This window comes from Hemitrygon akajei, chromosome 24, assembly GCF_048418815.1.
Source record: "Hemitrygon akajei chromosome 24, sHemAka1.3, whole genome shotgun sequence".
NCBI lineage: Eukaryota > Metazoa > Chordata > Chondrichthyes > Myliobatiformes > Dasyatidae > Hemitrygon > Hemitrygon akajei.
In genome coordinates, this window is record NC_133147.1 from 40,579,134 (window position 1) to 40,651,222 (window position 72,089).

The 72,089-nt window shown below is 45.9% G+C and overlaps 1 protein-coding gene and 1 long non-coding RNA gene across 2 annotated transcripts in view; one reads left to right on the forward strand and one right to left on the reverse strand.

Annotated features, from left to right (window-relative positions):
- Positions 1-26,259: 26,259 nt before the first annotated feature.
- LOC140715607 (uncharacterized) lies at positions 26,260-49,682 on the reverse strand. The gene is made up of 4 exons (XR_012096173.1): positions 49,572-49,682; positions 39,975-40,052; positions 31,029-31,845; positions 26,260-26,417 (listed from the first exon to the last, which is right to left on the reverse strand). It is a non-coding gene; the product is annotated as an uncharacterized lncRNA (long non-coding RNA).
- Positions 49,683-62,378: 12,696 nt separating this feature from the next.
- The window catches only part of LOC140715701 (adiponectin receptor protein 1-like), a 19,127-nt gene continuing 9,416 nt past the window's right edge, over positions 62,379-72,089 (forward strand). The window contains exons 1-6 of the mRNA XM_073028070.1: positions 62,379-62,448; positions 65,718-65,848; positions 66,343-66,514; positions 66,613-66,799; positions 67,458-67,645; positions 67,882-68,075. Of these exons, the coding sequence (XP_072884171.1) occupies positions 62,379-62,448; positions 65,718-65,848; positions 66,343-66,514; positions 66,613-66,799; positions 67,458-67,645; positions 67,882-68,075 (942 nt within the window). The remainder of the gene's footprint in view (positions 62,449-65,717; positions 65,849-66,342; positions 66,515-66,612; positions 66,800-67,457; positions 67,646-67,881; positions 68,076-72,089) is intronic.

Genomic DNA, 72,089 nt, shown 5'->3' on the forward strand with positions numbered 1-72,089 from the left:
TCCTTGTCCTGTCAATGGGCGGTGCTGCCACCATCATCGGCTGGTGGGCCTGGAGGAAGTTTGTCAAGAAGCGGCCCCAAGCTGTGACAGTCAAGCCTGTAATTGGCACAGCCCAGCCACTAGATTGCGAAGTGAAGCTGAACACTGAGGAAGTGAAGCCAGGGGGCTTGGCTGTATGCTCTAGACTACCAGTCAAGAGAATCAACACTGTTGATCTGGAGGTTAGAAGCCAGAATATGGAGGAGGGGTGTATTGAATCAGGGGATGAAGGAAACGAGCAGGGGATCTCGTCACAGGGACTGGCAGATCGAAGGCGAAGTCCTGAACCGGATTCTGGGCATATCCAAACAGAGGCACCTGAACTAGAGCTAAGCCCAATGAACGAACACTGGAATCGAGAGGATGAGAGGAGGGAAAATGGAGGAAAGGACAAAGGAACCATCAGCGATCAAGAGGAGCAAAACGACAAAGAGAGGCTGGGGGTTGGGTCGGGTAACTCCACCAACATCCAAGTGGGAAGGAGAACGGGGTTGCTGAGCAAGGGAATAAAACTGGCGGGCAAGAGAAAGAGATCGATGGGGAAGAAGTTGGCTCAAGAGGAAGCAAAAGAGGAACTTCTCGTTCGCTCTCTCTCTCTCTCTCCCCAACGATTACAACACAACAACCAATATCTACCTCAGCACACATGAACTGAACTGAACTTAATATTCTATGACAATTCATTTACCCCTAGACATCGATAGAGCTTGTTTATTATTGCTTATTATTATTCCTACACTTTTAGGTTTATTATTGCTGACGTGTGTTATCTATAGATTTGCATTATTGGTATTGATTTGCTTATTTCGAGAGGATGAGAGGGAGGAAAATGGAAGCCAGGACAAAGGAACCATCATAGATCAGCAGGAACAAAATGACAAAGAGAGGCTGGGGGTTGGGTCGGGTGACTCCACCAACGTCCAAGAGGGCAAGAGAATGAGATCCCTGGGGAGAGGAAGACAAACAGGAAGTGGCTGACAAAACTCCATTGTGGACAGCCAAGAGGAGGCCGACGAAGTGGAAGGGGGCAACGCAGAGCCCGCAGAAGAGTTCTCAGATTTAGGGATCTGGTGCCTGAAGATGGGCCACTGAATGTAGGAAAATGGAAAGAGCAATCCTTTGGTCCTGGAAGAAACACAGAAGACTGGAATCCCCATTCTCGTGAAAAGGATGAAGGTAAAAGTGATAGTTTAAACAGATTGTTGTTTCCCTTCTGGCGTCATCAAAGATGCTGTCACCTGCATCTCCTCCACTTCCCGCACTTCAGCCCTTAACCCATCCCCCCGTCACCAGGGACCCAGTTGAGACAACACTTCACCTGCGAGTCTGCTGGAGTAGTCTATTGCATCCGGTGCGGCGTCCTCTACATCGGCGAGACCCAATGCAGATTGGGGGACCGCTTCGTCGAGCACCTACGCTCCGTCCGTCACAATGGACAGGACCTCCCGGTTGCCACCCACTTAAACTCTGCCTCTCATTCCCATCTAGATATGTCCATACATGTCCTCTACTGCCATGATGAGACCAAACTCAGGTTGGAGGAGCAACACCTCATCTACCATCTGGGTGGCCTCCAGCCTGGTGGTACGAACATCGAATTCTCCAATTTCTGGTAATTCCCTCCCCCTCCTCCTTCCCCTATCCCAGGTCCCTCTCTGCCTCTCTCCCCTTTCAACTTTCTGCTTAACTCTAGTTCTATCATGCTTATCCCCTCCCCCTCCTCTTTATATTTCCTCTGATTGGTTTTCCACCTGGTGCCTCTAGGCCCTACCACCTCCCCTATCTCTATTATGGGGCTTTGGCCCTCTCTTCCCCCCCATTCCTGATGAAGGGTCTCGGCCCGAAACATTAGCTACTCTTTTCTCACGGACGCCGCCTGACCTGCTGTGTTCTTCTGGCGTTGTGTACATATTCTTTGATCCACAGCATCTGCAGTTGTATTTATGTGTTATAGTTTAAACAGATCTGTCTGTGTGTACGTGTAAGAGTTTGAGAATAAATGTATAGGCACAATTGCTGTATGAAGTTGTTTATATAAAGGGGGCTGTGTTCCAAAGACTTTGGCGCTCTGGAATATCCAAGTTGTAGAAGGCTACTGATGAGATCTGAATGAGATCTTTATTGATATAATATTCTTCCAATCACAACAAAAATATACTTAATATTTTCCTTTTACAACCACTGCTGATGGTGGATGAATAAAGGCTTGACTGTGGTACTAGGCCTCAGAACCAACATGGAAGCAGAGTAAAATAATGACCCTAAAATAACCTTATTCTGTACGTGGCCAAGAGGTGCACACGGTAATTGTTTAACTTATTTATATATTCTGTACAATGTTGTTGATGTGCCTGTATATGGACAGTGTGATAACATTTTAGTGATTTATTTGATTTCTGCACACCTCTGTTGTGCTAACGCGTTCAAGCCTGTTTATCGGCAGACACTAGCTTGAGAGACTTTATGAGAGGTCATTATGATCCAGTACTTGACCAGACGAAACTGCAGGCAGAGTCCATTTCGTCCGAGTGCACAAGGAGAGGATAACTTCCTTGATGTGTTCCGCTGTTTTTTCACAGTTTTTGGAATCACGTACAAAGTCAATGGAATTCTGCAAACTATACGGGCTGTTGGTCCTTGTCCTGTCAATGGGTGGTGCTGCCACCATCATCGACTGGTGGGCCTGGAGGAAGTTCGCCAAGAAGCGGCCCCAAGCTGTGACAGCCAAGCCCGTAATTGGCACAGCCCAGCTACTAGATTGCGAAGTGAAGCCCAAAACTGAGAATGTGAAGCCAGGGGGTTTGGCTGCACGCTCTGGACAACCAGTTGTTATGAAGGATGAACAGTTCTGATGGGCAGAAGGGTGCAGAGTTGCCCATATTCACCCGCCCCCCCCCCCCCGGGAGAATCACAAACCAGTACTGTTGCTATGCTGCTCATGAGAGAGAGATGGAAAAGAAAACATGCCAGAACATCTGCTACAGATAAGAGAGGGGAGAGAGTCTTGTTGATTTACCGTATTTTGATTTCTGCAAGGGTTATTTGTCTTATACCATCCTGTTCATTAACATTCCTCAGTGGACAGCCGGAGTGGGCTGGTTTGATGGGCACAGCCATTCAAAATTGATTGATAGCTGAGACCCCGTGAGTAGGGATAAAAGTCAGGTCTGGAGAGACACCCTTCAGACACACCAGGAGACACACTAGTGGACACTGATTGAGTGTTGGAACCCACAGGAAGGTGTGGGGCATTGGAGACCGGACCAGGAGACCGGTCAGTTAAACTCACAGTGTTATAGCAGGGACAGTGGGGACTTGTGTGTGTGTCCACTCATGCCAGAGTAACGAGTCCACCACAGAAGAATGGTCTAGCCAGAGGGGTCATAACTGAATCGCCACAATGACACGACGGATCAAGAACGCAAAGGAAGGTTTGACTGCTGTAGCTGTTACTTCTCGTTCGCTCTCTCTCTCTCTCTCTCCCTAACGATTACAACACAACAACCAATATCTACCTCAGCACACATGAACTGAACTGAACTTAATATTCTATGACAATTCATTTACCCCTAGACATCGATAGAGCTTGTTTATTATTGCTTATTATTATTCCTACACTTTTAGGTTTATTATTGCTGACGTGTGTTATCTATAGATTTGCATTATTGGTATTGATTTGCTTATTTCGAGAGGATGAGAGGGAGGAAAATGGAAGCCAGGACAAAGGAACCATCATAGATCAGCAGGAACAAAACGACAAAGAGAGGCTGGGGGTTGGGTCGGGTGACTCCACCAACGTCCAAGAGGGCAAGAGAAAGAGATCCCTGGGGAGAGGAAGAAAAACAGGAAGTGGCTGACAAAACTCCATTGTGGACAGCCAAGAGGAGGCCGACGAAGTGGAAGGGGGCAACGCAGAGCCCGCAGAAGAGTTCTCAGATTTAGGGATCTGGTGCCTGAAGATGGGCCACTGAATGTAGGAAAATGGAAAGAGCAATCCTTTGGTCCTGGAAGAAACACAGAAGACTGGAATCCCCATTCTCGTGAAAAGGATGAAGGTAAAAGTGATAGTTTAAACAGATTGTTGTTTCCCATCTGGCGTCATCAAAGATGCTGTCACCTGCATCTCCTCCACTTCCCGCACTTCAGCCCTTAACCCATCCCCCCGTCACCAGGGACCCAGTTGAGACAACACTTCACCTGCGAGTCTGCTGGAGTAGTCTATTGCATCCGGTGCGGCGTCCTCTACATCGGCGAGACCCAATGCAGATTGGGGGACCGCTTCGTCGAGCACCTACGCTCCGTCCGTCACAATGGACAGGACCTCCCAGTTGCCACCCACTTAAACTCTGCCTCTCATTCCCATCTAGATATGTCCATACATGTCCTCCTCTACTGCCATGATGAGGCCAAACTCAGGTTGGAGGAGCAACACCTCATCTACCATCTGGGTGGCCTCCAGCCTGGTGGTACGAACATCGAATTCTCCAATTTCCGGTAATTCCCTCCCCCTCCTCCTTCCCCTATCCCAGGTCCCTCTCTGCCTCTCTCCCCTTTCAACTTTCTGCTTAACTCTAGTTCTATCATGCTTATCCCCTCCCCCTCCCCTTTATCTTTCCACCTGGTGCCTCTAGGCCCTACCACCTCCCCTATCTCTATTATGGGGCTTTGGCCCTCTCTTGTCCCCCATTCCTGATGAAGGGTCTCGGCCCGAAACATTAGCTACTCTTTTCTCATGGACGCCGCCTGACCTGCTGTGTTCTTCTGGCGTTGTGTACATATTCTTTGATCCACAGCATCTGCAGTTGTATTTATGTGTTATAGTTTAAACAGATCTGTCTGTGTGTACGTGTAAGAGTTTGAGAATAAATGTATAGGCACAATTGCTGTATGAAGTTGTTTATATAAAGGGGGCTGTGTTCCAAAGACTTTGGCGCCCTGGAATATCCAAGTTGTAGAAGGCTACTGATGAGATCTGAATGAGATCTTTATTGATATAATATTCTTCCAATCACAACGAAAATATACTTAATTTTTTCTTTTTACAACCAATGCTGATGGTGGATGAATAAAGGCTTGACTGTGGTATTATGCATCAGAACCAACATGGAAGCAGAGTAAAATAATGACCCTAAAATAATCTTATTCTGTACGTGGTCCAAGAGGTGCACACAGTAATTGTTTTACTTATTTATATATTCTCTACAATGTTGTTGATGTGCCTGTATATGGACAGTGTGATATGTTTTTAGTTATTTATTTGATTTCTGCACACCTCTGTTGTGCTAACGTGTTCAAGCCTGTTTATCGGTGGACACTAGCTTGAGAGACTTTAGAAGACAGAGATGTATGTTTCAAACCTTTTATGACCTTTCCTTGTAGTTTTCACAGTGTCTACTGAAGAAAGAGAGAGGGAAATAAAATAAATCTTCAAGGACATCTGTATGTTGCGTGGCCGTTATTTCATTGGACCGGTGCAGTTACAGTGAAAACATGCAGCCAGCGTGGACCAGAGTTTAAAGTAAGGAGCGCCGCGTGTCTGGGAAGAAGAGAGGTAGGAAGCACGATCGCTGGAGCAGCGTGTGGCTTGAGAAGTCGTTAAAGAAAAGGCTTGTTGATTCATGGGAGAAAACGGGAGAGTTTTGCTCCGGACACCGTCGGGTTGAGAACACCACGATTTCACCAAGAGAGAGAAATGTTTACCAGCGTAGGCTACAACTTTGCAAGAGAGTACAGCTCAGCAGCCGACGTCAGGTTTGACTGTGCTACCTTTACAACCTTATGGGCATAAGCAAAATTTGAAAAATGCTTGTTAAGATACTGGTTTATTGATGAGAAAAGTAATTGATTCATCATTACAGTGTACAGCCTAATTGTTGTTCCTGCTTTACTAGTGGCATTGTTATGAATGTTCTAATAGTGTTTTTGATCTGAGAGTTCAAACGCATAATTCAAAGGAGTAATAGGAGGTTTATTGTGTAAACAGTTACCAAATATTAGTAATTGGATTGCACTGACCATTACATAGTTGCAAAGGGTTATATGCATACTCAGCAATAGCTTGGTGATAGATACAGTGTTTCCTTTTCTAAAACATGTTCAATGCTACTTCAAGGGGAGTCGAACCTAAGAAATCTTCACGGGAAAGAAAGTTGACCCAAAAAATGCTGGAGCTTAAGCAACAAGAGGCTTCTCAGAGGGAGAGTAAATTCATCAAGCTATATGAAAGCTGGAAAGAACAAGTTAGAGCTACACGTACCAAACTTAAGGGTGAGTGCTCCGACCAAGACTTAGGTGACGTGATGGATGCTGTTGAATGGCTGGAGACACAAGTGAGAAATGTGTATGAAAATATACGATCCCAATCGGCACCTTCTACTGAGATTAAGAAGAAAGGTGGATTCTTGCACAGCAGTAACAGCAGATTTGATGGGGCTAATGAAGTATGTATGAGTGAAGCGGGGCAAGAGAGAGAGAAATAAAATAAATCTTCAAGGACATCTGTATGTTGCGTGGCTGTTATTTCATTGGACAGGTGTAGTTACACTTTTCCCTGGTCCAAGCTGACCAGCCAGGCATCCACCCCCCTGTCCTGTACGTAGGCGATGGTGTCCCTCAGCAGCGCGAGGCTGTCCGAGATCTTCCTGCTCGGTACAGCACAGGTTTGGTCCGGGTGGATCACCTGTCCCAGAGCAGACATGACCCTGTTGGCCATAGTCTCGGACAAGATCTTGTAATCCACATTCAGGAGAGAGATGGGCCTCCAGTTCCTAATGTCCTCCTTCTCCCCCTTCTGCTTGTAGATGAGGGTGATGATGCCCTTCCTCATGGACTCTGACATGCAGCCGGCCAGATTAATAGCGTTCTACACTTCCAGCAGCTCAGGGCCCATCCGGTTCCACAGAGCCGAATACAACTCGACCGGTAAATCGTCGCCACCGGGAGTCCGATTTGACCCAAAGGAACGGACGGAATCTGTCAGCTCATCCAGGGTCAGTGGCTGATCCAGACTCTCCCGCTTCCCTTCATCTAAGACCTGTGTGATAGACGACAGGAAGTTGTGGGAGGCTGTGTAGTCTGTGGCTTTTTCACCGTACAGACCGGCATAGAAGGACCTGCAGATTCTTTGTCTGTCTGTCTGTATGGACGCGACTGAGCCGTCCTCTTCTATAAGGTTGTAGATCACAGATCCCCCTGTGCAGCTTCTGGAAGAAGGAGCGTGAGCACATCTCATCTTGCTCCACGGTTTGGACCCCTGATCGGAAGATGATCTGGGAGGATTCGGCGCTGAAGTGCTGGGCTTGCCGGCCCTTCAGTTCCCGTAATTACTCCCTGACATCCACCCCCTTCCACTGCAGAAGGAGGAGTTGCTGTAACACAGTCTGGAATTTTCACAGTTCCCTCTGCCCCTGCCTTGCATTCTGGACACCCCTGAGGATGAAGAACCTCTTGATGCTCTCCTTGGACTGCGATGTGGCCCGTCTTACCGCAGTTGCGGCACACCTTGGGTTGCCCGGCGTAAACCAGGAGGCCCCGGTTCCCTCTGATTGCAAAGACTGAGAGTGCATGACACAGCGGCCAGCGTCCACCCTCAGCTTCACCCTGACCTGCTTTTTACTTGTCCATATTCCCAGACTGTCGTTGACGTTCTCACACTTGCCCACATTCTCCACATATCACGCAAGGAAATGTGAGAACGTCAACGACTAGTACATAGGGGTTGAACATTTGTACCATAACCATTCTGACTTGCTGCGTTGTGTCGGCAAAGAGGGGCTACGCTTTTAGTAGCCACAGTGGCGCCTCGCTCCCCTTCTCCCAAAAGCAGTCGCGCAATTTCTGCCACCCTGCCGCATGCCGGAAGGTGACGTTGTAGTGACCGGCGAAATCCTGGACGCAGTGAAGATCATCCGCTTTGAAGCCACAGCAATCCAGTAGCGCCTTCCGAATATAGGTCTCTCTACTGAAACCACTGCCTTCCTTCAGATCCCAAACACTCAATCTTGAACCCAGCCCCATGAGCCGAAGGGCTGGTCTCTGCAGGCTTCTTCCCTGATGCGCTGCTCTCTCCAGTATGTAGTCACATGCTTGATCGGCTGGTGGGCCTGGAGGAAGTTCGCCAAGAAGCGGCCCCAAGCTGTGACAGTCAAGCCTGTAATCGGCACAGCCCAGCCACTAGATTGCGAAGTGAAGCTGAACACTGAGGAAGTGAAGCCAGGGGGCTTGGCTGTATGCTCTAGACTACCAGTCAAGAGAATCAACACTGTTGATCTGGAGGTTAGAAGCCAGAATATGGAGGAGGGGTGTATTGAATCAGGGGATGGAGGAAACGAGCAGGGGATCTCGTCACAGGGACTGGCAGATCGAAGGCGAATTCCTCAACCGGATTCTGGGCACATCCAAACAGAGGCGCCTGAACTAGAGCTAAGCCCAGTGAACAAACACTGCAATCGAGAGGATGAGAGGGAGGAAAATGGAAGTGAGGACAAAGGAACCATCAGGGATCAGCAGGAGCAAAACGACGAAGAGAGGCTGGGGGTTGGGTCGGGTGACTCCACCAACATCCAAGTGGGCAAGAGAATGGTGTGTCTGAGCAGGGGAATAAAACTAGTGGGCAAGAGACAGAGATCCCTGGCGAAGAAGTTGGCTGGAGAGAGGAAGCAAAAGAAGAAGTGGCAGACAAAACACCAAAGGGGACAGCCAAGAGTGGGCCGTCGAAGTGGAAAGGGGCAACGCAGAGCCCGCAGAAGAGTTCTCAGATTTAGGGAACCAGTGCCTGAAGATGGGCCAATAAATGTAGGAAAATGGAAAGAGCGATCCTTTGGTCCTGGAAGAAACACAGAAGACTGGAATCCCCATTCTTATGTAAGGGATGAAGGTATAAATGATAGTTTAAACAGATTTGTCTGTGTGTACGTGTAAGAGTTTGAGAATAAATATATAGGCACAATTACTGTATGAATTTGTTTATATAAAGGGGGCTGTGTTCCAAAGACTTCGGAGCTCTGGAATATCCAAGTTGTAGAAGGCTACTGATGAGATCTGAATGCGATCTTCATTGATATAATATTCTTCCAATCACAACGAAAATATACTTAGTATTTTCTTTTTACAACCAATGCTGATGGTGGATGAATCTGTTTGCAAAATACGTCAGGCACTGCACTTTAAGTGAGCAATGAATCCGCTATGTTGTCCTACCATCAAAGAAGGATGCTTCATTACACAAGACATGATATTTTGCAGCGGAATTTTGTTTTTCAAAAATCGTTTTACCTTTTGTAGCTGTTTTCAACTTTCAGTAAAACGGTATTTCCTCACTGGTGTAATCTCATGTGAAAAAGTATCAATATTGAATACTGAACAGATTAGATATGGCAAAGTTATTTCCCATGGTAGGGGAGTGTAGGAAAAGAGGGCACAAATTCAGGACTGAAGGAACAGAGATGTGGAGAAATTACTTTAGTCAGAGGGTGGTATGTCTGTTGAATTTGTTGCCATGATTCGGAACAAGAAGGCAGCAGGGGAGCACCGAAGGATTTCCAGCGGGAAGACATTTTGAGTTCTCGGGGGAAGAGAGAGAGGCCAGACTGCGCAGGCGCGTGACATCAGCCAGTTGAGCGCGAACAGTTTAAAAGAAGGCAGCCATATCCAGCGGGCAGCAGAGTGAAAGGGCTTTGGCGGTAACGGGACGAGGTGAGGCAGTTGTTGATTGCTAAAGGAGGTAGTATGTGCGTGAGGCCAGTTTTCTGCAGTCGGTGTCAGATGTGGGAGGTCCTGGAGTCTCCCGGCATCTCGGATGGCCACATTTGCACCCCGTGCATCGAGATGCAACTCCTAAGCGTCCCTGTTAGGGAACTAGAGCTGCAGCTCGATGACCTTTGTCTGGACAGCGAGAGTGAGGAGGTGATAGAGAGGAGTTACAGATAGAGAGGTGATAGAGAGGAGTTACTCTGGGGCCATGGGGGACAGAGAAATGGGTCACAGTCAGGAGAGGGAAGGGGAAGAGTCAGATACTAGAGAGTACCCCTGTGGCCTGTACCCCTTGACAATAAGTACTCCTGTTTGAGGACTGTTGGGGGGGACAGCCTACCTGACAGAAGTGACAGTGGCCGTGCCTCTGGCACAGAGTCTGGCCCTGTGGCTCAGAAGGGTAGGGAAAGGAAGAGGAAGGCAGTAGTGATAGGGGACTCTATAGTCAGGGGTTCAGACAGGCGAATCTGTGGACGCAGGAAAGAAACTCGGATGGCAGTTTGCCTCCCAGGTGTCAGGGTCCGGGATGTTTCTGACCGTGTCCAAGATATCCGCGGTGGGAGGGAGAACAGCCAGAGGACATGGTACATATTGGTACCAATGACATAGATAGGAAAAGGGAAGAGGCCCTGAAAAAAGACTACAGGGAGTTAGGAAGGAAGTTGAAAAGCAGGACCTTAAAGGTAGTTAGTAGTAGTCTCTCGAAGTCCGAGGAAGACGGCTGTGTTGCGCGGTCAATGTCTGTGGGCACACATATGACTTCTGAGGCCGAAGTCCGAAGCACAGATATGGTTGCCGATGGAGCAAGGAGCACCGCCTGTTGGGGCAGGAGAGGATGCCTTCCTGTGTCTTTCTTGACTCGCCTTGAGGTGCTGCATGCGCCAGTTGGCTTGGAAGTTGTTTGCTGCCTTGGAGCATAGATTACGCCACTTGGACCGATCAGCAGCAGTGTGTTCGAGATCGCGGGGCTGGAGTTTGGCCCACTTAAGGTTTAACTTGAGGTTGTCCTTGTACCTCTTCCTTGGGCGACCTTGGGCACGGTTGCCCTGCTCCAGTTCTCCGTAGAACAACTGACATCTGAGCTGAGCCTTCAAAACCTTGGCTTCAATGCTTGCGGAATTGGCTCGGTCCAAGACTGTCAGGTTGGAGATACGGTCTTGCCAGCGGATTTGCATGATTGATCGCAGAGCGCGATTGTGGAATTGTTCTAGCAGTCTGACATGTCTGTACAGTGTCCAGGTTTCACACCCATATAGAAGTGATGAGACCACAACAGCATTGTAAACCTTCAGTTTAGTGGAGAGGCGACTGTCCCTGTGCTGCAGAACTTTGACTCGGAGCCTTCCGAGTGCCTGGCTTGCTTTCTGGATCCTTGACGTGATTTCTTTATCAAGGGCACCGTCGCTGGAGATGGTACTCCCCAGGTATTTGAAGTTGTCAACGTTCCGTAGTTGTGTGTCATCGATGGTGATGCATGGCTGTGGCGGGGCGCTGTTAGGTGCAGGCTGCAGGAGGACCTCTGTTTTACCAAGGCTGATCGTCAAGCCGAACAATTTAGATGTGGCGGAGAATCTGCTGACCATTGTTTGTAGGTGGTTTTCTTGGTGCGCCATGAGTGCGCAGTCATCTGCAAAGAGCGCTTCTATGAACAGCTTTCGGAGGGTCTTTGTGTGTGCTGCAAGGCAACGTAGGTCAAAGAGTGACCCGTCCAGGTGGTATTTGATATAAATGCCCAGGTTTAGGTCTTTGACGGCATGCATTAGTATTTGAGTGAAGAAAAGGTTGAAAAGTACTGGTGCAAGCACACAGCCCTGTTTAACGCCGTTGGAGATTCAAATTTCTTGCTAGGTTCGTCAGCTGAGAGAATCTCTCCAGTCATGTTGTCATGGAAGAGGCATATGAGGTTGATGAACCTTGGAGGGCAGCCAAGTTTCCTGAGGATGATCCACAAGGTTTCTCTGTTGACAGTATCAAACGCTTTAGTCAGATCAGTGAAGACAAAGTACAAGTTCATGTTCTGCTCCAGGCATTTCTCCTGCATTTGTCTAACAGTGAAGATCATATCCACAGTACTGCGTTTAGGCCGAAAGCTGCATTGCGATTCTGGGGAGTTTCCTTCGGATACTGTTGAAATAAGTCTATTGAGGATGATGCGAGCCAGGATTTTGCTGGCGATGGAAAGTAGGGAGATGCCCCGGTAGTTCCCACAGTCTGTGTGCAGGCCTTTGTTTTTGTATAGGGCGACTATTGCAGCATCCCGAAGGTCGGGTGGCATTACTTCCTCTTCCCAGATACTGACCAGGACGTCCTGGAATGCTTCGAGTGACTCCTGGTTGAGGGCTATGAACAGTTCTATGAATGCCATCCTTGCCTGGTGCTTTGCCACAGCTCATCTGTTTGATGGCTGTGCTGACCTCGGTCAGGGAGGGGGGGGGGTTGCTGAGATGCTCATGGACTGGGCTCTGGGGAATCTGGTCGAGTACTGACCGGTCGACAGTGGAGGGGCAGTTCAGGAGCTGACTGAAGTGTTCCTTCCATCTGGTGTTGATGCCTTTTTTGTCCTTAGATAGATAGATAGATAGATAGATAGATACTTTATTCATCCCCATGGGGAAATTCAACTTTTTTTCCCAATGTCCCATACACTTGTTGTAGCAAAACTAATTACATACAATTCTTAACTCAGTAAAAAATATGATATGCATCTAAATCACTATCTCAAAAAGCATTAATAATAGCTTTTAAAAAGTTCTTAAGTCCTGGCGGTTGAATTGTAAAGCCTAATGGCATTGGGGAGTATTGACCTCTTCATCCTGTCTGAGGAGCATTGCATCGATAGTAACCTGTTGCTGAAACTGCTTCTCTGTCTCTGGATGGTGCTATGTAGAGGATGTTCAGAGTTTTCCATAATTGACCGTAGCCTACTCAGCGCCCTTCGCTCAGCTACCGATGTTAAACTCTCCAGTACTTTGCCCACGACAGAGCCCGCCTTCCTTACCAGCTTATTAAGACGTGAGGCGTCCCTCTTCTTAATGCTTCTTCCCCAACACGCCACCACAAAGAAGAGGGCGCTCTCCACAACTGACCTATAGAACATCTTCAGCATCTCACTACAGACATTGAATGACGCCAAGTGACAAGTGAGGATCCATCTGCAGAAAGCAGAGGAGCTATGCTTGACTTTGAGAGACCAAAGACAGACTTGATGGCGTTGAAGAACTGCTTGGTGTTGTTTGTCAGCATAGTGCTGAACCTCATCCGTCTTCTTATTCCACCATGTGTCACGTATTATACGGATTTCCCTTTGAGCGAGTGCCTGATAGGACCTGAATCTGTCCCTTTTGCAGGTGGAGTTCGGGTCATCCTGCCATTCTTTGAATGCCTTATTCTTCTTGGTGAGTAGGTCATCGATGATGGTGCTATTCTCATTGAACCAATCTTGGTGGGTGCGCTTTCTGCGGCCTAGGGTTAATTTTGCCATTTCAATTTTAGCATTTTTGAAGTGGCTCCATTTCTGGATTGGGTTACCCGTGAGTGGCTGGTTTGTTGATAGTTTCTGTTTAAGAGTATTTTGAAATTCACGTAGACACGGAGGGTGCTGAAGTTTGGAGGTGTTAAAGGATGGCCGTACTGCCTTTGGATGCTTTTTGTGAGATTGAACGATGTGTAGCTTGAGGGTGGTGCGGAGGAGTCTGTGGTCCGTCCAACACTCTGCTCCTCACATGGCTCGTGTGATGACTACGTCTCGGATGTCACGTTGACGGGCAATGACATAATCGATCAGATGCCATTGTTTGGATCTAGGGTGCATCCATGTTGTCTTGAATTTGTTGGTAATTCTGAACACTGTGTTTGTGATAGTGAGGTCTTCACATTTGCTGAGAAGCAGAAGGCCGTTGCTGTTCATCTTCCCGACTCTGTGTCTGTCAAGCACTCCACTCCACTGATCATGGTCTTGGCCGACTCGGGCATTAAAATCTCCCAGCAAGATCAGCTTATCACTGGCCGGCACTGAGCGCAGGATGGAGTCAAGGTCAGTGTAAAACTGCTCTATGGTTTCAGTAGGGCTGGTCAGGGTGGGGGCATAGGCACTAATAATAGTTGCATGTTGATTTTGGCTGAGGGGCAGACGTAGCTTCAGCAATCTTTCACTGATGCCAACAGGCAGGTTGGGGAGCTGTTTCATCAGGGTACTCCTTATGGCGAAGCCCACTCCGTGGATCCTGTCTTCGTTCTGCGCCCTTCCTCTCCAGAAGAAGTTGTAGCCACTGGCAAGCTGACTGATGGATCCCTCATCTGCAACCCTGGTTTCACTCAGCGCTGCGATGTCAATATTGTAGCGAGTAAGTTCTTTACCAATGAGAGCTGTTCTCCTTTCAGGCCTTGCAGTGTTTTCTTTATCCATTAAGGTGCGAACGTTCCATGCTCCAAGACGGAGAATCTTTCTTTTTTGATTTCAACCGCAATGATTGGGTGATCCGTCAGTCGCAGTTAACTGGCCGGATGATCTAGGGCAGGTGATGTTTAGGCCACCTTTTCTAGGCCCCTCCCTGATTACAAGGTGGGCAGCGCTGTCCTAAAAAGGGCTGCCCAGTCACCCTGGATGCTGCTGGACTCCCCTACTGCCCTGGGTTCGGAGGAGAACGACCATCTGTCCAAGGGTCGACTACATGCAGGTTTGCAACTGCAACTCAGTGGTGATCCTCCACCTGTTGGTTCGCTGCTCTCCCATCGCCGTAGGACTTTTGAAGAGAGAAAGAAGACGAAGATGCACAACACAAGGGCCTGTGCATGGAAGATATTATCGTGAAAAAGCCTTAGCACGGAGACAGTCCCACTCTCTCGGCCTCGGAGGTCAGGACCCACTGGCATGAAGATCGTTACACATGGTGGCCTCTTCAGCTGCAGGAGTTGCCGGATAATAGATTGATGAAGTCCTCCCTATTGACCGCCTACGGGACTCCAGCTCCGGATTTCTTCTCAGGGTTTACTCCCATAGCCTTTCCCATGATTGGGTGTGGCCGCAAAGTAGCGGAGGTTTTAAAATCAGAGTTTTCCTTCTCCTAGGTGGGCAGTCAACCAGGACTAATGAGCCCCACCTGCCCGAAGCATCTGGTTTTGAGGCGCCAGAGACCCACCTTTGCCCCTTCTCCCGTTGGTAGGAACAGTTCCGCCACGTGAAGGCCGGGAGCTGGACTTGGTTGACAGAGGCTATTTGAGACGCAAGCCATGTGGAAGCACTTTATAGGTAGTGAGAGCTTATCTTCATTACCACCTCCGGCTATGTTAACCTTGGAACCAAAGGACAAAGGTAGTAATCTTGGGATTACTGCCTGTGCCATGCAACAGTGAGAATAGGAATAGAATGAGGTGGAGGATAAATGCATGTCTGAGGGATTGGAGCAGGGGGCAGAGATTCAGATTTCTGGATCATTGGGACCTCTTTTGGGGTGGGTGTGACCTGTACAAAAAGGACAGGTTGCACTTGAATCCCAGGGGGACCAATATCCTGGTGAGCATGTTTGATAGAGCTGTTGGGGAGGGTTTAAACTAGTTTGGCAGGGGGGTGGGAATCAGAATGTGAGTGCAGGGATTAAGGTAGAAGGCATGATGCTAAGAGTTCTGAGTTGATGAGGAAGGACAGACAGGGGACAGAACATAATTGTAGCCAGTTAAAGGGGTTGAAATGTGTCTATTTCAAGGAGGATGAACTTAGAGCATGGATTAGTACGTGGAAGTACTATGTTGTGGCCATTACTGAAACTTGGTTGGAGGAACGGCAGGATTGGATGATGCAGGGCCCAGGGTTCAGGTGTTTTAAAAGGTATAGGATGGGAGGTAGAAAAGGGCGGGGGAGTGGCATTGCTGGTCAGGGATAGTATCACGGCTATAGAAAGGGAGGATGCTGCAGAAGGAGTGTCCACGGAGTCAGTCTGGGTGGAAGTCAGAAATAGGAAGGGGTCAATCACTGTGCTGGGAGTAGTCTATAGGCCTCCAATAGCCCTCGGGACACCGAGGAGCAGATAAGCAGGCAGATTTTAGAATGGTGCAGGAAATACAGGGTAGTAGTTATGGGTGATTTCAACTTCCCTCATATTGACTGGCACCTCCTGAGTGCAAAGGGGATAGATGGGGCTGAATTTGTCAGGTGTGTTCAAGAAGGATTCCTGACACAGTATGTGGACCGGCCAACGAGAGGAGAGGCTATACTGGATCTAGTTCTGTGTAATGAACCTGGTCAGGTGACAGACCTCTTGGTGGGGGAGCATTTTGGTGAGAGTGACCACAACTCCCTTAGCTTCAGCATAGCTATGGAAAGGGATAAAATCAGACGAAATGGTAAAGTGCTTAACTGGGGAAGTGCTAACTTTGAAGGGATGAGGCAGAAACCAGCGAGAGTAAATTGGAAGCAGATGTTCAAAGGGGAAAGCACAGAAGTAATGTGGGAGAAGTTTAGGGACCACTTGAACTGGGTTCAGGATAGGTTTGTCCCACTGAGGCAAGGAAAAAATGGTAGGAAAAGGGAACCGTGGCTGACGAAACACGTGAGGCAACTCATCAAGAGGAAAAAGGAAGCATATGTTAAATATAAGAAGCAGGAAGTAGGAGGGGCTTATGAGAAATATAGGGTAGCTAGGAAGGAGCTAAAGAAAGGACTTAGAGCTCGAAGGGAGCATGAGAAGGCCTTGGCATGTAGGATTAAGGAGAACCCCAAGGCGTTCTATGCGTATGTGAAGAATAGGAGGATGACGAGAACGAAGGTGGGACAGCTAAAGGATAAAGAGGGCAACATGTGCCTGGAAGTGGAGGAGGTTGGGGAGGTCCTAAATGAATACTTTGCTTCAGTATTCACAAGTGAAAAGGATCTTGATCAGGATGAGGTCGAAGTAAACCGGGCCTGTGTGCTGGAAAATGTGGAGATTAAGGAAGAAGAAGTGCTGGATCTTCTTAAAAACATTAAGATAAGAGATCGCAGGAGAATTAGCTATGATCTTTGAATCCTCTTTGGCTGCAGGGGAAGTGCTGGAGGACTGGAGAATGGCAAATGTAGTTTCCTTGTTTAAAAAAGATAATAGGGAGAAACCTGGGAACTATAGACTGGTGAGTTTTACGTCGGTGGTATGCAAACTACTGGAAAGGATTCTTAAGGATAGGAGCTACAAGCATTTGGAGAAGTACAGTCTACTCATGGTTAGTCAACATGGCTTTGTGAAGGGAAGATTGTGCCTCACGAGGCTGATTGAGTTTTTTTGAAGAGGCAACAAAAGAAATTGATGAGGGTAGGGTAGTGTATGTGGTCTACATGGACTTTAGCAAAGCATTTGACAAGGTCCCTCATGAGAGACTCATCCAGAAAGTCATGAAACATGGGATAAGTAGAACCTTAACCATATAACAATTACAGCACGGAAACAGGCCATCTTGGCCCTTCTAGTCTGTGCCAAACGCTTACTCTCACCTAGTCCCACTGACCCGCACTCAGCCCATAACTCTCCATTACTTTCCTGTCCATATACCTATCCAATTTTACTTTAAATGACAATACCGAACCTGCATCTACCACTTCTACTGGAAGCTCGTTCCACACAGCTACCACTCTCTGAGTAAAGAAGTTCCCCCTTGTGTTACCCTTAAACTTTTGCCCCATAACTTTCAACTCATGTCCTCGTTTGAATCTCCCCTACTCTCAATGGAAAAAGCCTATCCACGTCAACTCTATCTATCCCCCTCATAATTTTAAATACCTCTATCAAGTCCCCCCTCAACCTTCTACACTCCAAAGAATAAAGACCTAACTTGTTCAATCTTTCCCTGTAATTTAGGTGCTAAAACCCAGGTAGGATTCTAGTAAATCTTCTCTGTACTCTCTCTATTTTGTTGACATCTTTCCTATAACTCGGTGACCAGAACTGTACACAATACTCCAAATTCAGCTTTACCAATGCCTTGTACAATTTTAACATTACATCCCAACTCCTATACTCAATGCTCTGATTTATAAAGGTCAACATACCAAAAGCTTTCTTCACCACCCTATCCACATGAGATTCCACCTTCAGGGAACCATGCACCATTATTCCTAGATCACTCTGTTCTACTGAATTCTTCAATGCCCTATCATTTACAATAAGCACAATAGTGGATGTTAAGCACGATTGTGGTTAAGCACACCAGGCAACGATTTAAACAGAGAGAGGAGAAATGGGCTAAAAATTCTATATCTGAATGCACGGTGTCAGAAATAAGGCGGATGAGCTTGAAGCTCAGGTGCGAAAGGGTAACTATGATGTTGTTGGGATAACGGAGACATGGCTGCAGGGAGATCAGACCTGGGAAATGAATGTACAAGGGTATACGTGCTATCGTAGGGACAGAAATGTGGGCAGAGAGGGTGGGGTGGCCCTGTTGGTGAGGAATGAGATTCAGTCCTTTGCAAGGGGGGACATAGGATCAGGAGAAGTAGAGTCTGTGTGGATAGAACTGAGGAACAGTAAGGGCAAAAAGACCCTAATGGGTGTTGTCTACAGGCCACCAAACAGTAGCATGGATATTGGGTGCAAGTTGAATAGGGAGTTAACACTGGCATGTGGCAAAGGTAATATCGCAGTAGTTATGGGGGATTTCAACATGCAGATGAATTGGGAGAATCAGGTTGGTGCTGGACCCCAGGATAGGGAGTTTGTAGAGTGCCTATGGGATGCATTCTTGGAACAGCTTGTACGAGAGCCGACCAGGGACAAGGCTATTCTGGATTTAGTCTTGTGTAATGAACAGGATTTGATAAGCGATCTTGAAGTAAAGGAGCCATTAGGAGGTAGTGACCAGTTTTTATCTGCAATTTGAGAAGGATAAGGGCAAATCGGAGGTGTCAGTGTTGCAGTTGAACAGGGGAGACTATGGAGCCATGAAGGAGGAGCTGGCCAAAGTTAACTGGATGGATATCCTAGCAGAAAAGACAGTGGAACAGCAATGGCAGGTATTCTTGGGAATAATGCACAAGGTGCAAAATATCAGTTCATCCCCTGGAGGAAGGATTCAAAGGGGGGAAAGGAGCCACAGTGGTTGACAAAGGAAGTCAGAGATTGCATAGCATTAAAAAAAAGTAAGTATGACAGACCTAAGGTGAGTGGGAGGACAGATGATTGGGAAATTTTTAAGGAACAACAGAACTTAACTAAAAAGGCAATACGGGGAGAAAAAATGAGGTGCGAACACAAGCTAGCCAGGAATATAAAGGAGCTTAGCAAAAGCTTTTTTAGGTATGTGAAGAGAAAGAAGATAGTTAAGAACAATGTTGGGCCCTTGAAGAATGAATTGGGTGAAATTGTTATGGGAAACAGAGAAATGGCAGAAGAATTTAATGAGTACTTTAGATCTGTCTTCACTAGGGAAGACACAAGCAATCTCCCAGATGTATGGATGGGCCAAGGACATAGGGTAACAGAGGAAATGAAACAGATTGACATTAGGAAGGAAACGGTGATGAGTAGACTGATGGGACTGAAGGCTGACAAATCCCCAGGTCTAGATGGTCTGCATCCTAGGGTACTAAAGGAGGTGGCCCTGGAAATTGCGGATGCATTGGTAATCATTTTCCAATGTTCCTTAGATTCAGGATCAGTTCCTGAGGATTGGAGAATGGCTAATGTTATCCCACTTTTTAAGAAAGAAGGGAGGGAGAAAACAGAGAACTATTGTCCTATCAGCCTAACATCAGTAGTGGGGAAGATGCTAGAGTCCATTATTAAAGATGAAATAGTGGCATATCTAGATAGCAGTGATAGGATTGGGCCGAGTCAGCATGGATTTACCAAGGGCAAATCATGCTTGACTAATCTATTGGAGTTTTTCGAGGATATAACCAGGAAGTTAGACAAGGGAGATCCAGTGGATGTAGTGTACCTCGATTTTCAGAAGGCATTTGATAAGGTCCCACATTGGAGATTGGTGGGTAAAATCAGAGCTCATGGCATTGGGGGGAAGATATTGACATAGATAAAAAACTGGTTGACAGATAGAAAGCAAAGGGTAACGGTGAATGGGTGTTTCTCGGAATCAGCAAGTTTGCTGATGATACTAAGCTGGGTGGCAGTGTGACATGTGATGAGGATGTTAGGAGAATTCAGGGTGACTTGGATAGGCTGAGTGAGTGGGCAGATACTTGGCAGATGACGTTTAATGTGAGTAAGTGTGAGGTTATCCACTTTGGGAGTAAGAACAGGAAGGCATTATTATCTGAACAGTGTAGAGTTAGGTAAGGGAGAAATACAAAGAGATCTAGGAGTACTTGTTCATCAGTCACTGAAGGTGAATGAGCAAGTGCAGCAGGCAGTGAAGAAGGCTAATGGAATGTTGGCCTTTATTACAAAGGGAATTGAGTACAAGAGCAAGGAAATTATTTTGCATTTGTACAGAGCCCTGGTGAGACCACACCTGGAGTATTGTGTACAGTTTTGGTCTCCAGGGTTAAGGAAGGACATCCTGGCTATAGAGGAAGTGCAGCGTAGATTCACAAGGTTAATTCCTGGGATGTCTGGACTGTCTTACGCAGAGAGGTTAGAGAGACTGGGCTTGTACACGCTGGAATTAAGGAGATTGAGAGGGGATCTGATTGCAACATATAAGATTATCAAGGGATTGGACAAGATAGAGGCAGGAAATATGTTCCAGATGCTGGGAGAGTCCAGTACCAGAGGGCATGGTTTGAGAATAAGGGGTAGGTCATTTAGGACAGAGTTAAGGAAAAAACTTCTTCTCCCAGAGAGTTGTGGGGGTCTGGAATGCACTGCCTCGGAAGGCAGTGTGGGCCAATTCTCTGGATGCTTTCAAGAAGGAGCTAGATAGGTATCTTATGGATAGAGGAATCAAGGGATATGGGGACAAGGCAGGAACCAGGTATTGACAGTAGGTGATCAGCCATGATCTCAGAATGGCGGTGCAGGCTTGAAGGGCCGAATGGTCTACTTCTGCACCTATCGTCTATTGTCTATTACCATGAACGTCCTATTTGGACTATCCTACCAAAATGTAGCACCCCACACTTATCAGCATTAAACTCCATCTGCCATCGTTCAGCCCACTCTTCTAACTGGCCTAAATTTCTGCAAACTTTGAAAACCTACTTCATTATCCACAACGCCACCTATCTTAGTATCATCTGCATACTTACCAATCCAATTTACCACCCCATCATCCAGAACATTAACGTATATGACAAATAACATTGGACTCAGTACAGATCCCTGAGGCACTAGTCACCGGCCTCCAACATGACAAACAGTTATCCACCACTACTCTCTGGCATCTCCCATCCAGCCACTGTTGAATCCATTTTACTACTTCAATATTAATACTTAACGATTGAACCTTCCTAACTAACCTTCCGTGCGGAACCTTGTCAAAGGCCTTACTGAGGTCCACATAGACAACATCCACTGCTTTACTTAAAGCAGTCAACTTTCCTCATAACCTCTTCAAAAAATTCAATAAGATTTGTCAAACATGACCTTCTATGTCTATCCAGATAATTATATATACCATCTCTAAGAATACCTTCCATTATTTTACCCACCACTGATGTCAAACTGACAGGCCTATAATTGCTAGGTTTACTCTTAGAACCCTTTTTAAACAATGGAACAACATGAGCAATATGCCAATCCTCCGGCACCATCTCCGTTTCTAATGACATTTGAAATATTTCTGTCAGAGCCCCTGCTATTTCTACACTAACCTCCCTCAAGGTCCTAGGGAATATCCTGTCAGGATCCGGAGATTTATCCACTTTTATATTCCTTAAAAGCGACAGTACTTCCTCCTCTTTAATCGTCATAGTTTCCATAACTTCCCTACTTGTTTCCCTTACCTTACACAATTCAATATCCTTCTCCTTAGTGAATACTGAAGAAAAGAAATTGTTCAAAATCTCCCCCATCTCTTTCGGCTCCACACATAGCTGTCCACTCTGATTCTCTAAGGGACCAATTTTATCCCTCACTATCCTTTTGCTATTAATATAACTGTAGAAACCCTTTGGATTTATTTTCACCTTACTTACCAAAGCAACGTCGTATCTTCCTGTTTGGAAGATTGGTTGGATCCCTTGGCTGTTTGTATAAAAAAATTGGCATAAAGGAAGAAAGCAGAGGGTAGTTGTGGAAGGAAAGTATTCTGCCTGGAGGTCGGTGACTATTGGAGTGCCGCAGGGATCTGTCCTGCGACCCCTGCTATTTGTGATTTTTATAAATGACCTGGACGTAGAGGCGGAAGGATGGGTGAGTAAGTTTGCGGATGACACGAAGATTGGAAGAGTTGTGGATGGAACTGTAGGTTGTCGAAGGTTACAAGAGGATATAAACAGGCTGCAGAGTTGGGCAGAAAAATGGCAGATGGAGTCCAATCCAGACAAGTGTGAGGTGATTCATTTTGGAAGGACAAACCTGAAGACTGAGTACAGGATTAATGTCAGTTACTTAACAGTGTGGATGAACAAAGGGACCTTGGAGTTCAAATCCATACATCCCTCAAGGTTGCTGCACAGGTTGATAGGGTAGTTAAGAAGGCCTATGGGATGCTAGGCTTCATTAACAGGGGGATTGAGTTCAAGAGTGGAGAGATCATGTTGCAACTCTACAAATCTCTGGTGAGACTGCACTTAAAGTATTGTGTTCAATTCTGGTCACCTCATTATAGGAAGGATGTGGAAGCTATGGAGAGGGTGCAGAGGAGATTTACCAGGATGTTGCCTGGATTGGAGAACAAGTCATATGAAGAAAGGTTAGCAGAGCCGGGACTTTTCTCTTTGGAGCGTAGAAGAATGAGAAGGGACTTGATAGAGGTCTACAAGATTATGAGAGGCATAGATAGGGTGGATAGTCAGTTCCTGTTTCCCAGGGCACCATTAGCAAACACCAGAGGGCATATGTATAAAATTAAGGGAAGGAAGTTTAGGGGAGACATCAGGGGTAAGTTAATTACACAGAGGGTTGTGAATGCCTGGAATGACTTGCCAGGGATGGTGGTGGGGGTAAAACATTAAGGGTACTGTATTTAAGATCCTCTTGGACAGGCACATGGATGAAAGAAAAATGGAGGGTTATGGGGTAGTGTGGGTTTAGTACTTTTTTTAAGGATTATATGGGTCAGCACAACATGGAGGGCTGAAGGACTTGTACTGGTCTATGGTTCTATGAGTGGCTGTGGTGGTCAAGCGACTGGATGCACTTAAAGCACAGTTAGCTTTTTAATTAGCATGGGCTTCAAAGGGTATGGGGAGAAGACAGGGGAGTGGGGATGCCTGGAAGGATTGGATCAGCCTGGCAGCTCATTCACAATCGCACAACCCTAGAAGTGAAGAGGTTTCCCCTCTTGTTTCCCATAAACCTTTCACTTTTCACCCTTAACCCATGATCTCTAATTACAGTCCCACCCAACCTTAGTGGGAGAAAACACTTCTTTGCATTTACCCTATTGATACTCCTCATGATTTTGTATAACTATCAAATCTCTCTCAATAGGGGGGACGTCACGTGATGACATAGGATCGAGACGCTGGAACCCAGCTCTCCCGTAAAAAGTTAATAAATTAATGTCTAAACGAAGAAAAGTTAGTCAATACTTTCTAAAAGTTACTTATAAACTACTCCGGATTGTGTCAAGCTATGCCTCAAGGAAGGAAGATGAAGAAAACTAATACCGGGAAGACTACGCAAGTTGGAACAAGAACAAGGCCCATGTCTACCGAGGAACCGCGGTCTCAGGTACATTATACCACCGGCGATACGGAACAGGAGACTGCGGCAACAGTGGCCATTTCTAAAGGAAAAGGCCATCGTGAACTGCGCAAACGCGAAGGATGGAGCATGCGCAAACGGGAGCAACAAGAACTACAAAGCCCAGCTACCACTGCAACTGAAAGTGATAGCGAATTGGAGGGAGAGTCAGACCTTCCGGAAAGATCAGATGAAGAGTGAGTTAAAAGTCCTTCTAGAAATATAGAAAAGACTTTGAGGCAAATAATGCGTAAATTAGACACATTAAAAGTAATTAAAAATAATCAAAAAATATTCGAAAAAAAAATGACCAATATGGAGATTATGCTTGATAAAATGACAGAGACAGGAAAAAATGGAAAAAAGAATTATGGACTTGGAAACTACAACGGAAGAAATGGTTGAAAGAATGGACAAAATGGAAAATGAAAATACTGCTTGGACATCAGAAAGAAAACAATTTATGGAAAAAATTGATAAGCTTGAAAATTTCAGTAGACGAAATAATATTAAAATTGTTGGACTTAAAGAAGATATAGAAGGAGAAGATCCAATAAATTTTTTTCAAAAATGGATCCCTGAAAAATTGGAAATGGAAAGAGAAACTCCAATTGAGATCGAAAGGGCTCATAGATCCTTAAGGTCAAGACCTCGAGCTGATCAAAACCCACGATCAATTTTGATAAAATGCTTACGATACCAAGACAAAGAAAAGATCCTGAAGGCCGCTGCCCAAAGTGCCAAAAATAGAAGTGGGCCACTGATGATAGCAGGGAAACCAGTTCTTTTTTATCCTGATATAAGTTACAACCTGTTGAAGAGAAAGAAGGAATTTAACCTAGCGAAAAAAGCCTTATGGGAAAAGGGTTATAAATTTACAATGCGTCATCCAGCAACACTGATAATTTTTTTGGAGGAGGGAAATTTTTTTTTTTCCGATTATCGAAAAGCGGAGGAGTTTGTACAAAAACTTCCATCTATTCGCTAATTACACATAGAGGCTTCCAAACGTAATGGATTAAAGATGAAGATAGACCCAACGAACAGAAGTGATGGACATTTATGGATATTATAGAAGAGAAAAGCAAAATTTTATAAATACTAAATGAGAATAGTATTTTTTTTTCTCTTCTTATACATATACTTTTTATGTTGCGGGGGGGCTGGGGAGCTTTGGATCGGTTACTGTGGGATTCACGTGTGTAATCATGGCGGTTGCCATGACCCGTACAGCAGAGGGGGGTAATGTTGTGTTTTTTTTCCACAACATTAGTAGGGGGGTATTTTGTTTTTTTCTTTATATTTTAATTTTCTTCTATCTTTTTGCCTGGATGATTGGTGGGGACACACATAGCAACATGGAGATTTTTATAAAGATTTCCCAGGATACCACGAAAGTTGAAAGATTAGGTATTATTATAGATTGGAGTAATATAATAAAAAAAATGACTAATCTACTAAATGTTTTAAGTTTTAATGTTAATGGGCTTAATGGGCCAGTAAAAAGAAAAAGAATTTTAACATATATTAAAAAAATGAAAACAGATATAGCTTTTTTTACAAGAAACTCATTTAACAGACATAGAACATCAGAAATTAAAAAGAGACTGGGTTGGAAATGTTATTGCAGCTTCATTTAATTCAAAGGCGAGAGGAGTTGCAATTTTGGTTAACAAAAATCTACCAATTAAAATACAAAACGTATTAATTGATTAGGCGGGGAGATATCTAATTATACACTGTCAAATTTTTTCAGAACTATGGACCCTTATAAACATTTATGCACCAAATGAAAATGATGTAAAATTCATACAGGAGGTCTTTTTGAATTTGGCTAATGCACATGATAAAATATTAATAGGTGGAGATTTTAATTTTTGTCTAGGTCCAGTTTTAGATAGATCAACAAAGGTTGTTACAAAATCAAAAGCAGTAAAATTAACTCTATCATTGATGAAAGACTTAAATCTGATTGATATATGGAGAAGAATTAATCCAAAAGAAAGAGATTATTCATTTTATTCAAATAGACATAAAACATATTCAAGGATAGATTTTTTCCTATTATCAACGAATATTCAAGATAGAGTGAAAAATGAGGAATATAAAGCAAGAATATTGTCAGATCATTCTCCTTTAATAATGACAATGATAATGATAGATAAAGAATCAATGTATAGGTGGAGATTTAATTCAATATTATTAAAATGTCAAGACTTTTGTGATTTTATGAAAAAACAGATTCAGCTCTTTTTAGATATAAATTCACATTCAGTTGATGATAAATTTATAGTGTGGGAAGCAATGAAGGCATACTTGAGAGGTCAGATGATAAATTATACTTCTAAAATTAAGAAGGAATATATGATAGAAATAGATCAATTGGAAAAAGAGATTACAAACTTAGAAAAAGAATCCCAAAGAAATATGACAGAAGAAAAACGAAGACAACTTATTAACAAGAAGTTACAATATAATACGCTCTAAACATATCGAACAGAAAAAGCAATTATGAGAACTAAACAAAGATATTATGAACTAGGTGAAAGATCACAAAGTTCTTGCATGGCAGCTAAAAACAGATCAGACTTCTAAAACAATAAATGCAATTCGAACAAGAGTAAATAAAATTACTTATTTTATTTACTGAAATTGTACTTCTGAGTTGTACAAATCAGAATCACAAAATGACAATGTCAAGACAGAAAGGTTTTTATCACAAATAACTCTTCCAAAATTAAATACGGAAGAACAGAAGGGATTAGATATGCCTTTTACATTGAAAGAGGTCGAAGAAGCCCTAGGATCACTTCAAAGTAATAAATCTCCAGGAGAAGATGGTTTTCCGCCTGAATTCTATAAAAAGTTTAAAGATTTATTAATTCCTCCTCTTATGGAGTTAATACACCAAGCGGAAAGAACGCATAAACTTCCAGAATCTTTTTCGACAGCTATTTTAATAGTATTGCCAAAAAAAGATAGAGATCCTTTAAAGCCATCATCATATCATCATATGGCCATAGTGGGGTGTGTCAGGAATGGACAGGAGGAGGAGTATAGGAAACTGATACAGGACTTTGTGATATGGTGCAACTCAAACTACCTGCGTCTCAATGTCACCAAGACCAAGGAGATGGTGGTGGACTTTAGGAGATCTAGGCCTCATATGGAGCCAGTGATCATTAATGGAGAATGTGTGGAGCAGGTTAAGACCTACAAGTATCTGGGAGTACAGTTAGACGAGAAGCTAGACTGGACTGCCAACACAGATGCCTTGTGCAGGAAGGCACAGAGTCGACTGTACTTCCTTAGAAGGTTGGCGTCATTCAATGTCTGCAGTGAGATGCTGAAGATGTTCTATAGGTCAGTTGTTGAGAGCGCCCTCTTCTTTGTGGTGGCGTGTTGGGGAGGAAGCATTAAGAAGAAGGACGCCTCACGTCTTAATAAGCTGGTAAGGAAGGCGGGCTCTGTTGTGGGCAAAGTACTGGAGAGTTTAACATCGGTAGCTGAGCGAAGGGCGCTGAGTAGGCTACGGTCAATTATGGAAAACCCTGAACATCCTCTACATAGCACCATCCAGAGACAGAGAAGCAGTTTCAGCGACAGGTTACTGTCGATGCAATGCTCCTCAGACAGGATGAAGAGGTCAATACTCCCCAATGCCATTAGGCTTTACAATTCAACTGCCAGGACTTAAGAACTTTTTTAAAGCTATTATTAATGCTTTTTGAGTTAGTGATTTAGATGCATATCATATTATTACTGAGTTAAGTATTGTATGTAATGAGTTTTTGCTACAACAAGTGTATGGGACATTGGAAAAAATGTTGAATTTCCCCATGGGGATGAATAAAGTATCTATCTATCTATCTATCTATATAGACCGATTTCTTTATTAAATACTGATTATAAAATAATAGCAAAAATCTTATCTAATAGATTATCCAAATGCTTACCAAAATTAGTACATATGGATCAAACAGGATTTATTAAAAATAGACAATCAGCAGATAATGTAACTCGCTTATTTATTATAATTCATTTAGCACAGAAGAGGGAGGAAATGAGCGTGGCAGTTGCTTTAGATGCAGAAAAAGCATTTGATAGATTGGAGTGGGATTTTTTATTTAAGGTATTGGAAAAATATGGATTAGGAGTATCTTTTATAAAATGGATTAAAACCTTAAATACTAATCCCAAAGCTAAAGTAGTGACAAATGGTCAAATTTCAACACCATTTCAGTTAACAAGGTCAACTAGGCAAGGTTGTCCATTATCACCTGCTTTATTTGTGTTGGCGATAGAGCCATTAGCTGAATTGATTAGAATGGACCCAGATATTAAGGGTTTTAGAGTTAACCAGGAAGAATACAAGATTAACTTATTTGCTGATGATGTTCTGCTTTACTTAACAAACCCATTGCAATCGTTGCGTAAATTATCCTATAGATTAGAAGAATATGGGAAAATATCAGGTTATAAAATAAATTGGGATAAAAGTGAAATTTTACCTCTTACTAAAGGAGACTATAATCAATGTCGATTAATAACTCAATTTAGATGGCCGGCAAATGGTATAAAATATTTAGGTATAAGAGTGGATAATGATATAAAGAACATATACAAATTAAATTACTTAGCACTATTGAAAAAAATTCAAGAAGATCTTGATAAATGGATGGTATTACCAATAACATTAGTAGGTAGAGTAAATACCATAAAAATGAATATATTCCCTAGATTACAATACTTATTTCAATCACTACCAATACAATTACCCCAAAAGTTTTTTCAAGAGCTGAATAAATATGTGAGGAAGTTTCTTTGGAAAGGTAAGATGTCAAGAATATCGTTGGAAAAATTGACATGGAAATTTGAGCTAGGAGGGTTACAACTTCCAAATTTTAAGAATTATTATAAAGCAAATCAACTTAGATTTATTGCATCTTTTTTTGAGAAAGATAAACTGGCATGGATCAGAATAGAACTAGATAAAATAGGAGAAAACATACCAGAAGACTTTATATATAAATGGGAATCTAAATGGATACGGGAAAAGAAAGAATCTCCTATATTAAAACATTTGATTGATTTATGGAATAAGATAAATGTTGACGATGAGACAAAGAAATCCTTATTAGCAAAGAGATCTTTAATTCAAAATATACTTATTCCTTTTACAATGGATAATTAACTTTTATATAATTGGTTTCAAAAAGGGATTAGATATATAGGAGATTGTTTTGAAGGAGGTATATTAATGTCATTCGATCAATTAAAGAATAAATATAAAGTATCAAACAACACTCTTTTTTGTTACTTTCAACTAAGGGCTTATTTAAGAGAAAAGTTAGGTCAAACAATGTTATTACCGAAACCCAATGAAATAGAAACTTTAATTCAAAAAGGAAAGATTAAAAAATTTATCTCTTGTATGTATAATTTGATTCAAAAACAGGCAATTAAACAAGGAGTCCATAAGTCAAGACAAAAATGGGAAAGTGATTTGAATATCAAAATTGAAGAAAAAAACTGGTCAAGACTATGTCTTGAGAGTATGACAAATACAATAAACGTTCGATTAAGATTAGTGCAATACAATTTTTTACATCAACTATATATTACACCACAAAAAATAAATAAATTAAACCCAAATTTATCTGATCAGTGTTTCCGATGTAACCAAGAAATTGGTACTTTTTTACATTCTACTTGGTCTTGTTCTAAAATTCAACCTTTTTGGACAAATTTAAGAGTTTTACTGGAACAAATTATTGGAATACAACTTCCACACAACCCAATATTACTTTTACTAGGTGATATTGAAGGGTTAAAACCGATATCCAAATTGAATAAATATCAGAAAGAATTTATAAAAATTGCATTGGCAGTAGTCAAAAAAGCTATTGCAGTGACTTGGAAATCGGATACATATCTAAATACAGATCGTTGGAAGAACGAAATTTATGGCTGTATTCCACTTGAAAAAATTACTTATAATTTAAGAGATAAATATGAAACATTTTTGAAAATTTGGCGCCCTTATTTACAAAAGACCGGATTAAATATATAGGTGCTCCGAAGATGAAATAATTGGTTACTTGGGGAAAGAAATAAATATATATACTAAAGTTATTACGAACTCCATGGAGCATGTGGGGATCTTCCAATATCCAGGCATTCCTTTTTTTTTTCTTTCTTTCTTATTTTTTTAATAGGGATGTTAGGGGGGAGGGGTTAAGGGGAGGGGGGCTGGGTAACACATTTTTTAATACACATTTATTCTGTAACTATTTGAAAACAATAAAAAAAGTAAAAAAAAAAATCTCCCTCAATAGAACCATAGAACATTACAGCACAAAAACAGGCCTTTTGGCCCTTCTTGGCTGTGCCGAACCATTTTTCTGCCTAGTCCCACTGACCTGCTCCTGGACCATACCCTCCATACATCTCTCATCCAAGTACCTGTCCAAGTTTTCTTAAATGTTAAAAGTGAGCACACATTTACCACTTTATCTGGCAGCTCATTCCACACTCCCACCACTCTCTGTGTGAAGAAGCCCCCCCCACCCCATGTTCCCTTTAAACTTTTCCCCCTTCACCCACGTCCTCTGGTTTGTTTCTCCCTTAACCTCAGTGGAAAAAGCCTGCTTGCATTCACTCTATCGATACACATCATAATTTTATACACCTCTATCAAATCACCCCTCATTCTCCTACGCTCCAGGGAATAAAGTCCTAACCTATTCAACCTCTTTCTGGAACTCAGTTTCTCAAGTCCCAGCAACATCCTTGTAAACCTTCTCTGCACTCTTTTAACCTTATTAATATCCTTCCTGTAATTGGGTGACCAAAACTGCACACAATACTCCAAATTCGGCCTCACCAATGCCTTATACAACCTCACCATAACATTCCAACTCTTATACTCAATACTTTGATTTATACAGGCCAATGTAACAAGAGCTCTCTTTACTACGCTACCTGTGACGCCACTTTTAGGGAATTTTGTAACTGTATTCCCAGATCCCTCTGTTCTACTGCATTCCTCAGTGCCCTACCATTCTTCATCTAATTCATTAACTGTGTCATCTCTTTTTTTATGCTGAGACTTCATCATTTCAATAAAACTTAATTCTGTTATTTGAGCTTTCACTTCTTGCTTATACTGTGCCCACTGTGAGCTTTCTTGCTGTAGACGATGATTAGACTGAATCTCATTTTCTCAGTGTCTCTTTCATTATCGTTTGCATTGAAGCTACCTCTTTCTGCCATTGCTTTTTCACATCATCAGTTGCCTCCTGTTTGATTGTCTCAGTCACTGCAGCTACAGCTTTTCTATTCTCCACGTCTAAAGTGCATCTATATAAAATTCCCCACATTCATCTTCAATCACTGCATTTACTAGTTTCATTTCATTTTCCTTCTTTCTACTTCTACAACAGCGTGAAAAATGAATCATCTTACCACAGTTGTAGCAAAGTTTTCCATATGCGAAACACTGATTTGGACCGTGTTCCCGCGCACAGCGATCACATGACTTTTTTTCAAATGCCGTTTTGCTCTCTGTCGCTTTTGTCAACGTCTTATATTTCTTGATATATATACATCTGCTTTTTTTCAGCATCTACATTGCAGTTTTCAACAAAAAACTCTTCAGCCTGCGACATTACGGTCTCAGAAGCTTTGCAGACCATGAAAGCTTGTTCAAAATTTAAATCTTGCTCACGCAAATTGCTTTCTCTCATAGTATTATCACGAATGCCACAGTCTATTTTTAATAAGAGAGTCTGTGAGCAATCTGAACTCACACGTTCTACTCCGCTTTCGTAAATCTGTGATCAATTGTTTCAGCGGCTTTCTGCGCACAACTGAAGGATCTGTATCGCGCATACGTTAAATTACGCTTAGATGTACAAAATACTTCAAATCTGTCCACTATCGACTTTAAAATGAAATTATCTCCATCTTCAAAGACTATATTATTATATACCTCTATTGCCTCACTTCCAATTACATAGTTTGGTTTGGTTTTCTCCGATTTTTCTTCATAAGCGATCACCAATACAGTTCAAATTGTTGCTTGAATATCCTGCAATTCTCAGCTACATTCCCAGTCAGCTGCAGTTTTTGTGGGGGTTGTAAACCTTCCATATCAGAGATTACCATTCCAAATTTTTTTTATTCCAATTATTCCCGTATTATTCTTCCAAAAGCACTTCTGACACCATGTTATGATACTTCTATTTAAGCATTCCGTGGGTTAACAATAAATAGTCATACTCTGGAAGAAACAAAGAAGTTTTATTAACAGAAATAAACAAACACATCTTAACCTGCCACATGCTGATATGTTCAGGTAAACCCCGAGTATACTCAGTGCTTTCCAACCAGGAATTGGCACGTCATTGCACGTGATACACCACAACCACAACTTCCCTCCCTACTGGACATCATGGTAAAGCAACCTCAACAGTGTCGAGTGGATCCTCTCACAAGCCCAATTCTCGTTTACCATCACACATCCACGCATTCCAGAGGTCCAGTCGGCATTGGGAGCAGAAGACTTGGAAGAGTTTACTCACAGGTTGGCGAAGCCAGCATAAAAGGAGAGCTTCATGGGCAGTCGGACATTCCGATCAGCATAGGGAGCAGAGAAGTGTGCATGCGGGATGGCTACTGTCAGGGCAGCCATTGTTGGGAGCAGGCCAGTGGTGAGAGTAGGAGCGTCGAGCTTTGACTCAAGAGGCTTCGACTAGAAGAGGCTGAGGCCAAAGAAACAGGTTAAAAGATTTGGTCTTTGTTGCCCATTGTACAGTGTGGGCAGGATGGCAGATATGGCAGTGCAATGCTCCTCCTGTCAGATGTGGGTATTCATGGAACCTGATGGTCTCCCTGATCACTACACTCGTAGGACGTGCTGCCAACTCTAGTTCCTGAAAGACCGCATTAAGGAGCTGGAGCTGGAGTAGGATAAATATAGGACCATCCAAGAGTCATAGCATTTGATAGGTAAAACTTCTGAGCAGATAGGATCATTGGAATCTTTTCTGGGGAAGGGGTGAACTGTACAACTGGAAGGGAACCAATATCCTGATGGGAAGGTTTGAGAAATGCTCTTAGGGAGGGTTTAAACTAGATTTGCAGGAGAGTGGGTACCAAAGTGATGGGGCAGTTGGCACACACTCCACTCTCTGTCAGAGAGTAGTGGTGGATAACTGCTTGTCAGCTTGGAGGCCGGTGACTAGTGGTGTGCCTCAGGGATCTGTACTGGGTCCAATGTTGTCTGTTATATACATTAATGATCTGGATGATGGGGTGGTAAATTGGATTAGTAAGTATGCAGATGTTACTAAGATAGGTGGTGTTGTGGATAATGAAATAGGTTTTCAAAGCTTACACAGAGATTTAGGCCAGTTAGAACAGTGGGCTGAAAGATGGAGTTTAATGCTGATTAAGTGTGAGGTGCTACATTTTGGTAGGACTAATCAAAATAGGACATACATGGTAAATGGTAGGGCATTGAGGAATGCAATAGAACAGAGTGATCTAGGAATAATGGTGCATAGTTCCCTGAAGGTGGAATCTCATGTGGATAGGGTGGTGAAGAAAGTTTTTGGTATGCTGGCCTTTATAAATCAGAGCATTGAGTATAGGAGTTGGGATGTAATGTGCTACGTAATGTATTTTGCACCTTGGCACTGGGGGAATGTTGTTTCATTTGTTTATATTCAAAGTTCAAAGTAAATGTTGATGTCGAAGTAGATATATGTAACTATAACAGAAACAATTAAAGATGCAAATATAAATAAATAGCAACAAATAACCAGAACATGAGATAGAGTCCTTAAAGTGAGATCAATGGTTGTGGGAAACATCTTGATGGGGCAAGTGAGTGTAGTTATCCCCTTTTATTCAAGAGCCTGATGGTGGAGGGGTAGTAACTGTTCTTGAAACTGGTGGTGCAAGTCCTGAGGCTCCTGTACCTTCTACCTGATGACATCAGCAAGAAGAGAGCATGGTCTGGGTGGTGGGTATCTTTGATGATGTATACTGCTTTCCAATAAAGAGTGCTGAGTGGGCGGGACTACAATAAGCCAGATGGATCAAGTGCACGTGTCCGTAAGTGTGGTGGGAAGCGTGCACACGTGTCAATGACACAATCCCTCAGTTCCTCCATCTCTGCTTCATCTATCTTCAAGATGAGACTTTCCATTCCAGAACATCTGAGATGACCTCCTCCTTTAAAGAATGGGCTTTCACTCACCATCACTGACATCTCCTCCATTTCCTAGACATCCACTCCCACCCCATCTTCCTGATGGGAAAAGTCCCCCTGTCCTTATCTTCACCCCATGACCCTCTGTATGCAGTACAACATTCTTATATTTAGAGATGCAGTTACAAAGAAGTCACAATAGCAGCTATAATTCATTAGGAGATAGGAAATAGGTGGATCAGTAGGTAGTGTTGAGGAAGCAGGGAGGCTGCAGAACGACTTCAACCGATTAGGAGAACGGACAAGGAAATGGCAGATGGAGTGTAGTGTAGGGAAGTGTATGGTCATGAACTTTGGTAAAACAAATCAATGTAGACTATTCAGAAATCAGAGGTGCAAAGAGACTTGAGAGTCCTCATGCAGGATTCCCTAAAGACAATGACTACATTTCCCAACACTGCCATTTATTCCTGCATCCTAATCTGTCCAAGTCCTTCTGTAGCCTCTCTACTTCCTCAAAACTACCTGCCCTCCACCTATCTTCATATCATCCACAAACTGTTCAACAAAGCCATCAATTCCATCATCCAAATCAATGACAAATAACGGAAAATGAATTGTTCCCTGTGGAACACCACTAGTCACCGGCAGCCAGCCAGAAAAGGCTCTCCCTATTCCCACTCTTTACCTCCTATCAATCAGCCACTGCTTTATCCAAGCTGAAATCTTTCCTGTAATATCATGGGCTTGCAGCTTTTTAAGGGGCCTCACGTGTGGCACCTTGTCAAAGACCTTCTGAAAATCCAATTACACAACATCAACTGATTCTCCTTTGTCTATCCTGCTTGTTATTCCTTCAAAGAATTCCAACAAGTTTGTCAGGCAAGATTTTCCCTTGAGGAAACCATGCTGACTATGGCCTATTTTATCATATGCCTCCAAGTACCCTGACACCTCATCCTTAATGACCAATCCCAACATCACTGAGGCCAGAATAGCTAGCCCATAGTTTCCCTTCTTCTGCATCTCCAGTAAGTTTGACATCGGTAGTAGGTAAATTATTGGAAGGAATACTAAAAGATAGGATCTACAAGTATTTGTATAGACAGGGACTTATTAGAAAAAGTCAGCATGGCTTTGTGCGTGGTAGATCATGTTTAACCAATTTATTGGAGTTTTTCGAGGAAGTTACCAGGGAAGTGGATGAAGGGAAGGCAGTGGATGTCGTATACATGGACTTCAGTAAGGCCTTTGACAAGGTCCCGCATGGGAGGTGAGTTAGGAAGATTCAGTCGCTAGGTATACATGGAGAGGTAGTAAACTGGATTAGACATTGGCTCAATGGAAGAAGCCAGAGAGTGGTAGTGGAGGATTGCTACTCTGAGTGGAGGCCTGTGACTAGTGGTGTGCCACAGGGATCAGTGCTGGGTCCATTGTTATTTGTCATCTATATCAAGGATCTGGATGATAATGTGGCAAATTGGATCAGCAAATTTGCTGATGATACAAAGATCGGAGGTGTAGTGGACAGTGAGGAAGGTTTTCAAAGCTTGCAGAGGGACTTGGACCAGTTGGAGGAATGAGCTGAGGTATTGCACTTCGGAAGGTCAAACCAAGGTAGAACATACAAGATAAATGGTAGGACACTGAGGAGTGCAGTAGAACAGAGGGATTTGGGAGTACAGATACATAATTCCCTAAAAGTGGCATCACAAGTAGATAGGGTTGTAAAGAGAGCTTTTGGTATATTGGCCTTTATAAATCAAAGTATTGAGTATAAGAGTTGGAATGTAATGGTGAGGTTGTATAAGACATTGGTGAGACCGAATTTGGAGTATTGTGTGCAGTTTTGGTCACCCAATTACAGGAAGGATATTAATAAGGTTGAAAGAGTGCAGAGAAGGTTTACAAGGATGTTGCTGGGACTTGAGAAACTGATTTACAGAGAAAGGTTGAATAGGTTAGGACTTTATTTCCTGGAGCATAGGAGAATGAGGGGTGATTTGATAGAGGTGTATAAAATTATGATGGGTATAGATGGAGTGAATGCAAGCAGGCTTTTTCCACTGAGGCTAGCAGAGAAAAAAAACAGAGGTCATGGGTTAAGGGTGAAGGGGGAAAAGTTTAAAGGGAACATTAGGGGGGGGCTTCTTCACGCAGAGAGTGGTGGGAGTGTGGAATGTGCTGCCAGATGAAGTGGTGAATGCAGGATCACTTTCGACATTTAAGAAAAACTTGGACAGGTATATGGATGAGAGGGGTTTGGAGGGATATGGCCCAGGTGCAGGTCAATGGGACTAGGCAGAAAAATGGTTTGGCACAGCCAAGAAGGGCCAAAAGGCCTGTTTCTGTGCTGTAATGTTCTATGGTTCTACATCCTTGCCAGAGAACAACAAAATTTACGCTTTTTAGATCCTTTCTCATTTCTTCAAATTTGGCCTTTGTCCAGTTTAGAACTTCAACCCGAGGACCAGATCTATCTTTATCCATGATCAAGTTGAAACTTATGACGTTATGATCACTGGAACTGAAGTGTTCCCTTACACACACTTCCGTCACCTGCCCTAACTCATTTCCTAATAGGAGATCTAATATTGCATCCTCCCTAGTTTGTATATCTAAATATTGACTTAGAAAACTTTCCTGAACACATTTCACAATATTTCACAAACTCTAACCCATATATGTCAAACTCAAGGCCCGCGGGCCAAATCCGGCCCGCGGTGGAATTATCTTTGGCCCGCAAGATAATATCTAATTACTATTAAAGCTGGCCCCAGTAATCGAAGCGCCTATGGCATATAATATGGCTAATGCCGAGTTTATTCAGGTACCAGGTTTTCAGGGTTTTTAGTGTTTATTCGGCAGTCTTCTTCATAAGAAATGGAATTTGTAAAGTGAAACACTTTGTAGTTATAGCAGAGACTGAGACACATGAGAGTAGGCTGAAAAAATGGAGGCAACAAAAGCTGCGTTCGCACGCGTCCGACTGATCCGGCCCGCATGAAGCTGCATTTTGCTCAATCCGGCCCGTGACCTAAAATGAGTTTGACACCCCTGCTCTAACCTATCTGGACCTTTAACAGTATGGGAGTCCCAATCAATGTGTGGAAAATTAAAATCCCCTACAATCACAACTTTCTGTCTCCTGCAGTTGTCTGTTATCTCTCTGCAGATTTGTTCCTCCAATTCTCACTAACTATTGGGTGGTCTATAATAGAACCCTATTAATGCGGTCAATGTGCAAAAAATAACTGTGCAAATATTAAAAGAGAGAAAAACAAATAATCATAATAATAAATAAGCAATAAATATCAAGAACATGAAATGAAGAGTCCTTGAAAGAATGTGGGAACTGTTCAGTGTTGGGGTGAGTGAAGTTATCCCTCTGGTTCAACAACCTGATGATTGAGGGGTATTAACTGTTTCTGAACCTGGTGGTGTGAGTCCTGAGGCTCCTGTAACTTCTTCCTGAAAGCAACAATGAGAAAAGCACGTGACCTGGGTGGTGGGGATCCTTAATGATGGGTTCTGCTTTTCTGAGACAGTGCTCTGTGAAAATGTGCTCAATGGTGGGGAGGCCTTTATGACAGTAGTGCACATGATGGACTAGGCTCCATTAAATATCATTGGTATTTCCATACTGGGCCATGATGCAACCAGTCAATTCTCTCTCCACCGCACATCTATAGAAGTTTCTCAAGGTATTAGTCGTTGTGCTGAATCTTTTGAGCATAAGACATAGGAGCAGAATTAGGCCATTCAGCCCATCAAGTCTGCTCTGCCATTTCATCATGGCTGATCCTGGATCCCACTCAACCCCTCACACCTACCTCCTGGCCATATTCTTGATGCTATAATCAATCAGGAAACTATCAATTTCTGCTTTAAATATACCCATGGACTTGGCCTCCACCACAGTCTGTGGCAAAGCATTCCATAGATTCACTACGCTCTGGCTAAAAAAAATTCTCCTTCCCTCTGTTCTAAAAAGTCGCCCCTCAATATTGAGGCTGTGCCTTCTCGTTCTGGATACCTCAACCACAGGAAACATCCTAGGTAATTTCTAAGGTAAGGACATGTTCGGCATAGCTTTGTGGGCCAAAGGGCCTGTATTGTGCTATAGGTTTTCTATGTTTCCTCTCCACACTCACCCTACCTCGTCCTTTCAACATTTGGTAGGTTTCAATGAGATCTCTCTGCATTCCCAGTGAGTACAGGCTCAAAGCTGCCAATCGCTCCTTATATATCAACCCTTTCATTCCTGGAATCATCCTGGTGAACCTCCTCTGGACTCTCTCCAATGACAATGACAACACATCATTTCTGAGAAAGTAAAAATGCACTGCTGTGCTTTCTTCGTAATGGCACTTACATGCTGGGCCCTCTAAAACAATTTCACTGAAGAATTTAAAGTTGCTGATCCTCTCCACCTCTGATTCCCCCGGTGAGGATTGGTCTATGGTCCTCCAGAAGTCAATATTCGGCTCCTTGGTCTTGCTAACAACGTCTGAGAGGTTGTTGTTGTGGCACCACTCAACCAGGTTTTCAATGTCCCTCCACTCTTGATTCAGCCAACAACAGCAAACTTAAATTTGGCATTGGAGCTGTTGTCACAGTCATAAGTATAAAGCGAGTGGAGCAGGTTAAGTGCACAATCTTGTAGTGGATCTGTACTAATGGCAATTGCGGAGATGTTATTGCCAATTCAAACTGACTGCCGTCTGCAAGCCACGAATGCAAGGATCCATTTGCACAAGGAGGTATCAAGACCTAGGTCTTGGAACTTATTATCTAGCTTCAAGGGGATGACAGTATTAAATGTCGAGCATTCCTGTCCCTATGCATCTTCATTGCCCATATGTTCCAGGGCTGAGTGAAGAGCCAATGAAATGTCATCTGCTTTTGACCTGTTGTTATGGTAGGTAAATTGGATCAGAGCCAAGTCACTTCTTAAGGAGTTAATATAATTCATGACCAACCTCTCAAAACACTTCATCACTGCGGACGTTGCAGATTTTTGCAAATGAAACAAATAAATGAAACTGGCAGCACATTTTACTAGACACAGAAGTTCACTAAAAAAACTTTACGTAATATAGTCAACATGTCAGACCAGTCTCTTAAAGCGAAACCCCAACACAATGACGTGGTTGTGAATTATATATATTTCTCCCAATTATGTTACCCTACCCCTCCCCCAGAATTCACTAAAACTGGCATTGTGAGCCTTCCTAGAGTTTGGACAAGCCACCGGCTCCTCGGGTGTAGGGTCAGCAGGTGCCTCTGGCTCATCCAGAGGAATGTCAACATACCCAAGGGCATGTTGTGACTCCAGGGCACAGCAGCAGAACACTCCTTTTAGCCGGTTTAAGGTGATTTACTGAAATACGTTCAGGTATAACCCCCTTATCTCAACGGGTCATCATAAAGGGGACTTAGATGCTGGTGTGTGTCATGGCTGACGTAAACAAACGAGATGGAACACAAGTCAACAGGAATCCAAGGATTGCTGTACTCCAGGACAGGTGAAAAGGAATTGAATTTACTGAGGAGGGTGGAATGCTGCTGATCAGGGTCAGGAATGAAATCTCCTTGCACTTGTAACGGCTGTCCCTATACGAACTCTGCCACAGATGACTGCAGGTCTTCTTTTGGAGCAGTTCTGCAAACACTCAGGAGCAGTGAAACCCCTCACACAGGCCATTGGACTCTGGGTGATATGTCATGGTATGATGTAGCCCAATGCCGAGGGTCTGGACCACCTCAGCCCAGAGGACTGAAATCATCTGGGGATTGCGGTCAGAGGAAATATCAGATAGGGTGCCAAGCCCAGCAACTCAGGTATTGATGAATGCCTGAGCCGCATCTGCAACCATCATTAGTGCAAGAGGGATGACATTTGGCCACCTGGTAGTACAGTCCACCATGTTAAGAAGGTGCGTGAAATCACGGGGGGGGGGGGGGGGGGGGAAGAGGACCAACAAAGTCCTCTTTCATTGACATGGACAAACTGTCGCTCAAGGACCTCAAAAGGTGCCAATGGAGCCTGAATATGGTTTAATTTTGCCCGCTGGCACTCCACACAGGCTGCAGTCCAATTATGCACATCCTTTCTGAGGCTGTGCCAAACAAACTTTTGCACAACCAGTATCTATGAGGCTTTCCAGCCCAGATCCAAAGACAACAAATACCTTCTCCTTTGTAATATGTATTGGGTCCATGAAGTTGACGCCACTTTGCTTCACTTCTATAGTCTCCGTGTCTGTCTCCTGAGTAAACACAGAAGCAAAAAAATTCATTTAAGATCTCCCCCATCCACGTATGCATTACCATTATGGTCTTTCAGAGGACCAATTCTGTCCCTTGCAAACCTCTGCTCTTGACATCCCTTAGCACCCTCTTTCAGCGTGACTGCTGGGACAACCTCAGGGCTCCTTTAACCATCCTGATTTCTTTCTCAAGGGTTTTCTTGTATTTCTTATGCTCCATAAGCACATCATTTTTTCCTACCTGCTATACCTCCTTTGAGGGCCTCAATATCTCTTAAAACCAAGGTTTCCAAAACCTGTTACAGTATCTCTACCTTTTATTCTGAGACACATATGAGTTTTGTGCTCTTAAACATTTAGCTTCTGAAGGCCTCCACTCACCAAATACACCTTTGCCAAAAACAGCCTATCCCAATCCATATTTGCCAGATCTCACCTGATACCACTGAAATTGGCATTTCTCCAACCTGACATCTCAACCCATAGACCACACCTACCATTATGCATATTTACTTTGAAACTAAAATATTTACTTGAGCTCATCTGAGAGCAAAACCTTGTAAGTCACTTGGTTTTATTTTGCGGGACATGATAGCATTCAAGCCCTGCCACAGCTGTCAAGCATCCTTCAGTGATTCCAATTGGTCAGAAATTGCCACTTTGATTGTGAGATGGCTTTCTGGAGGTTATAACTGGACCTCTTGTATTTTACTAGGTCACCAGTCCTGCTGATCTCTTGGTTCATCCAGGGCTTCTGGTTGGTGAAGACTGAATAATTCTGTGCAGTTACGAGTGTCTTTATAAAGTCTTTACTCCCACCCCACCTGGAACTATTGCCTGAAGGGGTAGGAGGAGAAAACCTCTCACATTTAAACTTTAGACAGACACAGAGGCTGCAGCATGTAGACAGGCTCTCAGAGAGCTTCAAACAATTAAGATAGAGATTCTGTCCTCTGGAAATCCAGAGAAATACACATAGAGTGCTGGAGGAGCTCAGCAGGTCAGGCAGCTTGTAAAGAGTGGAATAAAGAACCAACATTTATGAAAGTTTTCTGCAAAACATTAACGGTTTATTCCTCTCCATAGATGCTGCTTACCCTGCTGAGTTCCTCTAGCATTTTACATGACAGCTTAACTATTCCTAGGAGTGAACATCACCAATAACTTGTTCTGCTCTAACCACGGAGACACCACGTCCAAGATAGCTCAACAACTCCTCTACTTCCTCCAAAGGTTAAAGAAATTTAGCACATCCCTATTGACCCATCTAAGGATGTATTTTGTATGGAAAGGACAGGCAGGAAGGCATAGACGGTGGTGTGGCTCTGTTGGTAAGAGATGGAATTACATCTTTAGAAAGAGGTGACTTAAGGTCAGAGAATGTTGAATCATTATGCGTGGAGTTAAGAAACTGCAAGGGTAAAAAAAATCATTATGGGAATCACATAAAGTTCTCCAAATAGTAGCCAAGATGTGAGGTTGAGATTGCAAAGGGAGCTGTCACAAAATGAGGGTAATGTCACAATTGCAAGGGGAACTTCAATATGCAAGGAAACTGGGAAAATCAGGTCGGCATTGGATCACAAGAGAGGGAATTTGTTGAATGCCTATGAGATGGCTTTTCAAGAGCAGCTTGTGCTTGAACATACTCAGGGTAAGGCTATCTTAGATTGGTTGTTGAGTAATAACCCAGATCTTACTAAGGGGCTTAGTGTAAAGGAAGCATTATGACACAGTGATCACAATATGATTGCATTCATACTGCATTGAGAGGGAAATGCATAAGTGACATGTATCAGTATAGCAATGGAATACAGGAAATTGGAGCTTGCCCAGGTCGATTGGAGGAGGATACTGGTGGGGATGATGGCAGGCAGAGATGACTGATGTTTCTACAGAATAGCTCACAAGATGCAGGACAGATATGACCTGCAGAGGAAGAAGTTCTCAAATGGCAGGGGTAGGCAACCATGGCTGACAAGGACTGCATAAAAGTCAAGGAAAGGAAGCGAATGTGAGTGGGAAGTTGGATGATCGGGAAGCTTTTAAAATCCAATAAAAGGCAACTAACAAAGCTATAATGAAAAGATGAAATATGAGAGCAAGTAGCCAATATAAAGCAGGATACCAAAAGTTCTTTTATCAGTTATACAAAAAGTAAAAGGGAGGTGAGAGTTGATATTGGATCACTGGAAAATAATGCTGATGAGATAGTAATGGGGGGACAAAGAAATGGCAGATGAACTTAATCAGTACTTTGCATCAGTCTTCACTGAGGAAGACACTAGCAGTGTGCCAGAGGTCTGTGAGTGTCAGGGAGTAGGAGTGAGTGCCACTGCTATTACAAAGGAAAAAGTGCTAGTCAAACTAAAGGGTCTTAAGATGGATAAGTCATCTGGAACAGATGGAATTCTCTGAGGAAGTAACAAGCAGGGTGGACAAAGGAGAGGCAGTGGATGCCATTTATTTGGATTTTCAGAAGGCATTTGATACACATGAGGCTGCTAAACAAGATAAAATGCTATGGCATTACAGGAAAGATAATGGCATGGATAGAGAAATGGCTGACAGGCAGGAGGCAGGTAGTGGGAATAAAGGGGACCATTTATGGTAGGCTGCCAGCGACTAGTGGTGTTCCTCGGGTCAGTACTGGAATTGCTACTTTTCACATTGTTCATCAAAGATTTGGATAATGGAATTGATGATTTGTGGCAAAGTTTACAGATGATACAAAGCTGGTGGAGGGGTAGGTAGTGCTGAGGAAGTAATGTGATTGCAACAGGACTTAGACAAATTGGGAGAATGGGCAAAAACAGTAGCAGATGGAATCATGTTGGGAAATAAACAATAATGCATTTTGGTAAAAGGAACAATACTGCAAACTATAATCTAAATGGTGAGAAAATTCAAACATCAGAGGTGCAGATGGTCTTAGGAGCACTTGTGCAAGACTCCCAGAAGATTAATTTACAGGTTGAGTCTGTGGTAAAGAAAGCAAATGCAATGTTGATATTTATTTCAAGGGGAATAGAATATAAAAACACGGAGAAAATGCTGAGCCTTTATAAGACACTGGTACGGCCACACTTGAGAGTATTGTCAACACTTTTGGACCCCATATCTCAGAAATTATAGGTTGTCCTTGGAGAGAGCTCAGAGGAGGTTCATGAGATTGATTCCAGAAATGAAGGGGTTAACAAATGAGGAGTGTTTGGCAGCTTTGGGCCTGTACTCACTGGAATTTAGAAGAATGCGTGGGGATCTCATTGAAATCTACTGAATGTTGAAAGGACTAGATAGTGTGGATGTGGAGAGAATGTTTCCTGTGGTGGGGGTATCCAGAGCTAAGGAGGTTTTTTTTCAGCCAGAGACTTGTGAATCTGTGAAATGCACTGCCACAGACTGTGATGGAGGCCAAGTCCGTGGGTCTATCTAAGGCACAAGTTGAAAGTTTCCTGATCGGTCAGGACATCAATGGATATGGTGAGAAGACAGGTGAATGGGGTTGAGTGGTGTAAGATTCAAAATTAAGATGTGCGTTTCTGACAGGTCCGGGTTAAAGTCAAAGGACAGATGTGATTTAATTATGTCTAGGGACAACTGTGATTTAATTATGTCTGGGTTAAAGTCTGTAAACAAGTGTGATCTAATTATGAATGCAGAAGCCTTGACAAAATTAACTGTTTGTGGAATCATTGAAGTCCTGAGATATGGACTATTGTTTTACAGAAACGTGTAAAAAAACAACTCCAAATATGGAATGGAGTCAGGGAGGGGGGTGGTAAGGAAGAAGGATAAAACCTGCTGCCCTGTAAGGTTCAGGGTTCCCTTCTCTGAGGGGGCCCAGCTCTGCAGAACTGTTAATAAACTTTGTTTCCTTGAATTTGTCTCGAAGCCATTATTCAGGGGCGTGGCTCGTTTCTGACAACTTGGGGCGCTCGTCCGGGATCCACACTCCAGCCATGAGGGGGGCAAGGAAGGACATCAGAGAAGGTGCACCCTGCCGAGTTCGGCAGTCCCTGATTCCTTGCTCGTCGCCCCGCGCGGCTTGAGCGAGTGATATCCGGCGGACTCAAGGAAACAAAGAGGGGTTGTCGAGGCAGTTGAGACAGTGAGCGATCGAGTAATTTCTGTGCACAGGACCCAGGTAAGAAATTGAATTCCTGTAGAGACGTAGTACACAAGAATCGTGGAACTGCGGGGTTCCTGCAGGTGATTTCTCCTGTAGAGACGTAGTACACGAGAATTGTGGAACTGCGGGGTTCCTGCAGGTGATTCTTCCTGTAGAGACGTAGTACACGAGAATTGTGGAACTGTGGGGTGCCTGCAGGTGAATTCCTGGGCGATCGCGGGAATACAGGTTCCGGAATTGGACAGGAGTGACCGAGCTAGGTGGGTCACATTCAAATTAAATTCCTGCAGAGACGTAGTGCACGAGAATTGTGGAATTACGGGGTGCCTGCGGGTGGATTGGAACCGAGCAAGTCCTCGAGATGGGGAATAAGGGGTCTAAGAGAGAAAAGGGTAAAGGAAATCCAGGCGCCAATGATGAAAAATACCCCGGGGTACCCCCTGATAGTCCGTTGGGACGGATGTTAGAAAATTGGGATTATGGGAGGCGAAAAGGGAAGTCAAAGAAAAAAATGATACAGTACTGTGAATTCTGGTCCCGCCAGCCGATCCAAGGGTCGGCTGTGTGGTGGCCTAAGTTCGGGTCTAGCGAGGATTGGGTACAACAAGCCCTTAATCTGTACGTGAATTCAAAACCTAACGTTAAACCCGAAGAAAGTGATTATGCCCTATGCTGGTTACCAACGACAAATAGTTATAAATTGAAAACGATAAATGAAGGGGGACAGAAAAAGAATACATGGGAGGTGCTCGATCACCTGCCGCCCCATATGTGCCCCCTACCGCTCCGCAAATCGAAGACCCTGAGACGGAGGTTGGCCAACAGCTGATTCGTGTTGAATTTGTATCGAAAGCATGGCCAGATATAAGAAAAAACTGGAAAAACTAGAAGATTGGAATACTAAACCCTTAAGTGAACTACTTAGGGAGGCACAGAAAGTGTTTGTAAGAAGGGATGAAGAGAAACAAAAGAAGACAGCAAGGATAATGGTCCAGACAGTGCGACAAGTAACTGCAGATAGTAGAGAGAGAGACAGGGACCATGGTTGGATTGAGGTAGTAGCCAGGAGCAAGGAGGAGGGCTAAGGAAGGCTTTAAGATGTTTTCACTGCAACGAAGAGGGACACTTCAGGCGAGAGTGCCCCAGATACCGACGGGAAGTGCGCTCTTACGCTATGATGGAAGATGAAGACTAGGGAGGTCGGGGGTTCCACCCCTTGGGGATGAATTATCGGCAGGAACCCCTGGTAAATTTAAAAGTAGGTCCCCAAGGGTCAGATACAACCTTTATGGTAGATTCGGGTGCCGAAAGATCTAGCGTAATCCAGATACCTCCCGGCGCCCGAACCAGAACAAAGGTAATGGGAGTATCCGGTATTGGAGGCAAAATAATACAAGTACCTGTTATAGAAAACGTGAAAATTGAACATGAGGATAGGGTAACGGGACAGGACCTACTTTTGTTACCCTCTGCGAGATTCAACCTGCTCGGGCGGGATCTGCAAGTCAGGCTAGGCATCGGGACTGTGCCCAGGAACGGGAAGATAATGGTACAGCTGTTTGCCCTCAGGGAAGAAGACGATAGGAAAATAAGCCCGGAGGTATGGTACCAGGAAGGGAACCGGGGGGGTTTGAACGTCCCCCCTTGCAAATCTCACTATTACCTAACAGTTCGCCAGTACGGAGAAAACAGTACCCTATTTCAATGGAAGGAAGAAAAGGGCTGCAGCCGGTGATTGAAGGACTGATCGCTGATGGACTACTGGAGGAATGTATGTCACCGTATAATACCCCAATACTCCCGGTGCGAAAGCCAGATGGGACTTATCGGATGGTACAAGACCTGCGGGGCCTAAATGCAGTAGTCCAAACCCGATACCCGGTAGTGCCCAACCCTTACACACTGATGAGTAAGATCTCCCCTGACCATGAATGGTTCAGTGTAATAGATCTATAAGACGCCTTCTGGAGTTGCCCGCTAGAAGAGAGCAGTCGTGACATGTTTGCATTCGAATGGGAAAATCCTACGACGGGGCGGAAAAGACAACTCCGGTGGACGGTCCTGCCACAGGGGTTCACCGAATCACCTAACCTATTTGGGCAGGTCTTGGAGCAAGTACTAGCAGAATTCCAATGTGCTCCAGAGAGCCAACTGCTACAGTATGTGGACAATCTATTGCTATCCGGGCCAACACAGGAAGGGGTGCAGGAAGACACCATCAGACTACTGAACTTCCTGGGGAAGCAGGGGCTACGGGTCTCAAAGAAAAAGTTACAATTTGTAGAAAAGGAAGTAAGGTATCTGGGACACCAGGTCAGTAAAGGACAGCGATGCATTACCCCAGAAAGGATAGCTGGAATAACGGGAATGTCACTACCACGTACCAAGAAGGGGATACGCACCAGTTAATTTGTGATGCACTTGATATCGAATGGAAGTACCATACCCCGTGGCATCCCCAGAGTTCGGGAAGAGTAGAACGAATGAACAGCACCCTAAAGGCACAACTGACCAAGTTGATGTTAGAAACCAAACTACCATGGACTAAGTGTCTCCCTATTGCCCTTTTAAGAATACGAACAGCGCCCCGCAAGGACATAGGAATATCCCCATATGAGATGTTGTTCGGACTCCCGTATTGGAATAAGGTGGAAGGGTACCCCACGCTACAAGGGGGTGATATCTTTGTAAGGGACTATTTACTGGCACTGTCCCGTTCCTTTGCAGAACTGCGGAAAAAGGGTCTCTTGGCCCAGACTCCGCTGCTCGATTTTGCTTTACATCAGATCGTGCCTGGACATTGGGTTCTGGTAAGGACCTGGAAGCCGGAGAAGTTACAACCACAGTGGGAAGGCCCTTTCCAGGTCCTGCTAACAACAGAGGCGGCTGTACGGACAAAAGAAAAAGGGTGGACACACGCATCCAGGGTAAAAGGACCGGTGAAGCCCGAAAGCCGCACTGAGTGGACCTGTGTTCCCGGTGAAGAACCGATGGTGGTGAGGCTAAAAAGGCAGCAAAAATTAACTCTATGTGGACTGTAACATTATTGACTGTAATATATTTGAATCTATATGTCGGGGAAATTGAAGGGAAATGTGACAAGTGCAGAACCGTGGTACGAGTGGGGCAGAGGGTGTTCCCAGGATCATTTGTGTCCCACTCGCATGTGAATGATCGATGCTATGATCTAAGCAAGAGAGAAACATGTGGGGAGAATAGTAAACCTTATTACCAAGTCTATAATAAAGGATACATGGGACAGGGGGGGACCATGAGAAGTCTCAGCTGTCCCAGGAAAGACCGGAGTTCTTCCTCCTGCATCAGGAGGGTGACCGGAAGCTGGGAATTAAGCTGTTTGATTCATTAAGGAGAGAAACACGGGAGATAAAGGTGGGCGAGTGGGGTGATGAGTGGCCACCGGCTCGCATCATTGAATACTATGCGCCAGCGACCTGGGCCCAGGATGGGTCGTGGGGGTATCGCACTCCTGTCTACATGTTAAACCGAATTATTAGACTGCAGGCGGTGGTGGGAGTGATAACCAATCATACGGCACTGGCATTGGAGCTGTTGGCAAAACAGCAGAGTCAGATGCGAACAGCAATATACCAGAACAGGCTGGCTGTGGATTACCTATTGGCCTCTGAAGGCGGGGTATGTGGGAAGTTCAATCTTACAAACTGTTGCCTTAAGATAGACGACAGTGGAAAGGCCGTGTTAAAAATATCTGACAAAATTCGGAAACTGGCCCATGTGCCAGTACAAACCTGGAAATCCCTGGGGAACATGAGTTGGCTAGACGGGCTACTGGGAGGTAGTTGGTGGCGCACCGCTCTCCTAGTAGCAGGCGGGGGTCTAATGATTCTCTTACTTTTGCCGTGTTTGATTCCTTGTATACGAACACTGATCAGGCACAGTATATTCCAGCTCCAGGCAGTAGCGATTTCCCATCATGGGACAAACGAGCTAAAACTTATGCTATTAAAGAAGAAAGTGGGCCCCCTGGGAGTGAGAGAAATGCTAGCTGAAACGCACATCTTAAAAAGAAAAAGGGTGGTATTGTAAGATTCAAAATTAAGATGTGCGTTTCTGACAGGTCCGGGTTAAAGTCAAAGGACAACTGTGATTTAATTATGTCTGGGTTAAAGTCTGTAAACAAGTGTGATCTAATTATGAATGCAGAAGCCTTGACAAAATTAACTGTTTGTGGAATCATTGAAGTCCTGAGATATGGACTATTGTTTTACAGAAACGTGTAAAAAAACAACTCCAAATATGGAATGGAGTCAGGGAGGGGGGTGGTAAGGAAGAAGGATAAAACCTGCTGCCCTGTAAGGTTCAGGGTTCCCTTCTCTGAGGGGGCCCAGCTCTGCAGAACTGTTAATAAACTTTGTTTCCTTGAATTTGTCTTGAAGCCATTATTCGGGAGCGTGGCTCGTTTCTGACAAGTGGGATCTGGGATCGGCCATGATGGAATGGCAGAGCAGACTCGATGGGATGAATAGCCTCATTCTCCTCCTGTGTATTATGGTCTTATGGGCCCTCACCAACTTATATCAATACACCATTAACTCTTCACCACCCCATCGTGAAAATAAATCTTCAACCCCCATATTCCCCTAAACTTTTCCTATTTGTGTCGTTTAAATATTAATTTTGTCAAAACTCCCTTTATCCCCAAGGCTCTCCCATCCCCCACTCTTGCATGGGGTGAACTGAACTCAGTAAACCCCGCTATCTACTGGCGTAGCAACCCATCAATCTACTCAGTCTCCAGTCCAATTGGGTTGGTGCCAAAAAGTTGCCGTTGCCTTGCCGCAGGTCAGCCCGAATCCTCTAGCACCCAGTCAACCAGGGAGGAACTGATGAAACCCGGTCTCTCTCTAACGGATGTTTTACCTTGCTGGCTGCCCCTTCACCCGCTATAACCATGTTAACCCTCCTTATTTCCAAACACCCCTCCCACCAAAGGAACTCGTGGTCTTGACCCACCACCCTGGTTTGCCCCTCCCGGCTGGGTGGAGGATGCTGGCATTCGGGAACGCGCCGCTCACGATCACGCGCGTTCGCTCTTCCAATCCCGGCTCACGGACACACGCCCCCGCCCCCGAGTCACGGGCACACGCCCCCGCCCCCCGCCCCCCCCGATCCCGGGTCACGGACACGCGCGTCGCTCCCAGGTCACACGCCCCCCTCCCCCCCCCCCGATCCCGGCTCACGGGCACGCGCGTTCGCTCTTCCGATCCCGGGTCACGGGCACGCGCGTTCGCTCTTCCAATCCCGGCTCACGGACACGCGCGTCGCTCCCAGGTCACTCGGTCCCCTCCCCCCCATTGACTAACGGACACTGGGCTCGCTCCCCCCACAGCCCCGATTCACTGACTGACCCGCCATGAACACGGGGCTCTGCTTGACTCCGTCCAGAGCAGCCACAAAACGCTGGAGGAAGCCCGAGAGGCTTCGGGGGTCTTGGCCGCTCGCGTCCAGCCGAGCCGAGGGCTTTGGGATTGACGGTAGGGCGACCCAAGGGTCCAAACCAATGGGAGGGAAGCGCCCGTGGGAGGTGGGCGGTACTCCAGGATATTGATGGCTGTGGCGGCCTATAGGAAGGAGCTTAGAAATTATCAACAGAAATAGTGGAGAAACTGAGCGAGTCCGGCAGCATCTGTGGAAGAACAGTTGAGACGGAGGAATTGGCGAGAGATGGTCTCGAAGGTTCCGCGGGAGGGGCAGGGATGGGATGTGTTGTGTTGGGTTGGGAGGGGGCTGACGTTTTCTCTATTTTCTGGCACTTTCCACCCCTCACGCCGCCCAGCCGGTGAGTCGTCCACAGGCTCTGCTCCCCGGCTCCGGGGCGGACATTGGCTTGATGGTGCGTGTGTGGGGTGGGGGGCCCAGCCGAGACCATGGACACCGGCTTGGCCGAGTAGACGGAATATCCCAAACCTGAGAGAAACATTTTCTTTCAGAAGGCACCACGGATCAGGGCTGCACCTTTTAAGTCAACCGACTGCAAGATTTCTGTGGAAGACTCTTTAAATAAAGATGTTGGTTCAGTTGTGGGGCCGGGATTGCGATGGCGACACCAACGGCCAAACGGACAACATTTGAAATCACGCGGAAGAAAACCTCTAGACGATGGCGATTGGTTCGCCACTGACCAATCGGACTCCTCTGCAATTGGGAGCCCGCCTTTCTAAATTTCTATTGGTTGAAGTAACTGTCAATGAAATGACATCCCGTCCTTTATTGATCTTCTTTTACAGAGGGCGACGTCAATTTGACACCTTGGCCACTGGGAGCATTGATTCCGCCTCCGCCCTCTCCCGATTGGCCGATGTAGCTGTCCGTCTCTGCTGCCATTGTCCGCCCTCTGGGCACAGCGCCTGATGCCGCCCGCCATTCGGAAGCGGTAGCCCATCGGCCGTCTGAACGAATGTCCCGCTCGCTGCTTGCCGCACCGGTCTGAGCTGCTCTGCTGTCGGAGAAGGTGCGTGCTTGTAGCGGTCCCCTTCGGACCGTTCAGATCATGCACGGCGGGGCTTGTCTCTCCGGTTACGGCTCCATTATTGACCCTCTCCCCCGTCGCGCCTCGTAGTATTGGCGGGAGTTAAGAGGGCTCTTTGGGATGATTTGCTGCGGGTCTGTGAATTGGAACCAATCGAAGTCGAGGGTCTTGATCTGCGGGTGGTACCTGAGGAAGATTGATAGGTGTGCTACCCAATAGATAGCGAGCTCTATTTACTGTACTTGTCCATCTCTTGCAAGAGGCAAGATCTAGAGGATTTAGAGCAGAGTTTATCTGATAAGGTCTAACGATTTTAAAAATATAATTGGACAGATATATGGATGGGAAAGGTTTAGAGGGGTATGGGCTAAAGATTGGTCGTAGTTGTTCAAAGACTTCGTCAAGCGGGTCTGGTTGAAATCTCCCACAATCATCAGGGTGCGCTATTCGTGCCTGTTGATCACACTGCTCAGCACCTCCACGTTGCCCCGAGGTGGAATGTACACCGCTATCAGGACAATGGTGGGAAGGTCACTCAGCAGATAAAATCAAGCCCTTACCTCTAATCAGCAAATTCCAAAACCTGGGGCACTGTATTCCTGACTTCCTCACCAGGAGTCTGTGCGAATTAGAAATAACATCTCCCACCTCGCTGGCGCATCTCAAGGATGTGTGCTTAGCCTAGTCCTCTACTCTTTCTACACCCACGACCATGTGAGTGGGCACAGCTCAATCACCATCTGTAAATTGGCCACGGGCAGAATTTCAGATGGTGATGAGAAGGCGTACATAATAGAGACAGATCAACTAGTTGAGTGGTGTCACAGCAACAGCCCTGCGCTCAACATCAGTAAAATTTATGGTGGACTTCAGGAATGGGAAGTTGTGGAAACACTCAGCAGTCTCATCGAGGGATCAGAAGTGGAAAGACTGAGCATTTTCAAGTTCCTTCAAAGCCAGTGCCCAGGAAGAGCAGGGTGAGCTGCCTCAATGGCTATCGTCTAGCGCACTCACATCTACTGTGGTGAGATGCTTTGAGAGGTTGATCATTGCTAGAGTCATCTCCTGGACCTAGACCCACAGCAGTTTGCTTATTGCTGCAATAGGGATGCAACCTCACTCACTCTCCACTTGGCCTTGTATCACCTGGACAGTACTAATACTTACATTAGGCTGCTGTTCATTGACCGCAACTCAGCGTTTAACACAATAAATTTTAATCGAAAAACTCCAAAACCTGGGCCCCTGTACTTTCCTCTGCAACTGGATCATTGACTTCCTGAAAACCTCAGTCTGTGCAGATCAGAAATAACATCTCCACTTCACTGATAATCAACATTGGTGCATCTGAAGGATATGTGCTTAGCCCACTGCTCTCCTCCCTCTACACCCAAGACTGTGGCTAAAATTGATGATGACAGATGAGATACCATCTCAAACAGGAGTGAAATAAGTCAGCTGGTTGAATGGTATTGCAGCAACAACCTTCCACTCAGCATCAGTAAGACCAAAGAATTGATTGTGGATTCTGAAATGGTAACACGAGGAATCAGCAGTGGAAAGGGTGAGCAATTTTATGTTCCTGGGTGTCAACATCTCTGAAGATCTATTCTTGGCCTAACATATTGATGCAGTTACAATGAAGGCATGACAGTGGGTATGTTTCATTAGGACTTTGAGGAGAATTGGTATGTCTACAGGCACTTCTACAGATATACTGTGGAGAACATTCTCATGGTCTGCATCACGGTCTGGTATTGGACCCCCCCCCCCCCCCCCAGACAATGCACAGGATCGGAATAAGCTGCAGAAAGTTGAAAACTCAGCCAGCTCCATCATGGTCTCCAGCCTCACCAGCATCCAGGCCATCTTCAAGGAACAATGTGGTATCTGTCATTAAGGACTTTATCACCCAGGAAACGCCCTCTTCTCATTGCTACCATACAGGAGCCTACAGAGACACACTCGATGATTCAGGAACAGCTTCGTCCCTTCTGCCATCAGATTTCTGAATGGACAATGAAATGAACACTACTTTGGTATTTTTTTCTCTTTTTGTTCTTTAATTGAGATGATTACTGTGCACATATATACAGCTTGTGTGACTGAGACCGTTGCACAGTACTGTATTTGTCAATGTGAACAGACAGCTAGTTTCTGAATCTGGCGGTAGTAAAGGATGTTGGGAATGGTGAGGGTGGAGCGCCGCAGGAGGCGTGTGGGTCAGGTGGCAGAGAGAGAGTCAGGGATGGGAGGTGCCACGGGTGCAGACATAGTCAACCCTGAGACACCAGGCAAGGTAATTTGATTCTAAACAGTTGGTTTATTGATCGCTACAGAATGTCTCTGGTGTATCCCACTCTCTCCCCTTTTCCCAACCATGATTCCCCGGTCTCTGCCCCCTTCCCACAATAGAGACCCAAATATCACCACTCACATGTCATGAAGTTTCTTTTTAGCAGCAGCAGTACAGTGCAATGCATAAAATTACTGGAGTACTGCGCAAAAGTCATAGACAGCCCAGCTATGTATGTATATGTGCCAAAGACTGTTTGTACTTATTGTAGTTTCTAGTATTTTTAATTATGTATTGGAAGATGGGGTGGCAGGGTGGAGGCGTAAGGCACTCCTCTCTGCCAGCCTGCAGGTCACCCTTGGGGAAGGTGTAGCACCTGCTTAGCCCTCGATCGGGGTTGTGGATAGTCACATGAGCAGCTGATGCACCCCACAAGTCCTGGTTATGCGACCACTGACACCAGGCAGACAATGTCAGTCTTCCGGCGCGCCGACCTGAGCGGCAGCCTTTTCCAGGTGCTCCCGAGATTTGATAAATTGATCATTCTTTTTTAGGTTGTTTCTTTTTTTAGTCATAGTGTTATGTTTAGTATTTATTTAATATTGAGATGGAGAGAAAGTTGTATTCGAGAAACCAGCTACTTGCGCTGAGAAAGGTGCAAGTCAGTGTTGCGCAACAGATCCAGATCCCGAACGAAATTAAACGGAGGTTCCGCGGCTCCAGGGCTGGAAAACTGCGCAGGGATAAGTGGACGGAGATGAAGAGGCGTTATAAACCCGCTGTTCCTTCGGTCATTATGGGGAACGTGAACTCGCTGCCAAATAAATTGGATGAGCTAGCCTCATTAGTAAGGAATGTTAAAGCATACAAGGAATGCAGTTTAATGTGCTTTTCCGAAACATGGCTGACGGCTAACATCCCGGATGTAAATGTAGAATTACCTGGTTTTACTACGGTAAGATTTGACAGAGATGCCAAAAAGTGTGGGAAGAAGAAAGGAGGGGGACTCGCTGTCTACATTAACGAAAGATGGTGTAACCCCGGGCATGTGAGTACAAAGATCTCCGTTTGTGAAAGAGATATTGAGCTGATCGCCGTGAGTATGAGGCCATATTACCTGCCTCGAGAATTCGCAAGCGTCATTGTGGTGAATGTGTATGTCCCGCCGCGTGCCGACGCAACGGTAGCGTGTGACGTCATCAGCTCCGCTGTTGCTAGGCTTCAGACACAGCACCCTGAGGCACTGGTGATAATTACAGGGGACTTCAACCATGTGACTTTGGACAAGACACTACCTGCTTTCTCCCAGTACGTGGATTGCTACACCAGGGGTAATAGGACTATTGACCTACTGTATGCAAACGTAGAGGAGGCATATAGTGCATCCCCACTGCCTTCATTGGGGAAAGCTGATCACAACCTGGTTTTGTTACAGCCCAGATATAAATCTATTGTGATGAGGCATCCCACTACCACACGCTCTTTTAGGAAGTGGACTCCTGAAGCTGAACAGGCCCTGAGAGACTGCTTCGGTACTACTAACTGGGATGTACTGCAAGGGGGGCTCTGTGGGGGCGTTGAGGAGGTCACTGAATGCACAACGGACTATATTAACTTTTGTGTGGATGCAGTTGTCCCTGTTAGAACTGTTCGCTGCTATCCCAATAATAAGCCCTGGATCACTAGTCACATCAAAGGCCTCCTAAACCAGAAGAAGAGGGCCTTTAAAGATGGTGATTGGTTGGAGCTTAAAAGAGTTCAGAAGGAACTCAGAGTACAGATAAGGGAGCAGTATAGGAGGAAGCTAGAACAAAAGCTGCAGAAAAAAAGCATGAAGGAGGTGTGGGATGGGATGAAGATCATCACCGGATGCGGTGCAAAGCGGAGGGCGAACATAAGTGGAGATGTGGAGAAAGCGAACCAGCTGAACAACTTCTTCAACAGGTTCGACAGCTCAATCTCATCCTCACCGCAGAAATCCACACCAGGCTTACTTCCCTCACAGGAAAATAGTCACTCACAGGAGACCTTGCCCACGCCCAGGATTACGGCTGCACAGGTGGAAGGTCAACTGAGGAAGATCTGTACCAGCAAGGCGGCTGGACCGGATGGAGTTTCCCCACGATTACTGAGGGCCTGTGCGACTGAGCTGGGAGAACCACTACAGCGCATCTTCAACATGAGCCTGGAGCAGAGAAGAGTACCCAGACAGTGGAAAACATCCTGTATTGTCCCGGTACCGAAGAAACCACAACCAAAGGAGTTGAATGACTTCAGACCTGTTGCCTTGACGTCGCACGTGATGAAGACCATGGAGCGGCTGATAATACAGAATCTGAGGCCACAAACCAGGCACGCCCGGGATCCTCTTCAGTTTGCGTATAAGGAGAAGGTGGGAGTGGAGGATGCTATCACGTATTTGCTGCACAAATCACTCTCTCACCTAGAGGGGGTCAGTTGTGCTGTGAGGATTACATTCCTTGACTTCTCTAGTGCCTTTAACACCATCCAGCCCAAGATCTTAAGGCACAAACTAACGGAGATGGGAGTAGACTCTCACATGGTGGATTGGATAGTGGACTACTTGACAGATAGACCTCAGTATGTGCGGTTGGGAGACTGTAGGTCTCACACGGTGGTCAACAGCACAGGGGCGCCGCAGGGAACCGTACTCTCTCCGGTCCTGTTCACCCTGTACACATCAGACTTCCAATATAACTCAGAGTCCTGCCATGTGCAGAAGTTCGCTGATGACTCGGCCATAGTGGGGTGTGTCAGGAATGGACAGGAGGAGGAGTATAGGAAACTGATACAGGACTTTGTGATTATGGTGCAACTCAAACTACCTGCGTCTCAATATCACCAAGACCAAGGAGATGGTGGTGGACTTTAGGAGATCTAGGTCTCATATGGAGCCAGTGATCATTAATGGAGAATGTGTGGAGCAGGTTAAGACCTACAAGTATCTGGGAGTACAGTTAGACGAGAAGCTAGACTGGACTGCCAACACAGATGCCTTGTGCAGGAAGGCACAGAGTCGAATGTACTTCCTAAGAAGGTTGGCGTCATTCAATGTCTGTAGTGAGATGCTGAAGATGTTCTATAGGTCAGTTGTGGAGAGCGCCCTCTTCTTTGTGGTGGCGTGTTGGGGAGGAAGCATTAAGAAGAGGGACGCCTCACGTCTTAATAAGCTGGTAAGGAAGGCGGGCTCTGTCGTGGGAAAAGTACTGGAGAGTTTAACATCGGTAGCTGAGCGAAGGGCGCTGAGTAGGCTACGGTCAATTATGGATAACTCTGAACATCCTCTACATAGCACCATCCAGAGACAGAGAAGCAGTTTCAGCGACAGGTTACTATCGATGCAATGCTCCTCAGACAGGATGAAGAGGTCAATACTCCCCAATGCCATTAGGCTTTATAATTCTACCGCCAGGACTTAAGAACTTTTTAAAAGCTATTATTAATGCTTTTTGAGATGGTGATTTAGATGCATATCATATTTTTTTTTACTGAGTTAAGTATTGTATGTAATTAGTTTTGCTACAACAAGTGTATGGGACATTGGAAAAAAGTTGGAATTTCCCCATGGGGATGAATAAAGTATCTATCTATCTATCTATCTATCTATCTATCTATCTATCTATCTATCTCTGAAGAGCATTGATAATGGCTGGGGTCACCTGTCTTGTAAAGTCACTGCCCAGAAGAAGGCCACTTTTGTAGAAATATTTGCCAAGAACAATCATGGTTATGAAAGACCACGATCACCCACTTGGCATACGACTTGGCACATAACAATTGCAATGTACTGCTGCCATAAAACATCAAACTTTACAAAATATGCCAATTATATGAAGCCTGATTCTGATTCTAGTGGGACATGGGGATTTTGGAGCCTGAGGGTATGATGGGAGCAAAGCATCTCACGACATTTCTTGATTTATTATTGTCACGTGCAAATGGAAAAACTTTGCATGCCATCCATAAAGATGATGGTGTTTTGCATTAGTGTGTTGAGGTAAGATGACGGCACAATGCAGAATAAAGTGTTACAGTTCGAAACGGTGCAGTGCAGACAGACGAGGTGAGAGAATTTAACAAGGTTAAGAGTCCATTTTATTGTACTAGAGGACTGTTCAAGTCTGCTAACAGTGGTATATGCTTTCAGACTTTTGCATCTTCTGCTCGATGGGAGGTTGGAGTCTTCACTGCATTAGTGAGGAGCACAGGCAGAGTCCGTGGAGGAGAGATTCCTTCTTCGTCATCCAACTTCTCACTGCATGCCACCTTACCCCTCACCTGGTATCAACAGCCAGCTTGTATGCCTCCTACTGCCCCCCAGCCCCCCCACCTGCTTATCCTGGCTTCTGCCTCCTTCCTTTCCAGCCCTGATGAAGGGACTGAAATGTCAACTCTTTATTCCCCTCCACAGGCTGGTTTCTGTGAGGAGCTGAGCTGTGTGCACAACACTCTGAGGTTTCCTGTGGCCTCAGTTGCCGTACCAAACCATGATGCATCTGGATGGGATAGTTTCTGTGGTGTATCGATAAAATTGGTGAGGGTGGATGCAGACTTGCCTGTAACCCTGAGCGAGTAGAGGCACTGGTGAGGTTTCTTGTCCATTGTTGTACCCGGACTGGCTATTTGTGATGTTCACTCCTCTCCAAAGGCCAGTGTCTATGCTGCAGCCTCCGTGGCTCTCTACAGGAGGGTCGACATTCTCCCACCCAGTCAGACAAGAGTTCCAGACAGGTGATGTCTTTTCCCTCAGCTCGGGTTTACCGGGGGGTCTTGGGGCAGCCCTAGTGATTCTAAATAGGCTGCTGTAAGAAACTTAGTGATTGTTACTGGATTAGTAACTGGCGTTCAGACTACTGATGCAGATTTCAAGATCTGTCCTGGAGCACTATAATTTGGAGACAGACACAGGCTCTTTGGCCTCGTCAGACTGTCCCATCATTGAGAAACTCGAGATTCTGCAGATGCTGGAAATCTTCAGTGACACGTTCCTGATGAAGGGCCTTGGCCTGAAGTATTGACTGTTTATTCTCCTCTAGACCTGACTGACCTGCTGGGTTCCACCGGTGTGTGTGTGTGTGTGTGTGTGTGTGTGCGCGAGTGTGTGTGTGTGTGTGTGTGTGCGCGCGCGCGCGAGTGCGTGCGTGCGTGTGTGTGTGCGTGCGTGCGTGCGTGCGTGGTGTGTGTGCGTGCGTGCGTGGTTGTGTGTGTGTGCGTGTGGTTGTGTGTGTGTGTGTGTGTGTGTGTGTGTGTGCGTGCGTGCGTGTGTCCCACCATTCAAAGTGACCCTGCCTGATCTACCCCCAGACATTAACTCCTCCTTTGTACCAGATCCCCCGATCTTTCCAATAGCTACCTACCTCCACTTAGATACCTCTGAGCTAAAATGGGGTATTTAAATTTTTATAAGAGATTGTATTAGTTTTATTTGTCACATGTACATCGAGACGTATGTGGAATGCTTCGTTTTCTGTTACTGACCAACACCGTCCAAGGACGTACTAGGGAGAGCCCACAAGTGTCGCCCCATTTCCAACAGCCGCATAGTATTCCCACGACTCACTAACCTGTACGTCTTTGGAATGAGAGAGGAAACCGGAGCACCCGGTGGAAACTCACACTGTCACAGGAGAACATACAAACTCCTTACAGACTGCGGCGGGACCCCTGAGAAGTGATCGCTGGTGCTGTAAGGCTGACTGCAGCATTACCATCGAGTCCCTAAACTGATCAAGTCTGTAATTTTAACATGTTGTGTAAATGCAAAACGATTGGATTGTTGTGACAGGATGATCCAGTTCCTCTATGTCCTTAAGTGACAGGAAACTGCCACCCGAAAGGTGCTTTGCCTGTACGTGACTCGACAGTGATGAGTTTGTCTTCTCGGTTTTGGGGCAGTCAGGGAAACCTCGTGTCACTGCAAGACCATCTGGTCCAGTGATTCTCGGTCAGGAAAAGATCTCAATGTGGGGTCAGGAAAACATCCATTCCCCACAGAGAGATGTACGTCGCCAGAGTCAAGTTTATTGTCATAGTGGCTTGTAGAGAGCGATGCTCACAACCTTCTGCAGATGTGAAGGAGAGAGCATCCTAACATGCTGCATCATTGCATGGTACAGAACCTGCACTGTAGTGGACAGGAAACCTCTACGACGTGTAGTCAAAACTTCAGTGCATCACCAGCACCGGCCTACCTGCCATCAAGCACACGAGCAGAAAGGTGCTAGAAAAGGGCCAGAGACATTATGAAGGATCCCACCTATGCTGTTCATGCACAGCACTGCAGTAATTTTATGTATTGCACTGTTATGCCACAAAACAGGACGTGAGGGATGATAAACCTGATTCTCATATTGTGGACTGAGAGTAGGAAAGGAGCAATAAGAGGGAAATCATGGTTGGGGAAGAGGAAGGGGGGAGAGAGGGAGTGGCAGGCACCAGAGAGACATTCTGTAATAATCAATAAACCAATTGATTGGAATCAAATTACCTTGCCTGGTGTCTCAGGGCTGGGTGCGTCTGCACCCTCACCACCCACCTCCCCTGGCACTCCTTCTCTGCCACCTGTCGCACCCCCTTCCTGCGGCGCTCCACCCTCACCATTCCCATTATTCTTCGCTCCTGCTACATTTACAACTCGATTGCCACTCCACCTTGCCAAATATAGTACAGTTTACAAGTCTCAGGCACCCTGGCTATCTGCATGTGCCTTCGACTTTTGTACAGTTCTGTATCCCCTCAAGCTTTAGACACATCAGGAACATTTCCCATGATTTATCCTCTCTCATAGTATCCCTGAAAGTGAGGTGGACAGGCCGGTTGAAGAAGGCTTGGGCACACTGGCCTTCATTAGTCAGGGCACTGAAGTTGGGATGTGAAGTTGCAGTTGTAGAAGACGCTGGTCAGGCTGCCTTGGAATAACTTGTTCAGTTCTAGTTGCTCTGCTAGAGTAAATGCGCAATTAAGCTGGAAAGAGTGCAGAGGAGATTTGCAAGGACATTGCCAGAACTTGAGGGACTGAGTTATAGGGAGAGGTTGGACCGGCTAGAATGTTATGCATTGGAAAATAGGAGACTGAGGTGTGTAAAATCGTGAGGGGTGGATATGCAAACACTTCATCGAGTACCTCTGAACCATCCAGCACAAGCGGCTCCCTGTAGCCGAACGTTTTAATTCCCATTCTCATTGCTGTTCTGACATGTCGGTCCATGGCTCCTCGTGCCAAGATGAGGTCACTCTCAGGTTGGAGGAGCAACACCTTACATTCTGTCTGGGTAGCCTCCAGCCTGGTGGCTTGAACATCGATTTCTCCAAATTTTGCTTCTCCCACCTCCCCTTACTTTATTCCTCTCTCCAACTTTCTATCTCTTCTCACCTGCCTATTACTTCCCCCAGGGTCCCCCCCCCTCCACTTTCTCCTGTGGTCCATCCTCCTCTCCTATCAGATTCCTTCTTCTCCACCCTTGTCTTTCCCACCCACCTGGCGTCACCTATCACCTTCCAGCTAGTCTCTTTCTCCGTTCCCGCACAACCCCCCCCCCCACTTTTTTATTCTGGTATCTTTCCACTTCGTTCTCAATCCTAATCCTGAACTAGGGTCTCGAACCGAAATGTCAACTATCTATTAATTTCTCTAAGTTCTACCTGACCTGGTGAGTTCCTCCAGGATCTTCTGTTGTTACTTTGGATTTCCAGCATCTGGAGACTTTCTCATGTATTCAGTCATTTTCCCTGCCTACATTCCATTGCCATTGCTCTGCCCATCTTACTGGCTGATCAATAACATCTGGTAGCTTAAGGCTGGGTACAGCAACTGCTCTGCCTGAGACAGAAGGGCATTGCAGACAGTTGTGGACACAGCACATCAACCATACTGGTGCCCAAGAAGAGTAGGGTGAGTTTCCTCAGCAACTACCACCCAGGAGCACTCACATCTACTGTGATAAGGTGCTTTGAGAGGTTGGTCATTGCTAGAAGCAACCTGAGCAACTTGGAATCCTACCCAAGCAAAGACCTGGACCTGCTGCAATCTGCTACTGCTACGACAGTTCTACAGAGGATGCAATCTCACTGGCTTTTCACTCAGCCTTGTACCACTTGGACAACGGCAATACCTAGCCTCCACGTCCAGCACATGATTCTTTGTATCTGCTGACTTTCTGCCATCTCCAATGGGATCCCACCACCAAACACATCTTTCCCTACCCCCTCATCCCTACTTACTGCTTTCTACAGGGACCGCTCCCTTGTCCATTCGTCCTTCCCCACTGATCTCCCTCCTTACAAGCAGAACAAGTGCCACACCTGCCCCTACAGCTCCTCCCTCACTACCATTCAGCACTCTAAACCAAAATTCCAGTGAGGTGACACTTCATCTGTTGGGGTCATCTACTATATCTGGTGCTCCTGGTGTGGCCTCTTGTATATTGGTAAGACCCAACGTAGATTGGAAAAACATTTCACCTATGCCAGAAAAGAAGCAGTATCTCCCGGTAGCCACCCATTACAATTCCTATTCCCGTTCCGGCATGTCACTCCATGGCCTCCTCTACTGCCGCAATGAGGCCACATTCAGGTGGGAGGAACAACACTTTATATTCTCTCTGGCTAGCCTCCAACCTGCCAGCATGAACTTGATTTCTCAAACTTCTGCTAATTTGCCCCCCCCCCCCCATTTTCCATTCCGCATTCCCATTTCCCTCTCTCACTATATCTCCTTACCTGTCCATCTCCTCCCTGTGGTGCTCCTCCCTCTTCCCTTTCTTCCATGGTCTTCTGTCTTCTATCAGATTTCCCACTCCTCCAGCCCTTTATCTCTTTAAACAATCAACTTCCCAGCTCTTTACTTCACCCCTACCCTTCTCCTGGTTTCACATATCATCTACACCCTTGTACTTCCTCGTCTCCTACCCCCCTCCCCACACCTTCTTACTCTGACATCTCTTTTTCTCCAGTCCTGATGAAGGGTCTCGGCCTGAAACATTGACTGTTCACTCTTCTCCATAGATGTTGCCTGGGCTGCTGAGTTCCTCCAGCATTTTGTATGTGCTAGCTTGATTTCCAGTATCTGCAGATTTTCTCTAGTTCGTGATCTACATTAGACTGAGTTGTTCAATACAATCATCCATCATCCCCTCAGTACTAATCAAAAGCTTCAAACCCTGGCCTCTACCTCCCTCTGCAGCTGTGGATCCTCACCGGGAGATCACAGTGTGGATTGGAAATAAAATCTCACTGACAATCAACACCGTTGCCCCTCAAGGATGCGTGCTTAGCCCACTGCTCGACTCCCTCTACACCCACGACTGTGTGGCTCAGCACAGCTCAAGCAGTGTTTATAAATGAATCAAGGTGTCAGCTATTGTTGACAGAATGTCAGATAGTGAAGAGGGGGCCTACAGGAGCAAGTTGTGGTATTGCAACAAGCTTGCACTCAACGTCAGTAAGACCAAGGAATTGATTGTGGACTTCAGAAAGAGGAACTTGCAAGAACACACACTAACCGTTGAGGGATAAGCAGTGGAAAGGGTGATCAGCTTCAAGTTCCTGGCTTCACCATCTCCGAAGATCTATCCTGGGCCCAACAGATTGATGTAATTACGAAGGTCTGCTAGTAGCTATGTTAAGAGAGGAGTTTTGATATGTCACCAAAGAGTCTAGAAAATTTCTACAGCTGAACCTTGGAGAGCATCCTGACTGGTTGTGTCACTGTGGTACGGAGGCTCCAATGCAGAGGATTGGCCAAAGCTGCAGAGGATTGCACATTCACTCAGCTCCATCATGGGAACAGCCCTCCCACCATTACCGATATCTTCAAAAGGCCATGCTTCACGAAGGTGGCATCATTATTAAGGATGTTCCCATCTAGGCCTCATATGGAGCCAGTGATCATTAATGGAGAATGTGTGGAGCAGGTTAAGACCTACAAGTATCTGGGAGTACAGTTAGACGAGAAGCTAGACTGGACTGCCAACACAGATGCCTTGTGCAGGAAGGCACAGAGTCGACTGTACTTCCTTAGAAGGTTGGTGTCATTCAATGTCTGTAGTGAGATGCTGAAGATGTTCTATAGGTCAGTTGTGGAGAGCGCCCTCTTCTTTGTGGTGGCGTGTTGGGGAGGAAGCATTAAGAAGAGGGATGCCTCACGTCTTAATAAGCTGGTAAGGAAGGCGGGCTCTGTCGTGGGCAAAGTACTGGAGAGTTTAACATCGGTAGCTGAGCGAAGGGCGCTGAGTAGGCTACGGTCAATTATGGAAAACCCTGAACATCCTCTACATAGCACCATCCAGAGACAGAGAAGCAGTTTCAGCGACAGGTTGCTATCGATGCAATGCTCCTCAGACAGGATGAAGAGGTCAATACTCCCCAATGCCATTAGGCTTTACAATTCAACCGCCAGGAGTAAGATATGTTAAAGTACCGGGGTTGATTGTATTTAAGTAAACTACTTAAGAACTTTTTAAAAGCTATTATTAATGCTTTTTGAGAGAGTGATTTCGATGCATATCATATTTTTACTGAGTTAAGTATTGTATGTAATTAGTTTTGCTACAACAAGTGTATGGGACATTGGAAAAAATGTTGAATTTCCCCATGGGGATGAATAAAGTATCTATCTATCTATCTATCTATCACCAGGGAGGAGGTACAGGAGCTCGAACTGCTTCTTCTCCTCAACCATCAGATCTGTGGATGGGCTGTGAGCCAACGAATACTGTCACAATACGTTGCTCTCCTTTCACACTACTTACTTGTTTTATATTTCTTATTGTAACTTGTAATTGTGGTTTTGCGTTGTACTGCTACTGCAAAACAACCAAGTTCATGACTGTCAGTGACAATAATCCTGATTCTGACAGCCTCCCCTCCATGGACATTGTCTATGCCTCTCACTGCCTCAGCAAAGCTGCCCACCCACCCCAGACACTCTCTCTCTTCCCCTCTCCACTGGGCAGAAGAGACAAAAGCCCAAAAGCATGTACCACCAGGCTCAAGGACAGCTGTCAGATTATTGAATGGTTTCCTAGTATAAGATGGACTCTTGACCTCACAATCTGCCTGCAAAGCACTTTCTCTGTAACTATAACACTTTATTCTGCATTCTGTACACCTCAATGCACTGTTGTAATGAAAAGCTCTGTAAGGATGGCATGCAAACAGTTTTTCACTATACCTCGGTGCATGTGTGACAATAACAAACAACGCAGTTTCCATAGATGCTGCCTGACCCGTTGAGTTCCTCCAGCATTTTGTGTGTGTTGATTTGGATTTCCAGCATCCGCTGAATCTCTCGTGTTTACAATTCAATTCATTGTTCGTACATGAATTCAGATTCCGATATTATCAAAAATTCAACTTATGTCAACCACATCTAGATCTTCAGTGTATAACAGAGGAAGGACCTCAGCATCTGTGTGCCTTCCTGAAGACCTGGGGAACGGTACACCTGGTGCTGGAAGATGGGGTTAGGTTGGGTTGTGATGGGCTGAATGGCAGTCCCCTCTCACCCGGTGAAATTCCCGACCAGTACTGGTGTGAGAGTGGAACCTTTCAGTGGTGGGGTCAAAATCAGGTTTATTATCACCCAAAGTTCAAAGTACATGTATTTCACCATGTACAACCCTGAGATTCATTTCCTTGTGGGCATTCTCAGTAAATTCAAAAACCGTAATAGAATCAAAGGACGGACCTACAATCAATGTGCAAAAGACAACAAACTGTGCAAATGGAAAGGAAATTATCATAATAAATAAATATTAAGAACATGAGATGAAGGCTCCTTGAAAGTGAATCCATATGTTGAGGGAACGGTTCGGTGACGGGTGAGGGACGTTATCCCCACTCGTTCAAGAGGCTGATGTTTGAGGGGTAATAACTGTTCATGAACCTGGCAGTGAGTGTCCTGAGGCTCCTGTAGTTGTTCCCTGATGGCAGCATTACAGTGTCGCGAGATACAATGCAAAAGGCACATATACAATATATAGCTCGGGTGCCTAAGACTTTTTACACAGTGCTGTATTTGTCAATGTGGAGTGGAGAGTGAGTGGCAGGAACAAAGGATGTTGGGAATGGTGAGGGTGGAGCATTGCGGGAGGAGTGTGGGACGGGTGGCAGAGAGAGAGTGTGGGGTGGGTAGTGCATGTGCAGACATACCCAGCCCTGAGACACCAGGGAAGAATATTTGGTTTATTGATCGTTACTCTGGTGTTTTCCACTCCCTTCACTCTGCCTTCCTCTCCCCGCCCCCTTCCCACTCTCGGGCCTTTAATCACTATACAGCCTCCCCGAAGTGGCCCAACAGTGACCCAGATCAGAATCAGGTTTATCATCACTCATATGTTATGAAATCTGTTTTTTTGTGGCAGTGAACCAGTGCAATACATAAAATTACCACAGTAATGTGCAAAAATTGTAGGCACCCTAGCTATATACTGTACATGTGCCTTTTGCACGTAACTAAGACTTTTGCACAGTACTGTAAAAGTACTATAAATTACTAAAAAAAGTTTTAAAAAAGGAACAATGAGATTCATTGTCTGTTCAGAAATCTGGTGATGGAGGGGAGGAAGCTGTTCATGAATTGCTGAATGTGGATTTTCCCCTTTGACGCTTGTAGCAAGAGGGTGTATCTTGGCTGATAAGGTTCCTTAGTGACGCATGTCTCAAGGCAGATCTCCCAATGTGTGACAGGGCTCCCTGACTCCTCTGCAGGCAGCACGACGGATTGGATCACACTGGAACAAGGGGTGGAGGAGGAGGAGGGGATGGACCAGCTACAAGTCCTGACCCTTCCTCAGCAGGCTCACCACGCCATGGAGAAGATGGAGGAGTTTGTCTTCAAGGTAAGACCACCGTGGCCTCTATCAAAATTGATGTCAAATGTACTGTGGAGATACAAGCAGATTTCTACCAGTTGCTGGATCACACGCAAAAAACTGGAGGATCTCAGCAGGCCAGGCAGCACCTACGGACGGAAATGAGCACGAGTCCCTTCATCGTGACTGTACGTAGGGAGTGGGACAGAGGAGGGTATAGAATGTGGATGCGGAGGAGAGAATGTATGTGGGGAGGGACAGGGAGGGGTGAACCCAGGGAATTTGGACAATGGGTTGAGGAGGGGAAGCAGTGGTTCGGTGACCAGAGGTGCTATAATTGTGCCACTTAATCAAATGAGCTGGGACTGACTCCCTGTTCTCTTTCTCACCCCTCCCCAACACTCCCCCTCCATCCCTCTCCTCCCCCTCCCCCTCCCCTAACTCCGCCACCACCACCCAACCTATCTCTGCTACCACACCCCCTCCCTCCCACCCACTTCCCCCTGTCCCACTCTCTGCAGGTTTGGGAGGGCAGGTGGCATGTGATCCCACACGATGTCCTGCCCGACTGGCTGCAAGACAATGATTTCCTGCTCCATGGTCATCGGCCGCCGATGCCCTCGTTCCGTGCCTGTTTCTACAGCATCTTCAGGCTGCACACTGAGACGGGGAACATCTGGACCCACCTACTAGGTACCTGAGAGTCGCTCCCACCGCCAAGGCGTGCCGGACTCGGGGAGGCACCATTCTGCTCCGTTAACTCGGCCTCGCCCTCTCTCTCTCCTCCTCAGGCTTCCTGTTCTTCCTTTTCTTCGGAGTGGGATACATGTTGCAGCCCAACATCAACTTTGTGGCCCCTGTGCAGGAGAAGGTGGTCTTCGGCATGTTCTTTCTGGGCGCCATCCTGTGCCTCTGCTTCTCCTGGCTCTTCCACACCGTCTACTGCCACTCCGAGACAGTCTCACGCACCTTCTCCAAGTGAGTCCGCAAACGGTTCTGGCTGGGACTGTGGGGGTCACTGAGGTACACAGGGTGGCATCTAATCCAAAGTTTAGAGGGGTTTATGCACAAAATACCCCTAACATTCATTAGCAAACATGAGGAAATCTGCTGATGCTGGAAATTCAAACAACACACACAAAATGCTGGTGGAACACAGCAGGCCAGGCAGCATCTATAAGGAGAAGCACTGTCAACGTGATGAAGGGTCTCGGCCCGAAACGTTGACAGTGCTTCTCCTTATAGATGCTGCCTGGCTTGCTGTGTTCCACCAGCATTTTGTGTATGTTGTCCTAATGTTCAATTTCTTGTGGGCATACACAATATATCCAAGAAATGCAATAGGTTCGAAGAAAGACTGCATCGAACAGGATGAACAAACAACCCGTGTGCAAACTCTGCAAATAGAAAAGAAATAATGATAATAAATAAATATCGAGAAGACGAGATGAAGAGTGAGTCCATAGGTTGTGGGAACAGTTCAGTGATGGGGCGAGCGTAATCCAGGGGTCTTTATATGTAGAGTAAAAGATCCCCAGGTGTGGTTACAGGCTGGGATCTAATCCGGGGGTTCGGGGCATTCTATATATAGAATACCGCTCACCACGCCACTCACTCGGCCTTGCTGTGCTGGCAGGTTGGATTACTCAGGCATCGCGTTGCTGATCATGGGCAGCTTCGTACCCTGGTTATATTACTCCTTCTACTGCTCCCCCCAGCCCCGGCTCATCTACCTAATCATCGTCTGTGTGCTGGGCATCACTGCCATCGTGGTATCTCAGTGGGACCGCTTTGCCACCCCTCAGTACAGGGCCGTGCGTGCGGGTGAGTGCTGGGCTCAGGGCAGCTGTGTGTGATGTGGGGGGGGGGAGTTGGGGAGGGGGAGAAGGTTAGGGGACAGAGGTTGAGGAGTCTGGGGAGTTGGAAGAAGAGAGAGTGGAAGGATTGGGGAGAAAGGGGTGGTGAGAGTTGCAGGAAAATGGGGAGAGGAGAAGGTTTGGGGGCAAAGGGGAAGGATGGATGGGGAGAAAAGGGGCTGACAGCTCTCCTCACTCCCACAGGCGTGTTCCTGGGTCTTGGTCTGAGCGGACTAGTCCCTACACTTCACTTCATGTTTGTCGAGGGCGTCATCAAAGCGGCGACGGTTGGACAGCTGGGCTGGCTGTTCCTCATGGCTTTCCTGTACATTGTGGGTGTTGCCGTCTATGCTGCTCGCGTCCCTGAGCGTCTCTTCCCTGGCAAGTGCGATATCTGGGTAAGTACGTTGGATCTGAAGGTGATATTGATCAGAGTCAATGAGGAAATCAAATCGTAAGGTGACAGCCATTTTATTCAATGCTCACAGCAAAAAAAAAATAATAGTAAAGCTCTAGAAAACACTGGTTAGACCACACGTGGAGTATCGTGTTCAGTCCTGTTCACCTCATTATGAAAGCTTGTGGAAGCTTTACAGAGGAGATTTTCCAGGATGCTGCCTGGATTAGAGAGCATGTCTTATGAGGAAAGTTTGAGTGAGCCAAGACTTTTCAGTTTGGAGAGAAGGAGGATGAGAGGTGACTTGATAGAGATGGGCAAGATGCCCAGTGTGTCGCACGAGGTCTGTCCCCGTAAACTAGTGCCCAGCATGTCACACAGGGGCTGTCACCGTAAACTAGTGCCCAGCGTGTCACACAGACTCTGTCCCCATAAACTAGTGCCCAGCGTGTCACACAGGGTCAGTGCCCATAAACTAGTGCCCAGCGTGTCACACAGGGTCTGTCCCCATAAACTAGTGCCCAGCGTGTCACACAGACTCTGTCCCCATAAACTGGTGCCCAGCGTGTCACACAGGGTCAGTGCCCATAAACTAGTGCCCAGCGTGTCACACAGACTCTGTCCCCATAAACTAGTGCCCAGCGTGTCACACAGGGTCAGTGCCCATAAACTAGTGCCCAGCGTTTCACACAGACTCTGTTCCCATAAACTAGTACCCAGCATGTCACACAGACTCTATCCCCGTAAACTAGCACCCAGCGTGTCACACAGACTCTATCCCCATAAACTAGTGCCCAGCGTGTCACACAGGGTCTGTTCCCATAAACTAGTGCCCAGCATGTCACACAGACTCTATCCCCGTAAACTAGCACCCAGCGTGTCACACAGACTCTATCCCCATAAACTAATGCCCAGCCTGTCACACAGACTCTATCCCCATAAACTAGTACCCAGCATGTCACACAGGGTCTGTCACCGTAAACTAGTGCCCAGTGTGTCACACAGGGTCAGTGCCCATAAACTAGTGCCCAGTGTGTCACACAGGGTCAGTGCCCATAAACTAGTGCCCAGCGTGTCACACAGACTCTGTCCCCATAAACTAGTGCCCAGCGTGTCACACAGACTCTGTTCCCATAAACTAGTGCCCAGTGTGTCACACAGGGTCAGTGCCCATAAACTAGTGCCCAGTGTGTCACACAGGGTCAGTGCCCATAAACTAGTGCCCAGCGTGTCACACAGACTCTGTTTCCATAAACTAGTGCCCAGCGTGTCACATAGGGTCTGTCCCCATAAACTAGTGCCCAGCATGTCACACAGACTCTGTCCCCATAAACTAGTGTCCAGCGTGTCACACAGGGTCTGTCCCCATAAACTAGTGCCCAGCGTGTCACTCAGGGTCAGTGCCCATAAACTAGTACACAGCATGTCACACAGACTCTGTTCCCATAAACTAGTACCCAGCATGTCACACAGGGTCTGTCACCGTAAACTAGCGCCCAGCGTGTCACACAGACTCTGTCCCCATAAACTAGTGTCCAGTGTGTCACACAGACTCTGTCCCCATAAACTAGTGCCCAGCGTGTCACACAGGGTCTGTCCCCATAAACTAGTGCCCAGCGTGTCACACAGGGTCTGTCCCCATAAACTAGTGCCCAGCGTGTCACACAGGGTCAGTGCCCATAAACTAGTGCCCAGCGTGTCACACAGACTCTGTCCCCATAAACTAGTGCCCAGCGTGTCACACAGGGTCTGTCCCCATAAACTAGTGCCCAGCGTGTCACACAGGGTCTGTCCCCATAAACTAGTGCCCAGCGTGTCACACAGGGTCAGTGCCCATAAACTAGTGTCCAGTGTGTCACACAGACTCTGTCCCCATAAACTAGTGCCCAGCGTGTCACACAGGGTCTGTCCCCATAAACTAGTGCCCAGCGTGTCACACAGGGTCAGTGCCCATAAACTAGTGCCCAGCGTGTCACACAGACTCTGTCCCCATAAACTAGTGCCCAGCGTGTCACACAGGGTCAGTGCCCATAAACTAGTGCCCAGCGTGTCACACAGACTCTGTTCCCATAAACTAGTGCCCAGCGTGTCACACAGACTCTGTCCCCATAAACTAGTGCCCAGCGTGTCACACAGGGTCAGTGCCCATAAACTAGTGCCCAGCGTGTCACACAGACTCTGTCCCCATAAACTAGTGCCCAGCGTGTCACACAGGGTCAGTGCCCATAAACTAGTGCCCAGCATGTCACACAGACTCTGTCCCCATAAACTAGTGCCCAGCGTGTCACACAGGGTCAGTGCCCATAAACTAGTGCCCAGCGTGTCACACAGACTCTGTTCCCATAAACTAGTACCCAGCATGTCACACAGGGTCTGTCACCGTAAACTAGTGCCCAGCATGTCACACAGGGTCAGTGCCCATAAACTAGTGCCCAGCGTGTCACACAGACTCTGTCCCCATAAACTAGTGCCCAGCATGTCACACAGGGTCAGTGCCCATAAACTAGTGCCCAGCGTGTCACACAGGGTCAGTGCCCATAAACTAGTGCCCAGCGTGTCACACAGGGACTGTCCCCATAAACTCATGCCCAGCATGTCACACAGGGTCTGTCCCCATAAACTAGTGCCCAGCATGTCACACAGGGTCTGTCACCGTAAACTAGTGCCCAGTGTGTCACACAGGGTCAGTGCCCATAAACTAGTGCCCAGCGTGTCACACAGGGTCTGTCCCCATAAACTAGTGCCCAGCATGTCACACAGGGTCTGTCCCCATAAACTAGTGCCCAGCGTGTCACACAGACTCTGTTCCCATAAACTAGTGCCCAGCGTGTCACACAGGGTCAGTGCCCATAAACTAGTGCCCAGCGTGTCACACAGACTCTGTTCCCATAAACTAGTACCCAGTGTGTCACACAGGGTCAGTGCCCATAAACTAGTGCCCAGCGTGTCACACAGACTCTGTTCCCATAAACTAGTGCCCAGCGTGTCACACAGACTCTGTTCCCATAAACTAGTGCCCAGCGTGTCACACAGACTCTGTCCCCATAAACTAGTGTCCAGCGTGTCACACAGACTCTGTTCCCATAAACTAGTGCCCAGCATGTCACACAGACTCTGTCCCCATAAACTAGTGCCCAGCATGTCACACAGGGTCAGTGCCCATAAACTAGTACCCAGCGTGTCACACAGACTCTGTTCCCATAAACTAGTGCCCAGCATGTCACACAGGGTCTGTCCCCGTAAACTAGTGCCCAGCGTGTCACACAGGGTCAGTGCCCATAAACTAGTGCCCAGCGTGTCACACAGGGTCTGTCCCCATAAACTAGTGCCCAGCGTGTCACACAGACTCTGTCCCCATAAACTAGTGCCCAGCATGTCACATAGGGTCAGTGTCCATAAATTAGTGCCCAGCGTGTTACACAGGGTCAGTGCCCATAAACTAGTGCCCAGCGTGTCACACAGGGTCTGTCCCCATAAACTAGTGCCCAGCGTGTCACACAGGCTGTCCCCATAAACTAATGCCCAGCATGTCACACAGACTCTGTCCCCATAAACTAGTGCCTAGCGTGTCACACAGACTCTGTCCCCATAAACTAGTGCCCAGCATGTCACACAGACTCTGTCCCCATAAACTAGTGCCCAGCGTGTCACACAGGGTCTGTCCCCTTAAACTAGTGCCCAGCGTGTCACACAGACTCTGTCCCCATAAACTAGTGCCCAGCGTGTCACACAGGGTCAGTGCCCATAAACTAGTGCGCAGCGTGTCACACAGACTCTGTCCCCATAAACTAGTGGCCAGCGTGTCACACAGGGTCAGTGCCCATAAACTAGTGCCCAGCGTGTCACACAGACTCTGTCCCCATAAACTAGTGCCCAGCGTGTCACACAGGGTCTGTCCCCATAAACTAGTGCCCAGCGTGTCACACAGGGTCTGTCCCCATAAACTAGTGCCCAGCATGTCACACAGGGTCTGTCCCCATAAACTAGTGCCCAGCGTGTCACACAGCGTCTGTCA